Raw genomic sequence first — 62,346 nt, forward strand, 5'->3', positions numbered from 1 at the left:
TATAACATTCCACCAATTAGTCGGGGACTAAAGGAATATTGGTATATTTAATTATACTCCTATTTGTTGTTTATACCTCATTTTTCTATTTACACAGATTGTTTCTTCGTTATATAAATACATACAGTATTTTTAAAATTTGCCAACAGGTGGAGGAATTGGTGACGAAGAGTTTTGATTTTGAGTTGACTGAATTAATTTCGTTTACTCCATGACGTAGCATATTTAATCATTTGTGCTTGGTGAGTTTAATTGTTCTTCGAATGATCGGAATTATTACCAAGACACTCGATAATTTGTTTTACGAGTCTGAACTGTGATTGTGAAATCACAACTTGATTTTAATAGTCCATTTTCTTAAGGATTACTGTTTGTTAGGCTGAATTCCGTGTTGAGTGTTTTATTGAATACCAATCCTGTGCCCAAATTATAATTAATTTAAATCCTATTTTAGTGTGGGCCCAATTAACTAAAAATCCTTCAATCCAATGACTCCTCTTCATGGTACCAGCGCCAGAAATCCATTCTTTCTCTTCAAGCATTTTTTTAGAAGCTCTCCTCATTCTGCATAATCTTTCACAAAAATAAACCAGTCAATTAACAATAAATTCCTTTTAAATACGCAGTTACCGCAATCAATCACTCCTACTAAAATCACTCCTTGTCTAGATATCAACATCTCTGTAACTATACCAAATGTACTTAATGAAATTTTGTGAACCTTAATTATTTTAAACATTTAACATGTAACTTTTTGTCCACACAAAATAATAATTTGCGTTTAATTTTATATTCTTTTCTATAATTGTAACTTGTGATATATTAAATTTTAATTATCATCCACTAAATTAAATATGTACTTTTTTTAGCTAGACTAATTAATAAATTTATGTATTTCATTATATGTATCAATAAAAATATTATTTAATTAATTATATATACAACATTTAATATGTTTTGTTATGTATATTAATTATAATTTATGTATCATGAACTAGTAACCTCGTCAGTTCACTTACAGGTCCCGTTTTTAAATCATCACCTACCACAATCCCGTCCACCCAAGTTAAGTGCCCCGGGGCGTCGCCTTCCTTTATCTTCCGCGACAACTCCTGCAAATCACGCAGGGACTCCGTCTCCCTGCGAACCGTGTCCAGCACCGTCGGCACTGGCTGGGCCACCGCCACAAATGCCACGACTTCTGCATCGGGTGTCGCTGCTGCCGTCACGTCACTGCCCAGGTCAGCCGTAAGTTTGGCGAGGACATTGGAATTCTGTCCGTCGATCTCCTCACGCCTAGACAAAGCATCTGCTGCCTTATTCGAGGTTCTTGTCTTATACTCAATAGAAAACTTATAACCCATCAATTTGCGCACGTAAAACTGCTGGTTGAGAGTTTGCACCACTTGCTGCAGAAGTTCTTTCAGGCTTTTCTGATCAGTTCGAATGACGAATTGGCGCCCCAAAAGATATTGATGCCATTTTTGCACTGCCTCAACTATGGCGTACAACTCCTTGTGGTAGGTGGATGCCACTCGACGTCTCGGCTCCAATTTCTTGCTGAAGAAAGCGATGGGAAGGCCTGTTTGAAGTAAAACTGCGCCAGTGCCTGTGTCGGAGGCGTTCATTTCCACACAAAACTGCACCGGCAAACGTAAAACCGGTGCAGGCGTCCGTTTCTACACAAGCTAAAAGCACGCAATATCTTAAACACCCATCTCAAAAAAAATTTAAGGAAACAAAACAAGAACTAAGTAAAAATAAACACTCAAACACACCAAAATAAAAACCAAAACACACACAAGCACACAAAAGCAATAAATGTACCTACGAGGGGTTGTCTCCCCTATAGCGCAACTTTTTACCGGCGTATGCTCGACGCTATGCAAGCTCCATCTACTCGATCAAGCCAACAACAAAGACCTCGCCTTGTTGCTCCTTAGTGTAGAACCTCTTTAGATTTTGACCATTGGCCTTGAACGTGCTTCCATCGGGTCCAATGAGCTCCATTGTGCCATTGCTCATAACTTCTTTGATAGTGAAGGCCGGACCACTTAGATTTGAGCTTGCCCGGGAAAAACCTCAACTTGTGGTTGAAGAGTACAACGGCGCCAAAAACTTGACTCGATTTATTTTTAACACGAGAAATACCTGCAAGTGTACGGGGCTAGTGTATCATACAACAAGTAAGAGTATCGTACCCCACAGAGACGAATTGTGTAAACTTAAGTACCACGAACCAACTTTAACTACTATCTAGATAATCCGGAAAGTTTGGTTTGATTTTAGAAAACAATTAAACATAAACAAGCTAAAAGCACGCAACAAAAGATAAGTTTCAAATAAGATAACAAGGTAGAGCTTTGGATCCGACTACAACGAACACAATGCGAACAATTCAACAACTTCGATTGCCCAATTGAAGTCTCTAGGATTGCTAGGAAAGCCGCTAGTCTAGGCTAAGCCCCCTCTCGAGTGCACTCAACCCGTTGATTAACCATTAATATTGAAGTCTCCTTCTAATACTTCACAATTAACTCCTTAAAACAAAAGGCTCAAGCCCTCACTCTAGAATTCCTTCTCTCGAATGCAAATTATCTAGGTGTTGTTCATTCTTTTATCAATCCTAATTAGGTATCTCTCCGTTACTCAAAACTAGGTCACCAAACCCAATTGGTAGCTAAGCAATTGAATTGAAAAAGCTCAAGAACGAAACAAAGAAATCACAAGAGCATAGGTAATCAAAAGTCCTTGAATTAATCAAAAGCGTTCATTGTAGTCTTCACCAAAACTCTACAAAAGATTTAGCCACTCATATTCAACGCAAATTCACAAGGGAAATTGACAAACACAGATTTTGCATGTTTTTAAGGACTAGATTTGACTTGTTTTAAATGTCAATCATGCAAATTATGTTCTTAAATTGCATAAGTTATACATTTGGTATTTTTGACATGTTTGTTGATAAATGATAGAAAAAGATGGAAAAAGGTGAAAAAAGGCCAAAGTGCAGCAGCCTCTGTTTGAGCCCATTCTGGAAGCGATTTTGAAGTCCAATCAGTGCCTACTAGATACCAGTCTCTTCGAAAGACCTTCGCGTGGATACCTTAAACATCTAAATCGGAGTTCTGTGGAGAAAGTTATGGCCATTTTACAAACATCGCGCAGGGTAGTCAAAATCTGGCGAAAATTAGGCGGAAATTCACGAAAGAAAAGAAATTATTATATTGTGAAGCCAAATATCTCCTATTTCTTGTAGGGCACGAAATTTATCAAAAATAAACCTTTTTCCAGCCTATAAATACCTCTGAACCTAATTCATAATCTTTATCTCAGAGCCTCCAATCCTTCTCCATCTCTACACCTCTTTCCATTCCATAATACACACATAATTCATCCATCTTCCATTGGAGCGGAGCTCTGCAGATCCAGGCAAGAGAAGACTGAAGATTGAAGATTCAACCTTGGGTTTTATCAATTTCTTTCATGTCTCGTACTTTAATTGTAGTTTTTACATGTCTATGAGTAGAACATCTTTTGTAGAATTTTTGGTATAGATATTCGATTGATTTTCCTTGTTAGCTCTTGCAGTTATTTGATTTATCTGGTGCTTTCTATGTTCAATTGATTAGCTACCTCTTGAATACATGTTAGAGTTGATTAGAGTACTCGGGAGACGAAATAACTGACTTGGAAAAAGGGATAATTCACACCTTAATTCAATAGAACTCGGGAGAGTCGAGGTTTTGAGTGAGGTCCTTGATCTTATATGCTTTTAGGAGTTAGGGGTTTAAGGGTTAGAAGGGGACTTCAATCCTATCACCTAATCTACAGGTTTCTCACCTCGGGAGGGGGTTTAATCTATAATTGTGATCGACTTAATAGCTCTGGAGACCGTAATTCAAGGAAGTCGATTGTGTTTTTGGATCCTAAAATTCTACATTCTTAAGCCTGCTTTGTATTATTTCTTTTTATGTTTTCCATTTTTTTTGTTTATTTCTTCCAGTCAAGTTTAATTAATCAACCCAAAAATCACATGTCTCTAGATAGTATATGACGCTTAGTATATGGTAGTCAGTTGCAATCTTATTCCATGTGTTCGATAGGGATGTCAATTTAGCCCGCAACCCGTGGGCTGACCCGAATAGCCCGCCAAATTTATAGGGTTAGGGCTGAAAATTTCCAGCCCGATAAAATTACAGCCCGATTAGCCCGCACCCGATTAACCCGCAACCCGTTAGGGCCAGACCCGAAAACCCGATGGGCTGGCCCGGAAACCCGATAAAATTTATATTGTTCTATTTGTTTGACTCTAATTCGACACTTCATTGATTATTTTATAATACAGATTACTGAAAAAATAACTTTCCATTTTATATATTAAATATATAAATTATATATTAAGTTTTTATTAATATAATAATAGATAAATGAATTAGAAACTTCAAATTTACTAAAAAAATATATTTAAATTTCTAAACATGCTTTAAAATTTCTTGATATTTATGTTTTATGTTGCATAAATCTCAAATATTAGTATTTGATCATGTTAATATTTGAGTTTACGCATATATCTCAAATTTATCATAATTAAATATTTTACATTTTATAAATATAACTAATTTTCACCATTATTTATTGGATTGATTGCATGTTAATTTTATCGGTAGCAACCCGATTAACCCGATGGGCTAGCCCGAAACCCGAGCTTTTAGGGTTAGGGCTGAACTTTTATAACCCGAAAAAATAACAACCCGATTACTGACCTTTAGCTATACTAGATCTACCATGTATGCTTGCAGGTATTTTTAGTGCTAATAAATAGTGCATCAAGTTTTTGGCGCCGTTGCCGGGGAATATTATTGCTTTAAGCTGATATTGTAGAACGGTTGATAATACTAATTTATACCCGGATCGAAAAATGCAGTAATTGTTCTCAAGACGTGAAAACTGCTTCTGGGGCTTGTGGAAAGTGTACTGGAGTCGAACCCTAGGTCCTATTTATACCCGGATCGAAAAATGCAGTAATTGCAGCGCACAAGCTAATCGCCCGGCCTGGCGATTTTAAGTGAGAAAACGCCCGGCTCGGGTGTTTGTCTCGAGTCTCGATTAAGGTCAAAACGCCCGACACGGGTGATTTTTCATAGAAAAACGCCCGGGTCTAGTGGATACGCCCGGTCTGGGAGCGAGAATGCCCGGTCCGATGCATTAAAACGCCCGACCTGAGATCTTTGGTTGCTGTTTCGTCCTTTTTCACCTGTTGTGACTATAAAAACACGACAAACTCATCAAAACACTAAAATTGGGGATAATAGATGAAAACTCAAGTAACGTGCTACAAAACAATGAAATATGCACTTTTAAACATCCAAAACACTTGCTAAACTACGAGTTTATCAGTTGATTTCTGCAATAAGTGAAAATGACTCAACTAATATGGGAGTGCATAAAATAGGATACGCTTCAAGTAACACGAGACCAATGAAATACCTAATTAATAAAATTTTATACATCAACATAGATTTGGAACCAATAAGAATTTTGGACTAAGAGAATGATAATTTAACTCATGGCCCAGGTCAGTCCAGTTCTGTACAAGCCTTATTTCATCTTTAATTTATGCCTTAATTTGACTCATGGCCCAATCGAGTGAGCTTCCGTTGTTGTTTGTGCATTACCCTCATTTTCCCAAAAATTCATGAAAGTTCTTCATAAAAATGATATAGTAATAGACATATTCACATGATTTATTAAATATTATCGTTAATAATATTTGCTCAATATGTATACAATAAATGAGGTTGAGTAGTTAGTTAGTCCATAACGAGAGTAGGTGGTGTTCAAAGAGGGCACGATGATGTGCGTCTCGATAGTGAATGTTCTTATATCTTATTCAACACATCATTAATAATTTACATGAAAACGCTAACTACTTTCTCGATCTTATCTGTCTTTGAATAGTAGATTAGAATCGGTGACTTTTTAAGTATTTTCTATCCAACTAAAACTATTAAATAAATGTATACCGACGTTATAATGTTTCCTTGACTTGGATTTATGTAACTTTAATTTTATCTTCTACTATTATTTTATAACACTATCCACATCCAAACACTATTGTAGAGTTTAAAACTTGGAGATGATCATTATTCAAACGTCATACTTACCAAATTAAAAAATTAAAGAAAGATTCAAACTAGTAGAGAAAAATTCAAACTTTCTCCATTATCATAATCTTCTTGAACTCCTTAAATAAAAGGGATTGTTCCATGGTTTGATTGAACGTTTCTCAAAAATGGGTAAAAGGTGCATGATCATAGCAACTATTTTGGCCATCATCTTTGTGTTGTCTCTTACCTCGATGTGTGATGCATCTCGATTGATTTATCAAGGTATATTATTGTTAATAGTCTCATTAACTAGTACTATCAATAATAGGTATCTTTGTATATCCAAAATTACATTAATACCATGATGCAGAATTTGGTGCTAAGTTGGAAAAATGTGGCCCTTGTTTCTGCTGCCAACCGAATAGTCCACCGTGCTGCCTCTGCGCCTGCCCCGTGCCACCGTGAAAAGCCACAGTTCCAGGCTAGATTTTGCTGATAAATATTGAATAAGTTGAAGATGTAAGAAATTTAAAAGATATTTGGTCTGTGGTCTCATGTGTATTTCTGTACTTAGATTGATAAATAAGCTTATAAACAATCATTTCTTGTTATGGTCTAGTAAATTGAGACAAACGTAAGTACTCCCTCTGTTTCACAAATAAAAAAGTTATCGGTACTAGTATATATGTTAAATAGCTGCACGAGAACGATCCTCTATTGCATCAGTGGTCCCTAACCGACGTTAGCGTGGATGCAGTTAATCACACAACAATGGCTCAATGTCCAGACTTGATTTTCTATCTCCTTATAAATGAAGAAAATAGTAGAATCCTTTAGAAAATTACGTAATGCTAGCTGACATTTTATTTTATTTTATTTTTAAATTTTGTTATGAATTAATAATTTTATTTTACATTGACCAGTTCTGCCAATATTTTGAAAACGTACGTAGTCAAACTCTCATGCTAATTAATCGTAATTAATTAATTTTCTTTCTTTGATCTTGATAAAGTGCACTATGAAAGCACAAATTTATAACAAAAATTTAGCTTTATGAAAATATTTTATTTCTATATTATCAATTACAATCAAAGACTCCACATATATTTATAATATTTCTTATGTTAGATATCCACTCAGTTTTTTTAAACTGTAATTTATTGTTTTATATTTTATAATTTAATTGTTTAATATGTATAACTACTTTTAAATCAGAATATATGAATATCTTTATGATTTTATTAATTTATTAATTGTTTGGTATGTATATTAACCAAAATATCCTATTATGGTCAGCCATAATGTGGCCACGTAGCATTTCCCTACTAAAATATACTACTAGTATTTTATTCATGGCAATGATGGCTTCTACACTGACCCCAATTGCTATTATTCAAAAAAAACAAAACCTTCAAATTTTAGTACAGTACTTTTTTTATTTCTTCAAACACATTTATATATATCAAGGGTTGGGAATTGCGGCCCGGGTCAGGTCGGCTACAGCCGGGTAGATGGGCTGGGTTGTGGTGTAACTAATTTCTTGGGCTTGCGCGGCATGGGCCATCAGGATTGGGCCATAAAATATTGCCCTTACCTATATAACAATCCAAAGATGCTAGCAAATTTGGATAATAATTTATATGGGAGTGTTGGCAAAAGTAGAAATTTTATTATATTAAAAAAATTACGGAAATATTATTGAATTAAATTTTCAGTACCACATCACGTGATGCTGGACCACATCACATTACGACGATGAGACGAAAAAATCTTTTTATATTTTATTTCAAGACACGAAAAAATCATTGTATGCTATTTTATCCCAATTATTCTTTACGTGTTTGATTTCACAATTTCCACTATCCACAATATATTGAATATAACTTCAAAAATTGAAAAAATTAAAAAATAAAATAAAATAACAGTATATAGTTCAAAATTTAAAATCACATGTGGTATTTATTTATAGAATCTTAAAATGCATATTTCATGTTTCTATATATACCCCTCACCTATCATTAGCAACAAGGCATAAGGATAAATATAGTTCCAAAATAAAAAGGACAAAAGAGGTTTATATTAGTTCATATACTAATATCTTACTGTAAATGGTTTGTGTCTATGAAGTTTTTCACCCTAATCTCATTATTTACGCTCATAAATGCATTCTTTCCACAAAATGCACAAACCCAAAACAAGGTGAGCAGAAGTTCAACAAAAGAGGAAGATGACACATCAGCAAGACTCTCAAACAACAAAAAGGAACGCACAAAGAAACTCCAACCGGCAAAGACAAAGAAAAAGTTAATAACAAAACATATATATACAGACTTCAAACTTGGATAACTTGTTTATGTGTATTACTCCCTCTGTCCGCCATTAGAAGTCTCATTTATGGGCGGCACAGGTTTTAAAAAATATTAAGAAAAGTGGATGGAAAAAAGTTAGTGGAATAAAGGTCTCACTTATATATATTAGTTTTAAATGAAATGTGAGTGAAATGAGATGGTGGAAGGTGGGACCCTATTACCATTTGTGGTAAAAGTGAACCGGAACTCCTATTCGCGGACGGACCAAAACGGAAAAATGAGACTCCTACTCGCGGACAATGGGAGTATATTAGTGCTTATATTTTATACTTTGATATTTCCAACAATATATTATTAATAAGAGAATTAGAAAATGCTAGCTTCGCATGCCCTGGACAGAAAGCAATATTGATCAATGCACGATTGAAACATGCTTAAACCTTGAAATATATAAGGAGTATTATAAATATGTTCTATTTCTTTTTGGATTAAATTTGAGGAAACCATATTAACACGTGAAAGTAGATGAGCTAAAATGTAGAAGGGCTATAGAGTCATTTACACAGAGATATTTCGTAGCTAGCTCATCTATAAATTGGGTTGAGAAGAAGGCTTCTCATCACACCAAAATCATATCTCCTCCTCCTATAAACCCTTCTTCTACTCATCTTTCTCGTTGTTTTTCGGTAAGTCATAGTTATAGGATAGTATTCCTTTGATATTATATGCATTAAACCCTATTTCACTATGGATATTAATCTTGACTTTGTGAAATAAAGTAGTATAAAAAGTTAGTGAAGTGTGAATCCTACTTTTTTTTTATATACTCCTATATTTGTAAAATGTGGTGTTATCTTTTTTCTTTTTTTTTTCTCATGTTGGTTTACTTCAGGCTGCAAGTATGTCTATTTGGGCGCTTCCAAAGGCGATTTCTTAAAACTTGTGCCTGTATTTTCAGGAAACAACGTTAAGAATGGGAGTTTGGGCGCTTCCAAAGGCGATCGCGATCAAGTCACAGGACTTCAAAGACAGAGGCCACATTTACCGCAGGGACAACAATGGCGCCATAGCCCTCGGAGAAGCGGACGTTTTCAGCACGAAGGCTCGTATCGAAGTAGAACAAGCCAAGACCGACAGCAAGTACGTTAACCTCCGATTCTCGTACACCAACCGGTACATGCACCGCACATCCGACGGGAGCTGGGCCATGGCGGCCGTCTCCACCAAACCCCAGGAAGACTTGTCTGACCCTTTCTGCACATTGTTTGAGCCAATTAAGGTTGACGGCGACATCTTCTACTTAATTCACGCTCAGAGTGGAGGCCGCCTCGTGATAGACAGTGCAAGCTTCCTCTTCTTCGTCGAGTTCGACTTGACCAGCACCACTCGAGGCTATCTCTCTGCAGTCGATTTTGATTCATTAGTCCGCCTTCCCGTCCGCGGCAACCTCGCCTTCATCGGAGATAACGGGAAATACCTCAACACCACGGATTTATCCAACCCCAACACTCTCTTCTGGCCTATCAAAATCAATGCAAACACCATCGCCCTTCGTGCAGCCGACGGCAAATTCTGCCAGCGTCGCGTCACCAGCAACCTCGCTAATGGAAGCATCGGAACCGAGGACACCTCTCTGACGAAAGAAGCCGAGTTGCAGGTGTTATTAACTGTCACACTTCATTTTTAGACTTCGCGTTTTACTAACTCATTTTATTATAACATTCCACCGATTATTGTAAGTCAAAGTATAGTGGGGGACTAAAGGAATATTGGTATATTTAATTATACTCCTATTTGTTGTTTTCAATTTTTTGTTTATACCTCAGTTTTCTTTTTACACCGATTGTTTCTTCGTTATATATATACACTTAATAGTATTGTTTAAATTTGCCAACAGGTGGAGGAATTGGTGACGAAGAGTTTGGTGAATAACGTCAGATACCAGAGCGAGTACGGGCGCGTATTCAACGAGATACCTCACACGGGATGGTCGTCCACGGTGGTCAACAGCCAGGACGTGGATGTAACCTTTTCGCTCTCGTTCACGTATCAGGACACGAAGGAATACACCTTCGCCCGCAGCTATACGCTGGAAACAGGGGTGCCCACGGTCTTCGACGCGGCGCTTCCCTTCGTCGGCCCAAACGGCTCCATCGATGAGGCGGCTGCTAAGATAAATGCGGAGCTGCAGTGGAACGCTGTGAACTCAATGACCAGGACAGTTACGGGTAAGGGTTCGGTTACGGTGCCGGCGAAGGAAACTCATGGATCGTGGCTTGCCATCTCTACCTTCCCTCGATCCCCGATTCTCACTAGGCAAGCCACGATCCATGAGTTTCCTTGCTACCGCCTCTAATATGGAGTTCTCTGAATCACAATGCTCCTCCTCTAATATGGAGTCCTCTAAATCACAAAGTCTCTCGTCGCCGTCTAGTGTGGGCGAATGCGTGTGAGTAACGACCTCTTTATAACATCTGCCCTCATCTACCTCACTCCGCAAGCGATGCGGCAGTGTTGGCTGTGGCAAAGGTCGAAATTTTACAAACCCACGGTCAAGGGGATCCACCTGTGTTGGTGGTTCATGTGACGAGTATTCCTGCTGTTTCGGCGGGTCCCAACAGGTGGGCTGACCGTAAGTCGGCTCCCCGTAGGGTGTGGCTGATTCCCGCTGCGGCTGCCACCTTCTCGGCGGATCCCAACAATTAGGCAGGGGCTGTTCATATGCCGAGTACCCACGGAAAGTGCGTTGTTCCTGTGTCTCCCGGCAGGTAGGCTGAATTGACGCACATGTGTTTTGTTGTCGTCGGCAGGGTTCCGGCTGATCATAGGGGGGAGATCTCATTGGGTTCCGGCGACCAGGGTGGTGCGACATCGGGCGAGCAGGTAGCGGCTCATATGCAGCCCGACCGAACTGTCGCCGATGGCCCGGAAGGTCCCAGGGAGACAGCGAATAGTATGGCAGGTCTTGAGCCGGCTGTGGCGGTGGCACCGGCCGCGGACGAGTGCGAATCTCTCTGCGAGAATCGTAGCACGCTTGATATGTATACGTTGCTTTAGACACAAGCATGTTTGTCCTACGCCGTTCGATTTTGTCACAACGTGTTTCCAACCTGGAGATAGCGGCATCCAATTGATCGAATAGTTGTTCATAATGCCCCACTTCGGTGTAGTTGCGTAACATGATGATGTTGAACGGCGGCGGTGAAGGTCGACAACCGTGGGAGGTGATCGAGGAAGGTACTGTGGCTGTATTTTTTTTTTTTTTTTTTTTGGGTGATTTGTTTGGGGGATATGGATGAACGAAGATATTTGGGGAATATGGATGAACGAAGACGGAGGATGAGCACGGGATGAAAGCACCAGTTGTTACGGACGTTCTCCGTAACGAGGCCGGATGGCTAACTTCTCGGAGAGATAAGGTGATCGAACCTTCGACGTGCTCGAAGGGAAGCTCACGAATTGCTGATTTTCGGACGTTCTCCGATGAACAACAATTTGGAAACGAAATATGATATTCTTGTTACTCAAGACAAGTTTGTGGAAAATAATATATTCATTGAATCATTGATTGATTTCTTGATACAATGATATAATCTCTCCTATTTATAATACTAGAATACTAATACCCTAACTTATTGACTAAGAAACAAATATCTAAATATAAATCGGAAAGATATGGTAAAGATATTGTAAATCAAATATGCAACTAAATAATTGGGATATGATCGTATCAGAGTAGTATACCGAATTGCTTATAGTAGTACACAATTGTGCTTGGTGAGTTTAATTGTTCTTCGAATGATCGGAATTATTACCAAGACACTCGATAATTTGTTTTGCGAGTCTGAACTGTGATTGTGAAATCACAACTTGATTTTAATAGTCCATTTTCTTAAGGATTACTATTTGTTAGGCTGAATTCCGTGTTGAGTGTTTTATTGAATACTAATCCTGAGCCCAATATATAATTAATTTAAATCCTATTTTAGTGTGAGCCCAATTCACTAAAAATCCTTCAGTCCAATGACTCCTCTTCATGGTACCAGCGCCAGAAATCCATTCTTTCTCTTCAAGCATTTTTTTTCAGAAGCTCTCTCTCATTCTGCATAATCTTTCACAAAAATAAACTAGTCAATTAACAATAAATTCCTTTTAAATAAGCAGTTACCGCAATCAATCACTCCTACTAAAATCACTCCTTGTCTAGATATCAACATCTCTACCACTATACCAAATGTACTTAATGAAATTTTGTGAACCTTAATTATTTTAAACATTTAACATGTAACTTTTTGTCCACATAAAATAATAATTTGTGTTTAATTTTATATTCTTTTCAATAATTGTAACTTGTGATATATTAAATTTTAATTATCATCCACTAAATTAAATATGCACTTTTTTTTAGCTAGACTAATTTATGTATTTCTTTATATGTATCAACAAAAGTATTATTTAATTAATTATATATACAACATTTAATATGTTTTGTTATGTATATTAATTATAATTTATCACTAATTAAATTTAAAATATTTTCTATACTATATATTATTAATTATATATATTTGCAAGGTAAAACGCATTGACCAGTAATTAAACTTGTCAGGCCGGTTTAATCTTGAACCAGTAACCTCGTCAGTTCACTCACAGGTCCCGTTTTTAATCATCACCTGCCACAATCCCGTCCACCCAAGTTAAGTGCCCCGGGGTGTCGCCTTCCTTTATCCTCTCGACAACTCCTGCAAATCACGCAGGGACTCCGTCTCCCTGCGAATCGTGTCCAGCACCGTCGGCACTGGCTGGGCCACCGCCACAAATGCCACGACATCTGCATCGGGTGTCGCTGCTGCCGTCGCATCACTGCCCAGGTCGGCCGTAAGTTTGGCGAGGACATTGGAATTCTGTCCGTCGATCTCCTCCCCCCTAGACAAAGCATCTGCTGCCTTGTTCGAGCTTCTTGTCTTATACTCAATAGAAAACTTATAACCCATCAATTTGCGCACGTAAAACTGCTGGTTGAGAGTTTGCACCACTTGCTGCAGGAGTTCTTTCAGGCTTTTCTGATCAGTTCGAATGACGAATTGGCTCCCCAAAAGATATTGATGCCATTTTTGTACTGCCTCAACTATGGCGTACAACTCCTTGTGGTAGGTGGATGCCACTCGACGTCTCGGCTCCAATTTCTTGCTGAAGAAAGCGATGGGATGGCCTGCTTGAAGTAAAACTGCGCCAGTGCCTGTGTCAGAGGCGTTCGTTTCCACACAAAACTGCACCAGCAAACGTAAAACCGGTGCAGGCGTCCGTTTCCACACAAGCTAAAAGCACGCAATATCTAAACCACCCATCTCAACAAATTTAAGGAAACAAAACAAGAACTAAGTAAAAATAAACACTCAAACACACCAAAATAAAAAAACCAAAACACACACAAGCACACAAAAGCAATAAATGTACCTACGAGGGGTTGTCTCCCCTATAGCGCAACTTTTTACCGTCGTATGCTCGACGCTATGCAAGCTCCATCTACTCGATCAAGCCAACAACAAAGACCTCGTCTTGTTGCTCCTTAATGTAGAACCTCTTTAGATTTTGACTATTGGCCTTGAACGTGCTTCCATCGGGTCCAATGAGCTCCATTGTGTCATTGCTCATAACTTCCTTGATAGTGAAGGGTCCGGACCACTTAGATTTGAGCTTGCCCGGGAAAAACCTCAACTTGTGGTTGAAGAGTACCACGGCGCCAAAAACTTGACTCGATTTATTTTTAACACGAAAAATACATGCAAGTGTACTGGGCTAGTGTAGCATACAACAAGTAAGTGTATCGTACCCTACAGAGACGAATTGTGTAAACTTAAGTACCACGAACCAACTTTAACTACTATCTAGATAATCCGGAAAGTTTGGTTTGATTTTAGAAAACAATTAAACATAAACAAGCTAAAAGCACGCAACAAAAGATAAGTTTCAAATAAGATACCAAGGTAGAGCTTTGGATCCGACTACAATGAACACAATGCGAACAATTCAACAACTTCGATTGCCCAATTGAAGTCTCTAGGATTGCTAGGAAAGCCGCTAGTCTAGGCTAAGCCCACTCTCGAGTGCACTCAACCCGTTGATTAACCATTAATATTGAAGTCTCCTTCTAATACTTCACAATTAACTCCTTAAAACAAAAGTCTCAAGCCCTCACTCTATAATTCTTTCTCTCGAATGCAAATTATCTAGGTGTTGTTCATTCTTTTATCAATCCTAATTAGGTATCTCTCCATTACTCAAAAACTAGGTCAACAAACCCAATTGGTAGCTAAGCAATTGAACTGAAAAAGCTCAAGAACGAAACAAAGAAATCACAAGAGCATAGGTAATCAAAAGTCCTTGAATTAATCAAAAGCGTTCATTGTAGTCTTCACCAAAACTCTACAAAAGATTTAGCCACTCATATTCAACGCAAATTCACAAGGGGAATCCATAGAAAGTGAATTGAACATAGGAAAACTAATGAAGATACTCCCAAAGGTGGATTGAATGGCAAATCGTCATCGTCTTCAATCTTGCTGATGATTCTGACTCTTCGTCGCTTCAATCTGTTCTCAAGACGCGAAAATTGCTTCTGGGGCGTGTGGAAAGTGTACCGGAGTCGAACCCTCGTCCGCGGCCGGAGCCACCTCCACAGCCGGCTCAAGACCTGCCGTACTATTCGCTGCCTCCCTGGGACCCTCCGCGCCATCGGCAACAGTTCGGCCGGGCCGCATATGAGCTGCTACCTGCTCGCCGGATGTCGCACCACCCTGGTCGCCGAAACCCAATGAGATTTCCCCCCTATGAACAGCCGGATCCCTACCGACGACAGCACAACACATGTGCGTCCATTCAGCCTACCTGTCGGGAGACACAGGGACAACACACTCTCTGTGGGTACTCGGAATATGAACAGCCCCTACCTAATTGCTGGGATCCGCCGAGAAGGTGGCAGCCGCAGCGGGAATCAACCACACCCTACGGGGCACCGACTTACGGTCAGCCCACCTGTTGGGACCCGCCGAAACAGCAGGAATACTCGTCACATGAACCACCAACACATGTGGATCCCCTTGACCGTGGGTTTGTAAACTTCCGACCTTTGCCACAGCCACCACTGCCGCATCGCTTGCGGAGTGAGGTAGATGATGGCAGATGTTATGGAGAGGTCGTTACTCACACGCATTCGCCAACACTAGACGACGACGAGAGGCTTTGTGATTCAAAGGACTCCATATTAGATGCAGAGCCTTGTGATTTAGAGGACTCCATATTAGAGGAGGAGCATTGTGATTCAGAGAACTCCATATTAGAGACGGTAGCAAGGAAACTCATGGATCGTTGCTTGCCTAGTGAGAATCGGGGATCTAGGGAAGGTAGAGATGGCAGACTCGACGACCAACAAGTTTCATCTTTTGGGGAAATCTACCCACCGCGCAGCCCCGATATGAGTAAAGAGAAGGAGGAAGAGGCATTGTTAGACGATGTAGAGGAGGACGATTCCACTGATGAAGTTAAGAAGGTCGTCGCATCTCTCGATGCTGCTCGAATGACATCTCACGATGTTGTTGAGAATTGTTTTAGTGAAAATGGTGGTGCTTATCTGTGTGCATTAGTTGGAAATAAAGTTGCACCGTCCTGTCCAATACATTTGAAAGAGATTGCCTTTATCTATGGGGATTTGCATGTTAGGGATGCTACACGTCTGAATCCTCGATCAACATCGCTCGACACCGATGCGAGGTTGATCCCTCCGCGCAATGACACGTCATGTTTGAGCATTCTTGGAAGCGTTGACAAGCTTTTTGTTTTGGCATGGAATTTTTCTAGCCACATTGGGTCTCCGTTGTTGATTTTTGATGGAGGTGATAAAGGGAGATATTCAGTTGCTCGATATGTGTTTGATCCAGGAGGAGACGCCTCGTAAAAGCTTTTGCTTTCAACTCTCGTCAATGGTTCATGGTTCCCACCTTGAGGACAAGGTGGATTTTAACCGTGGGGGAGTTGATACGATCATATCTATCATATCTCTTAGGATCTTCTAATTATTTAGTTTTCCCTTATTCACCATATCTTTCCCATATTTGTTTAGATATTTGTTTCTTGGATAGACTGTTATCCTTTTTAAGCATTCAATCAATATAATATTTTCCCTAAACTTGTCTTGAGTATCTAGTATAATTATTGTTCCCTATTTGCTGCTGATCGGAGAACGTCTGTGACTCAGCAAATCCGTGAGCCTTCCTTCGAGCTTGTCGAAGGATTGATCACCCTATCCGTCCGAGAAGATAGATAGCCGGTCACGTTACGGAGGACGTCCGTAACAGAACACAAAGCCGAGGGTTTTTTTCATCAGCTTCTTCTAAGTTGGTTTTTTCCCTCACTATATATGTATCAATAAATTGTGTCTCTCTTGTATCCATTGTTATCAATAAAACGTGTTTCCAAGATTGTTATACTCGTGTGCAATTGCTTATAGTAGTACACAATTATTAGATTTATTATCAACTAGGAGTAGTATACCGAACGCTATTACTTACGGTTTTTCTTTTTGGGCACGATATTTAAGAAAATTTTATTTATAAAATTAAATAAAGAGTTTTGACCTAATTTTATTTAGAGTTTTGATTTTGAGTTGACTGAATTAATTTCGTTTACTCCATGACGTAGCGTATTTAATAATTTGTGCTTGGTGAGTTTAATTGTTCTTCGAATGATCGGATTGTTACCAAGACACTCGATAATTTGTTTTACGAGTCTGAACTGTGATTGTGAAATCACAACTTGATTTTAATAGTTCATTTTCTTAAGGATTACTATTTGTTAGGCTGAATTCCGTGTTGAGTGTTTTATTGAATACCAATCCTGAGCCCAAATTATAATTAATTTAAATCCTATTTTAGTGTGAGCCAAATTAACTAAAAATCATTCAGTCCAATGACTCCTCTTCATGGTACCAGCACCAGAAATCCATTCTTTATCTTCAAGCATTTTTTTTTCAGCAGCTCTCCTCATTCTGCATAATCTTTCACAAAAATAAACCAGTCAATTAACAATAAAATCCTTTTAAATTCGCAGTTACCGCAATCAATCACTCCTACTAAAATCACTCCTTGTCTAGATATCAACATCTCTATCACTATACCAAATGTACTTAATGAAATTTTGTGAACCTTAATTATTTTAAACATTTAACATGTAACTTTTTGTCCACACAAAATAATCATTTGTGTTTAATTTTATATTCTTTTCTATAATTGTAACTTGTGATATATTAAATTTTAATTATCATCCACTAAATTAAATATGTACTTTTTTTAGCTAGACTAATTAATAAATTTATGTATTTCATTATATGTATCAATAAAAATATTATTTAATTAATTATATATACAACATTTAATATGTTTTGTTATGTATATTAATTATAATTTATTACTAATTAAATTTAATATATTTTCTATAGTATATTATTAATTATATATATTTGCAAGGTAAAACGCATCGACCAGTAATTAAACTTGTCTGACCGGTTTAATCATGAACCAGTAACCTCGTTAGTTCACTCACAAGTCCCGTTTTTAAATCATCACCTACCACAATCCCGTCCACCCAAGTTAAGTGCCCCGGGCTTCGCCTTCCTTTATCTTCCGCGACAACTCCTGCAAATCACGTAGGGACTCCGTCTCCCTGCGAATCGTGTCCAGCACCGTCGGCACTGGCTTGGCCACCGCCACAAATGCCACGACATATGCATCGGGTGTCACTGCTGCCGTCGCGTCACTGCCCAGGTCGGCCATAAGTTTGGCGAGGACATTGGAATTATGTCCGTCGATCTCTTCACGCCTAGACAAAGCATCTGCTGCCTTATTCGAGCTTCTTGTCTTATACTCAATAGAAAACTTATAACCCATCAATTTGCGCACGTAAAACTACTGGTTGAGAGTTTGCACCACTTGCTGCAGTAGTTCTTTCAGGCTTTTCTGATCAGTTCGAATGACGAATTGGCGCCCCAAAAGATATTGATGCCATTTTTGCACTGCCTCAACTATGGCGTACAACTCTTTGTGGTAGGTGGATGCCACTCGACGTCTCGGCTCCAATTTCTTGCTGAAGAAAGCGATGGGATGGCCTGCTTGAAGTAAAACTGCGCCAATGCCTGTGTCGGAGGCGTTCGTTTCCACACAAAACTGCACCGGCAAACGTAAAACCGGTGCAGGCGTTCGTTTCCACACAAGCTAAAAGCACGCAATATCTTAAACACCCATCTCAAAAAAATTTAAGGAAACAAAACAAGAACTAAGTCAAAATAAACACTCAAACACACCAAAATAAAAACCAAAACACACACAAGCACACAAAAGCAATAAATGTACCTACGAGGGGTTGTCTCCCCTATAGCGCAACTTTTTACCGCTTCTCGATCAAGCCAACAACAAAGTCCTCGTCTTGTTGCTCCTTAGTGTAGAACCTCTTTAGATTTTGACCATTGGCCTTGAACGTGCTTCCATCGGGTCCAATGAGCTCCATTGTGCCATTGCTCATAACTTCCTTGATAGTGAAGGCTCTGGACCACTTAGATTTGAGCTTGCCCGGGAAAAACCTCAACTTGTGGTTGAAGAGTACAACGGCGCCAAAAACTTGACTCGATTTATTTTTAACACGAGAAATACCTGCAAGTGTACGGGGCTAGTGTATCATACAACAAGTAAGAGTATCGTACCCCACATAGACGAATTGTGTAAACTTAAGTACCATGAACCAACTTTAACTACTATCTAGATAATCCGGAAAGTTTGGTTTGATTTAAGAAAATAATTAAACATAAACAAGCTAAAAGCACGCAACAAAATATAAGCTTCAAATAAGAGAACAAGGTAGAGCTTTGGATCCAACTATAACGAACACAATGCGAACAATTCAACAACTTCGATTGCCCAATTGAAGTCTCTAGGATTCCTAGGAAAGCCGCTAGTCTAGGCTAAGCCCCCTCTCGAGTGCACTCAACCCGTTGATTAACCATTAATATTGAAGTCTCCTTCTAATACTTCACAATTAACTCCTTAAAACAAAAGATTCAAGCCCTCACTCTAGAATTCATTCTCTCGAATGCAAATTATCTAGGTGTTGTTCATTCTTTTATCAATCCTAATTAGGTATCTCTCCATTACTCAAAAACTAGGTCAACAAACCCAATTGGTAGCTAAGCAATTGAACTGAAAAAGCTCAAGAACGAAACAAAGAAATCACAAGAGCATAGGTAATCAAAAGTCCTTGAATTAATCAAAAGCGTTCATTGTAGTCTTCACCAAAACTCTACAAAAGATTTAGCCACTCATATTCAACGCAAATTCACAAGGGGAATCCATAGAAAGTGAATTGAACATAGGAAAACTAATGAAGATACTCCCAAAGGTGGATTGAATGGCAAATCGTCATCGTCTTCAATCTTGCTGATGATTCTGACTCTTCGTCGCTTCAATCTGTTCTCAAGACGCGAAAACTGCTTCTGGGGCGTGTGGAAAGTGTACTGGAGTCGAACCCTAGGTCCTATTTATACCCGGATCGAAAAATGCAGTAATTGCAGCGCACAAGCTAATCGCTCGGCCTGGCTTTTTGTAAGTGAGAAAACGCCCGGCCCGGGCGTTTGTCTCGAGTCTCGATTAAGGTCAAAATGCCCGGGCCCAGTGGATACGCCCGGCCTAGGGTGAGAATGCCCGGTCCGATGAATTAAAACGCCCGACCTGAGATCTTTGGGTGTTGTTTCATCCTTTTCTACCTGCTGTGACTACAAAAACTCGACAAACTCATCAAAACACTAAAATAGGAGATAATAGATGAAAACTCAAGTAATGTGCTACAAAACACTGAAATATGCACTTTTAAACATCCAAAACACTTGCTAATTAATAAAATTTTATACATCAAGATAGATTTGGAACCAATAAGAATTTTGGAGTGAGAGAATGATAATTTAACTCATGGCCCAGGTTAGTCCAGTTCTGTACAAGCCTTATTTCATCTTTAATTTATGCCTTAATTTGACTCATGGGTCAATCGAGTGAGCTTCCGTTGTTGTTTGTGCATTACCCTCATTTTCCCAGAAATTCATGAAAGTTCTTCATAAAAATGATATAGTAATAGACATATTCACATGATTTATTAAATATTATCGTTAATAATATTTGCTCAATATGTATACAATAAATGAGATTGAGTAGTTAGTTAGGCCATAATGAGAAAAAGTGGTGTTCAAAGAGGGCACGATGATGTGCGTCTCCTAGAGCACAGAGCACATAGATAGTGAATGTTCTTATATCTTATTCAACACACCATTAATAATTTACATGAAAACGCTAACTACTTTCTCGATCTTATCTGTCTTTGAATAGTAGATTAAAATAGGTGACTTTTTAAGTATTTTCTATCCAACTAAAACTATTAAATAAATGTATACCGACGTTATAATGTTTCCTTGACTTGGATTTATGTAACTTTAATTTTATCTTCTACTATTATTTTATAACACTATCCACATCCCCAACACTATTGTAGAGTTTAAAACTTGGAGATGATCATTATTAAAACGTCATACTTTACCAAATTAAAAAATTAAAGAAAGATTCAAACTAGTAGAGAAAAATTCAAACTTTCTCCATTATCATAATCTTCTTGAACTCCTTAAATAAAAGGGATTGTTCCATGGTTTGATTGAATATTTCTAAAAAATGGGTAAAAGGTGCATGATCATAGCAACTATTTTGGCCATCATCTTTGTGTTGTCTCTTACCTCGATGTGTGATGCATCTCGATTGATTTATCAAGGTATATTATTGTTAATAGTCTCATTAACTAGTACTATCAATAATAGGTATCTTTGTATATCCAAAATTACATTAATACCATGATGCAGAATTTGGTGCTAAGTTGGAAAAATGTGGCCCTTGTTTCTGCTGCCAACCGAATAGTCCACCGTGCTGCCTCTGCGCCTGCCCCGTGCCACCGTGAAAAGCCACAGTTCCAGGCTAGATTTTGCTGATAAATATTGAATAAGTTGAAGATGTAAGAAATTTGAAAGATATTTGGTCTGTGGTCTCATGTGTATTTCTGTACTTAGATTGATAAATAAGCTTATAAACAATCATTTCTTGTTATGGTCTAGTAAATTGAGACAAACGTAAGTACTCCCTCTGTTTCACAAATAAAAAAGTTATCGGTACTAGTATATATGTTAAATAGCTGCACGAGCACAACCACCCCAACTCAACAAAGCGAACCAAGAACGATCCTCTATTGCATCAGTGGTCCCTAATCGACGTTAGCGTGGATGCAGTTAATCACACAACAATGGCTCAATGTCCAGACTTGATTTTCTATCTCCTTATAAATGAAGAAAATAGTAGAATCCTTTAGAAAATTACGTAATGCTAGCTGACATTTTATTTTATTTTATTTTTAAATTTTGTTATGAATTAATAATTTTATTTTACATTGACCAGTTCTGCCAATATTTTGAAAACGTACGTAGTCAAACTCTCATGCTAATTAATCGTAATTAATTAATTTTCTTTCTTTGATCTTGATAAAGTGCACTATGAAAGCACAAATTTATAACAAAAATTTAGCTTTATGAAAATATTTTATTTCTATATTATCAATTATAATCAAAGACTCCACATATATTTATAATATTTCTTATGTTAGATATCCACTCAGTTTTTTTAAACTTTAATTTATTATTTTATATTTTATAATTTAATTGTTTAATATGTATAACTACTTTTAAATCAGAATATATGAATATCTTTATGATTTTATTAATTTATTAATTGTTTGGTATGTATATTAACCAAAATATCCTATTATGGTCAGCCATAATGTGGCCACGTAGCATTTCCCTACTAAAATATACTACTAGTATTTTATTCATGGCAATGATGGCTTCTACGCTGACCCCAATTGCTATTATTCAAAAAAAACAAAACCTTCAAATTTTAGTACAGTACTTTTTTTATTTCTTCAAACACATTTATATATATCAAGGGTTGGGAATTGCGGCCCGGGTCAGGTCGGCTACAGCCGGGTAGATGGGCTGGGTTGTGGTGTAACTAATTTCTTGGGCTTGCGCGGCATGGGCCATCAGGATTGGGCCATAAAATATTGCCCTTACCTATATAACAATCCAAAGATGCTAGCAAATTTGGATAATAATTTATATGGGAGTGTTGGCAAAAGTAGAAATTTTATTATATTAAAAAAATTACGGAAATATTATTGAATTAAATTTTCAGTACCACATCACGTGATGCTGGACCAGACATTACGACGATGAGACGAAAAAATCTTTGTATAGTATTTTATTTCAAGACACGAAAAAATCATTGTATGCTATTTTATACCAATTATTCTTTACGTGTTTGATTTCACAATTTCCACTATCCACAATAAATTGAATATATCTTCAAAAATTTAAAAAATTAAAAAATAAAATAAAATAACAATATATGGTTCAAAATTTAAAATCACATGTGGTATTTATTTATAGAATCTTAAAATGCATATTTCATGTTTCTATATATACCCTTCACCTATCATTAGCAACAAGGCATAAGGATAAATATAGTTCCAAAATAAAAAGGACAAAAGAGGTTTATATTAGTTCATATACTAATATCTTACTGTAAATGGTTTGTGTCTATGAAGTTTTTCACCCTAATCTCATTATTTACGCTCATAAATACATTCTTTCCACAAAATGCACAAACTCAAAACAAGGTGAGCAGAAGTTCAACAAAAGAGGAAGATGACACATCAGCAAGACTCTCAAACAACAAAAAGGAACGCACAAAGAAACTCCAACCGGCAAAGACAAAGAAAAAGTTAATAACAAAACATATATATAGAGACTTCAAACTTGGATAATTGTTCTTTTGAATTGTAAGAGTGGTTTTAGGGTTTCTTTATAACTTGTTTATGTATATTACTCCCTCTGTCCGTCATTAGGAGTCCTATTTATGGGCGGCACGGGTTTTAAAAAATGTTAAGAAAAGTGGGTGGAAAAAAGTTAGTGGAATAGGGGTTTCACTTGTGTATATTAGTTTTAAATGAAATGTGAGTGAAATGAGTAGGTGAAAGGTGAGACCCTATTACCATTTATGGTAAAAGTGAACCGGGACTCCTATTCGCGGACGGACCAAAACGGAAAAATGGGACTCCTATTCGCGGACAAGGGGAGTATATTAGTGCTTATATTTTATACTTTGATATTTCCAACAATATATTATTAATAAGAGAACTAGAAAATGCTAGCTTTGCATGCCCTGGACTGAAAGCAATATTGATCAATGCACGATTGAAACATGCTTAAACCTTGAAATATATAAGGAGTATTATAAATATGTTCTATTTCTTTTTGGATTAAATTTGAGGAAACCATATTAACACGTGAAAGTAGATGAGCTAAAATGTAGAAGGGCTATAGAGTCATTTACACAGAGATATTTCGTAGCTAGCTCATCTATAAATTGGGTTGAGAAGAAGGCTTCTCATCACACCAAAATCATATCTCCTCCTCCTATAAACCCTTCTTCTACTCATCTTTCTCTTTGTTTTTCGGTAAGTCATAGTTATAGGATAGTATTCCTTTGATATTATATGCATTAAACCCTATTTCACTATGGATATTAATCTTGACTTTGTGAAATAAAGTAGTAAAAAAAGTTAATGGAATGTGAATCATACTTTTATATACTCATGTATTTGTAAAATGTGGTGTTATCTTTTTTCTTTTTTTTCTCATGTTGGTTTACTTCAGGATGCAAGTATGTCTATTTGGGCGCTTCCAAAGGCGATTTCTTAAAACTCGTGCCTGTATTTTCAGGAAACAACGTTAAGAATGGGAGTTTGGGCGCTTCCAAAGGCGATCGCGATCAAGTCACAGGACTTCAAAGACAGAGGCCACATTTACCGCAGGGACAACAATGGCGCCATAGCCCTCGGAGAAGCGGACGTTTTCAGCACGAAGGCTCGTATCGAAGTAGAACATGCCAAGACGGACAGCAAGTACGTTAACCTCCGATTCTCGTACACCAACCGGTACATGCACCGCACATCCGACGGGAGCTGGGCCATGGCGGCCGTCTCCACCAAACCCCAGGAAGACTTGTCTGACCCTTTCTGCACATTGTTTGAGCCAATTAAGGTTGACGGCGACATCTTCTACTTAATTCACGCTCAGAGTGGAGGCCGCCTCGTGATAGACAGTGCAAGCTTCCTCTTCTTCGTCGAGTTCGACTTGACCAGCACCACTCGAGGCTATCTCTCTGCAGTCGATTTTGATTCACTAGTCCGCCTTCCCGTCCGCGGCAACCTCGCCTTCATCGGAGATAACGGGAAATACCTCAAGGCCTTCACTTGGTTCAACAACTACTTCCAGCTCTCGTCCGACATCCCCAACGACACCCTTTCGCGCCACCAGGTATCGGAGGTGGCCGACGGCCATGTCCGTCTGACATCTATCCACTGGAGCGTGCTGTGGAGTCTCGCCACCTCCGGCTGGATATTCGGCAACACCACGGATTTATCCAACCCCAACACTCTCTTCTGGCCTATCAAAATCAATGCAAACACCATCGCCCTTCGTGCAGCCGACGGCAAATTCTGCCAGCGTCGCGTCACCAGCAACCTCGCTAATGGAAGCATCGGAACCGAGGACACCTCTCTGACGAAAGAAGCCGAGTTGCAGGTGTTATTAACTGTCACACTTCATTTTTAGACTTCGCGTTTTACTAACTCATTTCATTATAACATTCCACCGATTATTGTAAGTCAAAGTATAGTGGGGGACTAAAGGAATATTTGTTGTTTTCAATTTTTTGTTTATACCTCAGTTTTCTTTTTACACCGATTATTTCTTCGTTATATATATACACTTAATAGTATTGTTTAAATTTGCCAACAGGTGGAGGAATTGGTGACGAAGAGTTTGGTGAATAACGTCAGATACCAGAGCGAGTACGGGCGCGTATTCAACGAGACACCTCACACGGGATGGTCGTCCACGGTGGTCAACAGCCAGGACGTGGATGTAACCTTTTCGCTCTCGTTCACGTATCAGGACACGAAGGAATACACCTTCGCCCGCAGCTATACGCTGGAAACAGGGGTGCCCACGGTGTTCGACGCGGCGCTTCCCTTCGTCGGCCCAAACGGCTCCATCGATGAGGCGGCTGCTAAGATAAATGCGGAGCTGCAGTGGAACGCTGTGAACTCAATGACCAGGACAGTTACAGGTAAGGGTTCGGTTACGGTGCCGGCGAAGAGCAGTGTTGTGATTAGCTATGTCGGAAAAAGAGGAAGCTGCAATGTTCCCTTCAAGTATACTCAGGTGGACAGTGTGTACAACGCCCCAATTGGATCACCACCGGTTGATGTTGAATCTGAAGGAATTGATGGTCTTTACACTGCCACCAATTTATATGGTTTCGAATTGGTGATCGAGACAATTCAAGCTATCTGAGAACACAAAGCCGAGGGTTTTTTTCATCAGCTTCTTCTAAGTTGGTTTTTTCCCTCACTATATTTGTATCAATAAATTGTGTCTCTCTTGTATCCATTGTTATCAATAAAACGTGTTTCCAAGATTGTTATACTCGTGTGCAATTGCTTATAGTAGTACACAATTATTAGATTTATTATCAACTAGGAGTAGTATACCGAACGCTATTACTTACGGTTTTTCTTTTTGGGCACGATATTTAAGAAAATTTTATTTATAAAATTAAATAAAGAGTTTTGACCTAATTTTATTTAGAGTTTTGATTTTGAGTTGACTGAATTAACTTCGTGTACTCCATGACGTAGCGTATTTAATAATTTGTGCTTGGTGAGTTTAATTGTTCTTCGAATGATCGGAATTATTACCAAGACACTCGATAATTTGTTTTACGAGTCTGAAATGTGATTGTGAAATCACAACTTGATTTTAATAGTCCATTTTCTTAAGGATTACTATTTGTTAGGCGGAATTCCGTGTTGAGTGTTTTATTGAATACCAATCCTGAGCCCAATATATAATTAATTTAAATCCTATTTAAGTGTGAGCCCAATTAACTAAAAATCCTTCAGTCCAATGACTCCTCTTCATGGTACCAGCGCCAGAAATCCATTCTTTCTCTTCAAGCATTTATTTTAGAAGCTCTCCTCATTCTGCATAATCTTTCACAAAAATAAACCAGTCAATTAACAATAAAATCCTTTTAAATACGCAGTTACCGCAATCAATCACTCCTACTAAAATCACTTCTTGTCTAGATATCAACATCTCTATCACTATACCAAAGGTTCTTAATGAAATTTTGTGAACCTTAATTATTTTAAACATTTAACATGTAACTTTTTGTCCACACAAAATAATAATTTGTGTTTAATTTTATATTCTTTTCAATAATTGTAACTTGTGATATATTAAATTTTAATTATCATCCACTAAATTAAATATGTACTTTTTTTAGCTAGACTAATTAATTAATTTATGTATTTCATTATATGTATCAATAAAAATATTATTTAATTAATTATATATACAACATTTAATATGTTTTGTTAGGTATATTAATTATAATTTATTACTAATTAAATTTAATATATTTTCTATAGTATATATTATTAATTTTATATATTTGCAAGGTAAAATGCATCAAGCAGTAATTAAACTTGTCAGACCGGTTTAACCATGAACCAGTAACCTCGTCAGTTCACTCACCGGTCCGGTTTTTAAAACATTGCCTACCACAATCACCTCCCACACCACACAATTGTTAGCAAAGTTCAAAACCACAAGAGAGTAGATAGCAGAGGCGAGAAGAAAAGAATTGGAGTAGATTCATTCACCTTCACAACCAAGTTCATACTTTTAAACTCCACAGAGGTAATTCACGTTTGTTTCTGCTTCACAAATCTCAATCATTCTATTCAGCCAAATTGAGGCTTCTGGGTTTTGATTTTGTTGGAGGGATCTGGGTTTTGATTTTGTTGTAGATTTTGTGTTCAATTTATCCTTTGAGGGGGATAGGAGTCCGACGGTTTCTGGAGAATTTGGGGTGTTCTTGAATTGAGAATTTTCGTAGAGAGAGAGAGGTTGAGGAAACAGAGTCAGGGATGGATTTGGGCATCTTCTGTTTTTGAGAAGGGAGAGGAAGAAAGTACACGATGGGTTGGGAAAGGGAGGATGCGTGTATTTCTACTATAAAATGTTTCTTTTGGTAATTTCTTTTACCAATTGGTTATTGTGTCTTTTGGGGGTATATAGATTGGTGATGTGTATTGTGTGGTTCGGGAATAGGAGTAAAATACAATGGTTTGTTTTATTCAAACTTCTTTTTAAATTGCTAGAGTATCCAAAATAGGGACGACAAAATTATTGGTGCTGGGTGAATCTTTGTCTCCACCGTACATTTTTAGTGATATAAAAATTAGAGAGTGAAAATTTGATAGAGATTGAAATGGATGTGAAGATGTGTGTGGAGTGAAAATGAAGATGGGAGGGGTATTTATAATAAAATTTATTCAAATTTCGAAATTAATAAAAATAAAAAATAAACCGGCTAAGCCGCTGCAGCCTTAGCCGTGCAATAAGCAGCCGCGGGCACCGCCACGTCCTTGCCGAGTAGTCGGCGAAGGCCTTTCCGCCCCCTCCCATCTGTCCTGGCCGCGCCGCCCATGTCCTCCACTATGGATAGCCGCGGCTTAGGCGACTCTGGGGCGGCCGGCGCGCCGCCCCTATTGTGGATACCCTTACTCCATGTTTTATGAAATTTATTGTTGGGCCAAATGGGTCAATAAATAAAGTGGATTGGAATATTTAAATTGTTGGATTAGTTGGTGTTTATGTTTTTTGGATTGTTTAAAACAATTGTTTGTGGGCTGGAATGAAAATTAATTAAATCCTTACGAGCGAGTTAGCTTTCGCAAAATATTGGGGACGTGAGCCTTGGTGGCCGAAACTAATCGAAATACCTAAGTTTCTAATTGGAAAAATTTGTAATCTTATCGAAAAAAATAATCGAAGCCTTAGAATGCATGCATTTTATTTAATTATTTGATTCATTGTGTTGATCTATGTATTATTTAATTTCTAAAGGTAATATATCGCAAGCGAATCGTGATCGCAAGGGAAAGAATATAATTAAGAATTAAGCACTCGAGGTGGGCTTTCTTTTAAATAAGGACAATGTCCTAACTATTTTATCGATGGGAATGAAATGTGAATATATTTATTATGTCGTATTTTAGTTTTAACACGCCTATCTGAAATGGCTTTACCATCTATGGTTCGATCGAATTCGGATCCTTGTAGGGCCGCAAACCCTACTTGGATTAGTGTACACCTATGGTAGACTGTGTGTCAGTTAGCCGGTCTAGTGACTTGGATTGTGGCCATAGTCCATGTCATGTATGTGCAGATATGGTTGACGTCTATGGGAAATTGGTTGTGCAGCCGTGTGTTTGAATGATGAAATACTTTGGTGCCTCAGACCTTTCTAAAGCTAAAACCCCGATGGTTACTTGACAATGGCATGATATTTTTGATAATTGTGTTTTCGGCATAACTCCACTGAGTATTTTATAGTACTCAGTCCTGCATGTGTTTTCCCTATGTGCAGGTTGAGCAGCGACAAGCTGGGTGATGTTGACCTAAATTTGAAGTTTTGTTGGTTTTTATTTGAATCCGAGCATTGCCGTGTCTTCATACATGACTTCACTTTTTCTCTTGAACGCTTCCGTGATATGATATTATTTTTCTCAACTATGTTTTGAAACCCCTTTTACTCTTAGAATATTAATTATGATAGTTATTGTCATTGGGTTTAGATGTCAAGACATTACTCTGATTTTTTCCCCGTTAATTGAATATTAAATATTTTGATTAAACTCTTTATTGAAACCTTAGAATATTTTCCTTTTTTAAAATCCCATTAGTTGAGACTTTTATTAATCCTAGAAAGGGCGGTCGTGTGATTGTGATCAAGTCAGAGGATTTCAAAGACAGGCCATATTTCTTTGATATTATATGCATTAAACCCTATGTGGATCATACTTTTATAAAATGTGGTGTTATCTTCATTATTTTTTTTTCATGTTGGTTTACTTCAGGCTGCAAGTATGGCTACCTGGGCGCTTCCAAAGGTGGTTGTGATCAAGTTCAAGAATCCATATATCACAAGCAATCTTTACCGCAGGGACAACGGCGCGGTAGCTTCAGGAGCACATGGCATTTACGGCACAAGTTCTCGGATCGAAGTTGAGAAAGCAAAGAGCAATGACAAGTATGTTAACCTCCGATTCTTATTCACCAACAGGTACATGCACCGGACATCGGACGCGAGCTGGGCCATCGCTGCCGTCTCCCCCACGCCCCAGGAGGACTTGTCCGACCCTTTGTGCACATTGTTTGAGCCTATTAAGGTTGACAATGCCGATGACGATGCCAATGCCAATGTGTTCTACTTGATTCACGCTCAGAGCGGAGGCCGCCTCGTGATAGACGATGAAATCTTCGTCTTACGCGTCGAGTTCAACTTAAGCAGCACCACTCAAGGCTATCTCCGTGCCGTCGATTTCGATTCATTAGTCCGCCTTCACAAACGCCGCAATCTTGCCTTCAAAGGAGATAATGGCAAGTACCTCAAAGCCTTCACTTGGGGCAACAAAAACTACTTACAGTTCTCGTCAGATATACCGAACGACAGCCTTTCGCGCCACGAGGCGTCGGTGATGCTCGACGGCATTGTCCAGCTGACCTCCATCCACTTGAGATCGCATTGGAACCTCTCCGACGACGGCTGGATATTCGGCAACGCCAACCCTATAACCAGTTTGCACGACCCCAACACTCACTTCTGGCCTATCAAAATCAACGCAAACACCATCGCGCTTCGTGCAGCCGACGGAAAATTCTGCCGGCGTCGCGTCACCAACAACCTCGCTAATGGAAGCATCGGCACGGAGCAGTCCTCTCCCACCAAAGAAGCCGAGTTGCAGGTGGGGTTACAAGCTTTATGATTTTATATTGTTTCATCACTCGTAAATTATTGTCAGTACTCCCTCCTTCCACCATTTAATGAGCTTTTTTTTTACTCAGCACGTGTTTTAAAAAATTATTTGAATTTGTTAAGAAAAGTAAATGAAGAAAGTAAGTGGAATGTAGGACCCATTTAAATTATTGTTTATATTCTATCCGTCCACGAAAAATAGACAAGATTGTGAACGACACGAGTTTTAATGTATAATTGGTAAAGTAAGAGAGAGAAGGAAAATGTAGTGAAATAAGTGTTAGTGGATTGTCGGATCCACATTTAGAATGATGTGTAAGGTTAGTATTAGTTGAAAATTTTCCTTTTTGAACTTAGTCTATTTTTTTGGATTGACCAAAGTGACAAAACTTGTCTATTTTTCGTGGACGGAGGGAGTATGGAATTGTGAGTGTAAAAAGTTGATGAAATTGGGGACGGTATGCTAAAAGTGGAATAAAATAAATGGTTCTATAAATCGTGGACAAACCAAAATGGCAAAATGGTTCTTTAAATGGTGAACGGAGGGAGCATTTTTAAAAAATTTCCAGCACAAGTAATTGCGTGTTTTCTTTTAACGTTAGAATGGTGAATGGAGGGAGCATTTTTAAAAATTTTCCAGCACAACTAATTGCATGTTTTCTTTTAACGTTAGTATATTTTTTAATAGGTGGAGGAACTGGTGACGAAGAGTTTGGTAAATAACGTCAGATACGAGATCGAGTACGGGCGCGTATTTGACGAGACACCTCACACGGGATGGTCGTCCACGGTGGTCAACAGCCAGGACGTGGATGTAACCTCTTCACTCTCGTTCACGTATCAGGACACGAAGGAATACACCTTCGCCCATGACTTCACGCTGGAAACGGGGGTGCCCACGTTCTTCGACGCGGCGCTGCCCTTCGTCGGCAAAGATGGCTCCATTGATGAGGCAGCTGCTAAGATAAATGCGCAGCTGCAGTGGAACGCTGTGAACTCAACCACCAGGACGGTTACTGGTAACGGTTCGATTGTGGTGCCGGCGAAGAGCAGTGCTGTGGTTAGCTATGTCGGAAAAAGAGGTACATATAATGTTCCCTTCAAGTATACTCAGGTGGACACTGTCGACCAACCCCTCCCAGTTGGATCACCGCCGGTTGATGTTGAATCTGAAGGAATTGATGGTCTTTACACTGCCACCAATTTATATGGTTTCAAATTGGTGATGGACTCAATTCAAGCAATCTGAGAACACAAATTGGAGGGTTTTTTTCATCAGCTTCTTCTAAGTTGGTTTTTTCCCTCACTATATATGTATCAATAAATTGTGTCCTCTTGTATAGGTATCTCCCCTTTTTTTCAAATTAGGTGACCGATTGATAAGAATAAATTGAATGGAAGGAAGTTCTGAATGTTCATCTTAATTTTGAGTCTTTTTAATACATAGAAAATGTAAGAATTATGTTTTTAAATTCGGAATGAAACGGCATCTCATGTTACTGTTTTTCATATATACGGTGCAACTTTCAATTTCTTGAAGAAATTGAGAATTGCCGTTCTTCACTTCTTCTCCGAATATCAAAGGGGGTAAGAAATTTATTATAACTAGTATTTACACCCGTGCTATGCACGTGGCATATAATTTTTAAATAATGAATATAAATTTTAATGAAATATAGAAACTAAGAATTAAAAACAATATAAAGATTTACAAAAACATAAATGTGATTATAAATAAAATATTTATAATAAATGAAGAATTTACTCATCAACTATAAATGAAATATTTCATATTCGACAATCAATTTTATACAATTTTAATTTATGATATAAGTGGAGTAAAATAAATGACAAATAAGAGATGTATGACTAATGATCAAAGAGTATGAGTTAGTTAGAATAAGATACACAAATAAAGAACTTGTTATTTGCGTAGAGATTAAAGTGAAAAATTAGAACAACAACAAACCAACAAATAGTTCATAAGTTTTGAAAAACTTCTTTGTAAACAACATTAACTGTAGCATCGCTTCTATTATCATCTTCATCTCCACAAACTAAAATCTTGAGACCTCCACGACTCGTAACTCTAGATATAGCAACATACAACTGTCCATGACTGAAGATTGGTTTTCGTAAAAATAATCCAACATGAGACAGAGATTGACCTAGACTTTTGTTAATGGTCATTGCATACGACACAACCAAAGGAAATTGTCGTCGTTGGAATTTGAATGGCAACATTGGATCAGATGGTATTAAAGACATTCGGGGAATCAAAACTTTATGACCAACATTATGGCCACCCAATACTTGTCCCTCCAAAACATAATCACCCAAACGCGTAATTATCAGTCTGGTGCCATTACACAATCCATTCGAGTGATCTATATTCCTTAACAACATCACAGGAGTACCAACTTTCAACAACAATTCATGATTAGGTGTACCTGAACACTTCAACTTATTCAAAAGTTCAACAGAATGTATCTCAACTAATCCATTTGAGGTCAAATCTGAGTTTGAGATACTATTAGAACTCAAATAAACTCGACCCTGAGACTGATCCAACGACATCATGAATTGGTTAACCTCATCAACAACCTCTAAAGTAGGAGCAAGTATGGCACGATCATGCAAACAATTACTCAACTCTTCATGATTCATATAGGATGGATATATCTTTGAAACAATTGTTCAAAGAGGATCCACATAATTAGACAAAACAATGTCAGAAGGAAGATCAATAGTCACTTCACCATCATTTGGACCACCAACAACTCCATCTCCAATAGAAGCAACCAAAGAAGAAAATTCCTTCAATCGTGAAACTTCATCAGAAGATGCAACACTCAAAAGTGGCATGTTTTTTGGTGAACCTCAGAAGTGCAATTCCTCCAAAGATATGAACAATATTTGCAAAAGGAGAACCAATATTGAAAGCTAACTGTGTAATTCTTTCTTTATATTTTTAAAATAAAAGGATGATGATTTAACAATATTTGCAAAAGATTATATTGATAAAATAATCACTTTTTATAAGCACTTTATAACACGTTAGCATTATTCTTGATTTACATGTAGATTATTCAATTTTAGTACTTCATAAAGTATTAACGCATATTTTTTTTAAATTGCATACAAAATATTAATTTACAATGTATTTTGTTCCTTCCAATAAATGTGTATTACGTGATATTGTTGGATTGCGTAATATTGGAGGAACGAAGTTAGTTATATCAAGTGTGAATTGTAATCCATCGTCTTCTTTCTTTCTTCTTTATTTTTTTAGTTTATTGTTTTTGTAACCCATAATATATATAATAGTTTATATTAGAAGACTCAATTAATCCAACATGCAAGCATATCCACTTGAAACAACCATTATTTAATTTCTTAACTCATAACTAAATATTCTTATTTGCAAAACAAAAATTAGTATTAAAATGTAGTATTATTGTATCATAAGAAATATATTCCAAGAAAACAATCATAATCAAGAAGTCTATATTTTATTAAATAAAAATATATCAAATAGTATAAAATTATACGTTTATAATTTAAACTATAAACTATAAAACCTAATACATTAAAAATCCGATTAAATCCTACATGGTATACATATATTAGTACTCCATAATTTTCAAACTCTAAAAGCCCAACTAAAGCCCAAATAATATACTGTATTACATAAATTTTCTAAACCCTAAAGGAGAGTAGCGCCTATTTCTCTCTCTTTCTCTCCCTATCGGCGCTGCCAGACCGGTGGCTTCTTCGTTCCTCGCCGGCGCTCTCTTCGTCGCCCGCCTCGTCAGTTATTCCTCCCCGTTTCACGCCCGCCGAATTTGCCAGCCAAGCCGTGGTAAGCTCCGGCGGCTCTCTCGGCTAGCAGCCGCCCACCGCCGCCCTCTCCTTTTCTCATCTCTCATTCCGTCGCCCACCGCAAACCCGCCTCGCCCGTTTTTCTCCTTCCTCTCCCTTTCTTCTTCTCGTTTTTTTATCTCACGCCTCTCTCACGTCACTGTCGCCACTGCATTCAGTGGCTGGACTCACCGCTGTCACCCGTGTCGTCTAACTTCATGCCAGCTTCGTCGGTCACCAACCCCTCTCGCTCGTATCTCTCAGGTATCGGGCTTGCCGGCGTGTGAGTCCAGCCGCCACCGCCGTCGGTTCTCCTTCTCTTTATTCCGCTTTCGCCGCCTTCGACCCTCCTGCACATTAGCGAAGATACTACCTTTGTGTGTCGCCGGAGTGATCGTCGGATTCCAGGCTGAATCGCTCCCATGAGTTAAGCACTGCAATCAAAAAATTAGTCTACATTAGTTCACATGAATGAATAAATGCAGTTTCGGTTGATTTTACACATATTTCTCAGTATTTCAAAACTTGTTTGGGAAGTCTATGCAATCAACAATCAATAGGGGCTGCCTCTTCTCTGTCCAATGGGTGCCAATTTTCAAAATGACTAAAAGGGTAAATAAAATAGCTTCCCATTTTCCCTTCAAAAAGGGTAAAAATGTCATTTCATCAAACTGACACTTTAGATTAATATAGATATAGATTTGTAATGAATTTTATGGTCATTTAAGGCCACAAAAAGTGGTTAGCAAGGCTATCTATTATATATGAAAAGGATTGATTTAATCACATATAACCAATTAAGTAAGGAGAGTGCCATTTGATTAAGACCTGTAGTTATATTTTGTTTTCCATTAACCAAGAAAATGAGATTAAAAGATAGACAAATACTCGCACTCTTTACTCAAATTTAGACATTTTAATTTCTATTCAACGCGTATATTTTTCTAACATTAATTAATAGTACGTACTATATGTTTGTCCTGTATTAGCTACTCATCAAAACTCAATTAATTAATGGGAGACTCTTATGCGTGCAAGTAAGAGTTTAATGGTCTGAACGTATTGTCACATGGTGTGTTCAATGGTGGGTGGAGGAGGAGGTGGTGAGTGGCGGGCATCATTCGGGATCTGAGGCGTGGGCAGGCGACAAGTGAAGGAGGCGGCCGATGGAGGAGAACGAGTTATGCGCGCACTGTGAGGGTTCGTATAGGAGATTTTGTCTTAATTAAATACTCCATAAAGGAATAGGATGTTCTTATAAAACTCTAATTATCTGCTCAAAATGTTGTCCATATTTGATTTGACGCGGGTTTTAAGAAATGTAAAGAGTGTAACGATCTATAGTTATTTTTTATGACTGGACCAATAAGAATCTTGGACTGAGTGAGAAATTTTATGACTGGACCAATAAGAATCTTGGACTGAGTGAGAATCATAATTTAGCTCATGGCCCAGTTGAGTCCAGTACTGTATAAGCCTACATTTCGATTAGATTGTTGGTGGGTTTTGTAAAGTACTAGGTTATTTTTTCCTTGTTTTCTTTTGAGGCGTTACTATGTTTCTAGATTTAGTGGCTTGGTTAGAATTTAAAAGGTTTTGTTTTTGCTGTTATTTTCTACTTTTATAATAGATCATTGTACCTAATCTGAGTCTTTTTTTATACAAAAATGGTAATAATACATCCAAAAAATGTGTATGATTTGTCTTGTGAATTTAGGAATGAAACGGCATCTCATGTTACTACTTTTCATGTAGTATAATTGATGTATAGGGTACAATTTTCAATTTCTTTAAGAAATTGAGAATTTCCGTTCTTCTCCGAATTTATCAAAAGGTGTAAGAAATTTATTAGTACTATAATTTATAGTAATAAATTTTATGGTTCTTTAAGGTCACAAAAAGTGGTTAAGCAAGGCAACTATATATATATATGAAAAGGATTGATTTAATCCAGTGAGTGCGCACATGAGATTTGTCTTAGTTGATAGGATGTCCATAAAACTCTAATTACCTGCTCAAAATTTAATTAATTAATACATGCTAGGTCAAATCAGATTTGAACCTATCCCATAAACATATCTATCTATTAGAGCCCATACTAATCCCAATAATTCTTTTCTTTAATAAATTACCAGCAAACAAGATTAATAAGTCAACCCAATTCAAATCTCTATTTAGTTCTACCATCTTCGAGCATTAATCCAATTGGATAAAGCCATAAACACTGTAACCAATAATGCAAACCTAGTTCTTTTTCTCTCCCTTGGCTGCACTATTTTAGTTGACAAACTAAGTACTAGTAATAAATTGTGCACAATAAACTCATGGTATTTGTTAGTTACATTTTTTTCTTGGACTTAAGTTTATATTTATTACATCTTGGTGCATGTGTAAATTCTATGATAACTGCACATATATACATTAACTCCCAAATCTCATAACTGAAAGACAGCTATTTAAAAGCATGTACACAAAAATAAGGCCAAGATTGTCCCGCGTATCTTTTCACCCATGCAGTATGTCCAGCCAACAACAGTGTTGAACGAGAGAAAAAAAAGAGAGAAATAATATGTATACAATTGTGATTTGTTGGGCACAACATATGACAATATGTCTGAACCACCGATCGTAATAAAGCATCACATGTAACTTTAAAAACCCTGGGTTAATCTTGATTTAAAAAGAAAAAAAGTAAGGCTCAAGGTATGACTTTGAAGAGGAAATAAGTACAAATGCATGGACTAGTCTATGTCTACAAATTAGGTTTCTAAACTATTGCACCAAATCCAATTCGTATACATTATTAATTAGGGGTACGTGATTATGTCATTTAGTTATGCCCTTCAAAAATTATGGCTTCACTTTTATGCACACGGTATTATATTTTCGATTAAATAAAATGTTGACGCTGAAAATGGCATTCAATGATAATATAGAAGTTTAGAATAGAAACAACGACAAAAGCAATGAATTCAACGTAAGAGAACATCAAAAGCTCTGTTCATAACCACTACAAAAGAAAGAAAGAAGCGAACAAACACAAAAAACCAATAAGTTAATAGACAGCACAAATTCTACATACATCTTGGTGATATCCGTCAATCTCATCCATAGAAAATAATGGTCCCACAATGAAATCTCAACCTCACACCGTGTAATAAAACTAAAAAAATCAAATTTCAAACTAAACCATGCATATATATTAGGTGTATGACTTCAATTAGATTTAATAGACACGCCGTATAAAGGGACCTAGCATAATTAAAACACTATAGTATAAAATTAGTAAAGCTAAAAGAGAACGGACACGTGGTCAAGTTATTCAAGTCTAAAGTTTAATCGAGACGAACAGAATAGTTGTATATGAAAGAAAAAAAAACAAAATATCAACATGTAAACAAAAGTTAAATGCTCTATATAAAATTACTATAGAAATGAAAGCAAACATACAGATTGTTCACGTCATGGCGTTAACCGTCAACCTCATACACAAGCGAGGAGCGGAAAATTACCACATTATTCTATGGAAATACTTGACTTTTGGGCCATATCTTGCATCACAATACCAAATTTTCATCCCAAAAATATTTACTATCATCAATCCATAACTTTCCCAAATGTGTGTACTCCAAATTTCATTATATTTCATTACCTATTTATTTATTATGTCACACACTATATCCACTTATGTCCGAGTGTCAACTTCATGAAGTTTTAATATCTGCTTGGCAGAAAATAAGTGAAGACACACAGTTGTCTAATGCACTCCGCGTCAACAAAATTAAATCTCATCACATGCAAACATTATTACAACATATACCTAATGCATTTTCTGTCTATATCTCCCCAACCACTTCTCTGTTAAGATATTTCATCTTGTTATATTATCATAATTGTGTCAACTAACAAAAAAGAATTTAAAAGATGACAAAAACTCACAAGTTAGAAGCACCACAAATCTGCTAAGCACTGTCGAATTTGATGGAGTTCCGAGAACTAGGTGAGCAAAAAAATGTATGTGTGTGGGGTAAGAGAAGAAAGCTTCGAATCATCATGGATAAATGAGAAACCATTATAAATCATGTTATTAGAGCATGCGCAGCGGTGGCGTCCGTCGCCACCGCCGTCCGCGCCGCTGGCACGGACGCCATCCGCCGTCGTTGCGCTCGCGCCGCTGGCACGGCGCTGCTCGATGTATCGAGCACGTCCGTGCCAGCGGACGCACACGTGGCGCGCTCCCATTCGTCAACGGCATAGCCGTTGTGTTTAAACATTTTTTATTTTTTTTTTAAAATCGGTATTTAATTATAAATAATGCTAAAAAATAAAAAAAAAATATTTTCCAAATCCCAAAAATATGGTCGTTTTTTCCCGTTTTTTCTGAATTTTTTTGATTTTTTTGATTTTTATTTTTTTCCCAAAATCATCTATAAATACACACATTCATCACTCATTTATCACATCAATTCACCTCTCATTCATCTCTCATTCATAATTCTTATACAAACTATCAACACATTCAACATTCACTCAAAACATCAAATGGATTTCACTCATCTCATGGCGGAAGCGGAGCGCGAAGAACAAGAATACTACGAACAACATCGTGTCGCTTACGAAGCATATGTCGCGGCGAATACCCCCGCTCATCCTCCTCAACGCACTAGATCAAATCGCCGCTACATCCATCGTGACCGGGAGGGAGCCCACGAAAGGCTCGTTGCCGACTACTTTGCCGACCATCCGCGGTTTCCGGCAGATTACTTCAGGCGCCGTTTTCGCATGTCAAAGCGCTTGTTCATGCGAATTGTCAACACATTGTCCGCACGTGTTGAATACTTTCAAACAGGTGTAGATGCAGCCGGCCGGCAAAGTATCACGGCGTTACAGAAGTGTACGTGTGCCATCCGACAACTCGCTACTGGGCAAACGGCCGACATCTTCGACGAGTATTTGCATATCGGTGAGTCCACTGGAATCCTTTGTTTAAAGAATTTTTGCGAGGGCGTTCGTTCTGCTTTTGGGGATGAATTCCTTCGGGCACCCACCACCGATGATTGCCAACGGTTGCTTCGTCTTCACGAATCAGTCCATGGCTTTCCCGGAATGCTTGGCAGCATTGACTGCATGCATTGGAGGTGGAAGAATTGCCCGACTGCTTGGAGGGGGCAACACTTAAGCGGTCACAAAGGCGGCGGCCCAACACTTATCCTTGAGGCGGTCGCCGACTATCGCCTATGGATTTGGCATGCATATTTCGGCGTTGCCGGATCCAACAACGACTTGAACGTGCTCTATTCTTCACCACTCTTCAATGATGTGATGAATGGTGTAGCACCGGCGATCGACTTCACCATCAACGGAAATACATACCGCATGGGTTACTATCTCGCCAATGGTATCTACCCAAGGTGGTCGACGTTCGTGAAGACGCTCCACAACCCGCACGACCTGAGACGGGTTCTTTTTGCGCAGCGTCAAGAGTCAGCGCGGAAGGACGTCGAAAGAGCCTTCGGGGTCCTTCAAGCTCGATTCAACATTGTGAAGGCCCCGGCTCGGCTGTGGTACGTGAATAATATCGCCGACATCATGTTCACGTGTATTATATTACACAACATGATTATAGCCGACGAAGGGCCGAGGGCGGCTAGCTTCTACGACGAGGACGAAGCCGGAAGCTCAACAGCGAGGTCTCCCCCACGTCGAGGCGAGCATACGACGGTTGGCCAGAGGATCGAGACAAGACACACAATGCGCGATACTCGAATCCACAATCAACTACAAGAAGACCTAATCAACCACATGTGGGCGAAATTCAGCAACGAGTAGTGGTTTTTTTAATTTTTAGGATTTTAATTATGTAATTTTTAATTTTTAGGATTTTAATTATGTAATTTTTCATTTTTAGGATTTTAATTATGTAATGTTTAATTTTATTTGTCATTTGTAATATTTATTGTGGTTTTTAAATGAATTTTAATATTATGGAAATGTTATTGTTTAATTTAATTTTAAATTAATTGTGCTCGTCCTTGCGGAAGAGCACAGTTGAGGGTGTTGTGCTCTTGCCAGAGAGCAGGCATGAATAGTACCGCCCGGGCCCACAACCGTGCCGCTGGCAAGAGCACTGTTGTGGATGCTCTTAACACCCGATAAAAATAAACCATTAATCCAAAAGTAAAGAAATAAATAAAAATAATGTAATTGCTGCATTAATGCAGTAGAACTACCTTTTGAGCCACTCATTAATGGCGATCCCAACGCTCATCAACTCAAACTCATATAAATTCTATCTTCTTCATCGCTGCTAACTCATAACTACTTCAAATTATTTTTTTTTGGAAAATTAAAAAATGGGAGCTTTTTTAGTATACACATTAGCAATTGCTGCATTGTGCAGCCATGCAAACTCTCAGCTAGTTCCGGCTATCATCACGTTCGGAGATTCGACGGTCGATGTCGGAAATAACGACTACATTCACACCATATTCAAGGCCGACCACCCTCCCTACGGCCAGGATTTCTCCAATCGGGAACCTACCGGAAGATTCTGCAACGGCAAATTAGCCACCGATATCACAGGTAAATTAAAAACTACTCCCTCTGTCCACGAAATAATGACTCATTTACTTTTAGCACGTGTTTTAGTGAATTATTTGAGATTGTAATTTTAAATTGATTAATTTGGTCGGACGTGTTATGTTTACAATAAGAGTCCACTTATTAAAAATAGAATAAGTCGTTAACATCGACAAAATGAATCGATAGGCGGGAGTTTTTTTTTTCGAAAACTAAAAACACAACACGATAAAATTAATTATAGTGAAAAAAAAGAAATTAAATGAAATTTTCTCCGTTCGCAGCTGAGAATCTCGGATTCACAAACTACGCGCCGGCGTACCTGAGCCCACAGGCGTCCGGGAAGAATCTTCTCCTCGGAGCCAACTTCGCCTCCGCGGGCTCCGGATACGACGACAACACAGCCGAACTAAGTGTAAAAAATCAAATCTCTTAATTTTTCATTTCCACTAAAAAACATATTTTCTTCACTAAATATTCGATTTTGTCTCATCGTTTTGCTGCAGCACGTGATTCCACTGTCACAGCAGCTGCAGTATTTCAAGGAGTACCAAAGCAAGCTAGCAAGCGTTGCCGGTAGCAAAAACGCGTCTTCGATCACCAAAGAAGCGTTATACCTCATCGGCGCCGGCAACAGCGACTTCTTGCAAAACTACTACGTCAACCCTTTCCTCAACAAACACTACACCGTTGATCAGTACTCCTCCATTCTCATCAACATCTTCTCCAATTTTGTCACGGTAAATTCACCATTTTCAATATCTTCAATCAAAAAGCTCCTCATTTATTTGATGATTTGGAACAGAGCTTGTATGGACTTGGAGCAAGAAAAATCGGAGCTACTTCACTAGCACCAACAGGCTGCCTCCCTCTAGCAAGAACCATATTCGGGCAGCACGAAAAGGGCTGCGTATCGAGCTTCAACACCGATGCTCAGCAGTTCAACAAGAAGATCAATGCAGCTGCTTCCCAGCTCAAGAAGCAGCTACCCGGCTTGAGGCTCGTCATCTTTGACATCTACAAGCCCATCTACGACCTTGTCGCCAATCCGAAGAAATATGGTACTATCTTTTTCTCACTAAACTCACTCAATGTGCTTCCCCTGCCTCTTCTGATCTCTCTTTTATAGGCTTCGTGGAGGCGACAAGAGGCTGCTGTGGGACGGGGACTGTGGAGACGACGTTTGTTCTGTGCAATCAGAAGTCGGGAACTTGCAGCAACTCCTCGGAGTTTGTGTTTTGGGATAGTGTTCATCCCTCTCAAGCTGCAAACCAAGTCCTTGCTGATAGTCTCATCATTCAAGGAATCTCTCTTGTTGCTTGATACAATAGTACACGATTTTTCTCTTGTGTTTTACATCTTCACTGAAAAAGTTTGTGAGCTTCTGTTGTATTATTTGCTGTCATGTTGTCTTTACACAGGCTACTCAATCATCAATTGTAATATTGAAATGGACAGTTTTCTCTGTTTCAAGGTAGTAATGAAGCATCAGATCATATCTCACTAAACAAAATATGATTCTATGTGATCAGTTTGAGGTTCTATGATATCAACAACTAGACATTGTAAAGCATCGAATACCCATTTCGCGCGTTCAGAATCAAAGTTCCTCACTGTGCGTTCGCTTCCATAGTGGTTGAGACCTTCGGGCTAGGGGATCCTGGCTTCTGAAAGAAACAGACAAAACAAGGCAGTGTTGTTCAGTTATCCAAAATGGAAAGATTTAGTTGAATTCTTTGCTAATTCACTATCTTTAATAACAAAAACAGAAAAATAGGTATCATTAGTCATCACGAACCTGAAGCGAACTGCTGGACGACAGATCCTTTCCTTTACCATTGCTACCGAGCTTCACTGGAGACGATAGTTTTGTAGCCTTCGGCACCTCCAAATGCCCTTCACACCAAGATCCATTCACAGCAGCAACTGCCTGAGGCTGTGTTCATCACAAGAGATGTATAACTAACTAGTCATCAAGAGTTATTTTCTAGACTTGATCACAAAATTTGACAGTTTTAATTCTCTTACAAAATTCAGAGACTTGTTGGCAAAGTGTTCCTTCCCATCACCATTGCCACTGATCTTCATAGGGGATATCAGTTTTGGGGCATTCAGCATCTCCACGTACCCTTCTTGCACACATCCATTCACAGAAGCAATTGTCGAGGGCTGTGGACATCACAAGAGATGATATACTAGTTAACTATTCATCAAGAAATTACATCCTGAAATAAACAGTTGAAAAAGTTCTTACAAAGGCGCCTTTGCAATGACTGCTAGTAAAGTATTGGTACACAGTGGAAGGCAACGGGGTGCTCGGTTGCTTGAATAGAGCTGGACATTTGAAGTAAGTATAGTCCAGGACCGGTTTAAAAGGCTTATGCAACTTGCTCGCTTCTTGCCCTTCCAGTTGACGTCCAGCTGAAAACAAGACGAGAGCCAAACTAAGGTCAGAAGAATCAATTGACTAAAACTTTACTTCAAATCATAGTAGAAAGCATACCTGAGTTTACTGCTCCACAATCACGGATCAAATCTTTTACACGAACATGCCTATTGAGATTGATGACAGATACAGGTGAAGCCATTGACTCTCTACTGTGATCGGTAGAGTTAGATCCAGACATTTGTCTAAAATTCTTTCTAAGTTCAAAATTCTTCATAGCTCTAGCAACGACGATATTCTTCGATCCTAAGCCAGGGAAATGTATGACACTTAGTTCAACCATGGAAGTAAAATGACTAATGGAACAAAATTTTTGAAGATAGTTGAATATTGTTACCTAGCTTTTCTCCATTGAGAAACACCATGGCTCTTTTAGCCCCTTCATGCGAATCAAAGTTGATAAAACCAAATCCTTTTGATTTCCCCTTCTCATCCTTCATTATGACACCATTCACGACCTTCCCATAATCTGAGAATTTAGCTTTGAGGGCATCTTCAGTGATATCTTCATCGATATTCTTCACATACAGGCTTTTGAAACATCCCTCTGCGCCATTCCTCTCACTCTGTCTGAGAAATTTGGATACATATCTGAAATAGAAAAACACATATTATAGCTCTATCTGTGTGTGTGTGTGTGTGAAGAAAGTACATAAACAAGAATTTAGTTACAGAAAAGGAGCAGACTCACAGCTTCTTGCCAGCAAGAGAAGAATCATGAAGAGCAGCACGAGCTGCTACAGCCGATTCCTCTGACTCAAACTGAACGAACCCGAAACCCTTACTGATTCCATTTTCACTAGCAACTTTGCAAGAAACCACAGAACCATATTTGGAGAAAACTTCTTCCAGTAAGAGACTGGTGATCGATTTGTCAAGATTCTTGACAAAGAGGTTCCCATTGTTGTTGTTTCTCGCAACCGGGTCTCTCTCATTCCACATAACCCTAATCGGTTTACCCTTCAACAGTGTGTGATTCAGGCATTTCAGAGCATTGAAAGCTGAAGAAAGTCCCCAAGAATTTCATCAGAACTAGGCGAATTCAATCACATCTCAATAAAAAAAAAGCCGGAAACTAGCTAGAAACATTTCAACAAACACATAATCGACACTTACATTAATACTATAGAAAGTGATAAAATATCAGTTGATTATGGCGGGTAAATTAAAACGCAATCAAGGGCATGATCAAATTAGAAACCACTGAATCAGAAGAGATGGAAATTCTTAAGCAAACGCAATTGGGGGGGATAGAAATGTACCGTGGCAAGGAAGCCAGAAATTGACGTAAGCGTAGCAGAGGGATCTGCCGGAGGGCTTGTGGCGGCAGAGATGGACGGAAAGCAGCGGAGCGACGCGTGAGAATTTGTCAGTGAGATCTTTCTCGACAACATCGGGGTGTAGATCGCCTACGTAGAGTGAGGTTCTTAGCGTCGTTTCATTCGCCGCCATTTTCTTTCTTGGGAGAGAGAGAGATGGAGAGGAGAGAGGAAGGAGAGAGAGAGAGAGGAGTTGAAGTGTTGAACTGAATTTAAAATTGGAGGGAGAGAGTTAGTTATGAGCTATAACTGATTTAAGCAGATGCCAAGCGAGGGCAAGATTGTCTTTTCGCGATCTATCTCACGTTTTCTATGCTTGTAACTGGATATAATAACTATACATTCATCTTGATACATTTTAATGAGTTCTGGCACAGTGTTTATACGACTTGATATTATCATATTTTTTAAAATATAAAATATACTTACAATAATATATCAAATTATTAGTGGTTAACTTTTTTAATTAGGGATAATAATGCTATCAACTTGTATTAAGTGGTGAGAGAGAAAAGATGACGATGACTATAAATAGTGCAGTTTATAGTTTAGTTTGTGTATGATTACCAATAGAGTTAATAATGGAGCAAATATTCTTAACAATTTGTGAATCAAGAAAAAACTAAATAGAATCAAATGATCAAAATTATGCATCAAAAGAGACTGATCTAGGGCAAAAATCCCTCAATGCCTAGCATATTTCACCAGTCCAGATTTTGCACCACTCTGAGCTTCCTGACCAGGCCGAAACCCCGGACGACGGGGAAACTTGTAGCCAGTTATCGTGTCGAAGCTTCTGAACATACTCAGAGAACTATCACCACTCATTATACGAGAGCTCTCAGCCAACGGAGCCTTCTCTACATGCCTATGCAAGCCTTTTCCTCCAAGTTGCTAAACCAGATTTAGCAACTACAGAGGTAGGACTAGGACATGATCACTAATTTGGTTTGCAAGACAACAAAGAAGTAGGAAACTTCCATCATCACAACCAGAGAACCAAAACAAAGCATACAAATCTACATAGCTAATCCAGCTATTACAATTAGCAACAGGAGAAATACTTATTCACTAATCAACACTTTACATACAAATAAAAACACATATTCATTGTAACAATCCATCAATCATGTCACAACACAAGAAAATTAGGCAGTACCTTCAAAGAAAATTAGGAAGTAAAATAAAGTTCGACTTTTATAATGTAACTATTTGTATCGTTTTATTTTTATAACTAAACTAAGTGTGTTTATAGTTAAAGATGATCCCATTAAACTTTTAAATAATACTCTAATAAAAAGGGGGAAATAAATAAATTATTGCCCTCTTCTTTTGTATACTCCAGATAGTTTGTGTAATAGTAATAAAAAGAAAAATTGAATCTTGATGGGGGGAATTTTTTCTCGATTCTTGGTATAAATTACTTCTAGTTTCGAATTTTCCCGGGCATTATTATCCCTATAAACCCTAATCCCCAAATTCAACCTTTACTGATTACTGTAATTTCCACTGAACTAATGCAAGCTCTCGACATGCTTACACTCCGATCACTCCACCTTTACAGAACCTTCCGATTCCTCTCAGTCCAAAGCCCTAATTACCCCCAATTCCCAAAAAATATCCACTCCACTCCCCAACGTCAATTTCCCTCCACCGCCGCTGCCGATGAACCCAACACATACGGCTGGTCCGCCCTCCCCAAACCGCCTCCAGCCGACTCATCTCCTCAACTATCTCCCTCCGTTGAGACTGTCTACGACCCCGCCACCGGCCGTCTCGTTACCAAGCGAGAGCGTCACGGCGCCATAGAGCCCGAATCTAGCGCAAAGGCTGAAGCTAAACCGACTGCGGAAGTCGGGAGCAGAGTGTACGGAGACGTGATAGGAAGCAGCAGTAGTGCTAGGAGCAGCATTAAGAAGAAGAAGAGCCGGAGCGTTCATGTCTGCTCGAGCTGCGGGTACTCGGATGGGCAGTGGTGGGGCACGTGCAAGCAGTGCGGGGAAGTCGGCACAATGAAGCGGTTCGCGACCGAGAGCGCGGGCCAGAAGGTGACTGGAATGAGGGTGTCGGATAATGCCGTGCGGTCATGCCCTGTTAAGTTGACTGATGTTTATGGCCAGGTTGACAGTTCGAATTGGCGAATTCCTCTGTGAGTAAAGATGAGATGACTGATGAGATACATGAATGTTGTATATAATGGTTGTTTATTAGTGTTTGGGTTTTTTTAGAGATGTGTCCTGTTTTTGTGCAGAGATGGTGAGTTTGGAGATGAAGTGGAGAGGGTGCTTGGTGGAGGTTTAGTCCCAGGTTATCCCTTCTTTGTTCGCACGAGTCTTTCTTCGTAATGCATACAACCTCTACTTTTATTTATGCAGTTTTCTGGGAAATCATAAGTTTAGAAGGTAACCGATTCCAATCCAGTGAATTGCTACTAAATTGGTTTACTTGGATAAAACAAGAGGGTGGATTAATGACTGACTAACTGATTAGATCAGTTAAAAGACATGATCTTATATTTTACTATTGTAATACCTCCGTCCCACTCTAAGTGAGTGTTCGACATGAGATTTTATGTAGTGCTGTTTCGTGAATTAAAATGAGGGACTAAAGTATGAGAGAAAATAAAGTAGAGAGAGTAGTATTTCCATTTTAGGAAATGCTTCGATCTGAGTGGAATGTTACAAAAAGGAAAATGCTTCAATTCGAGTCAGAGTAAAATGTTGAGCTGTGAAAATTTGGATGATCTTTCACACGCTGTATATTTTTTTTCCATGCTTGTCGTTTTTATTTTATCTACTTTTTTAGCATTGTGAATGTTGGTGGTTTTTCCCTACAGGTTCGCTAGTATTAGTAGGTGGAGATCCTGGTGTTGGTAAAAGCACACTATTGTTACAGGTAGAACTGGTGTTTGTTGGTGTTACATATTCCCTCTTATAATAATACTACCATTTAAGGAAATCTATTTAGCTAATAATAGTATAATACTGCAATAGAGTCTTGATCTCATATTTTATTTTTTCAATTGAAGGTTGCTGCTTTGATAGCAGAAGGGATTGGCCGAGTTTTATATGTATCCGGGGAAGAGGTGTGCCTTCTCGGATTGTTTGCTTCTAGAACCTTGAAAAATAGTTTTGCATTGTTACAGAGATTTGGGATATGCTTTCAATCTCTCATTCTTTTTGCCGAGCATCTGATTTTATCACTGCACCTTCATCCTAAGCCTTAGACGAGCATCGGCATGCGAAATAGTGAGTATTAACACAGACTCTTTTTGATTGCAGAGTGTTGAGCAAATTGGGAATAGAGCTGACCGTCTTTGTATTGAGACTGAAGAACTTTTTTTACATTCAAGTACCGACATCGAAGTAAATCTTTTGGACTTGCTTCATTCATAACTAAGACATGTGTTGTTACATATTAGTAGTTGATGTTACTCATTACACAAAATGTAAATCAAATACCATTAGTTCATCTTGTCTTATTGTTCAGTTTGTGTTGCCTTCTTTAACAGGATATTCTAGAACAAGCTCAGCGTCTTTCTCCAAAGGCTTTAGTTATTGATTCTATTCAGACAGTATATTTAACAGGAGTGACAGGAAGCTCTGGAGGCGACGTGCAGGTTCTAATTTTTCTTCTTTCTTTATCATCCAAATGATTATATGATAAGTCGTAGATTGTAACCGTTTTGTACTATGTTCTAGCTGGTAATATCCTGGAATCATAATATAAATCGAGAACTACAAGTTTGTTTTGTTTCTTGACACTTCACGTGCTTATTAATATGAAAAACTATTATTATGTAATTGAGTTTGACATATGACAGGTCAAAGAGTGCACTTCAGCCTTACAAAGGTTTGCTAAGAAGACAAACATCCCCGTGCTTTTGGTAGATTTAAATACTCTTTGAACTTTGTTGCATAACATTTTAATTTTGTAACGATAGACGCTTCTAGGGATTGTGATGTTGTTATTTTTCATCCTGAATGTAGATTGGTCATGTCACCAAAACCGGAGATATAGCTGGACCTCGTGTGCTGGAGCACATCGTGGATGTAGTTTTATATTTGGAAGTTGGTACCTCGACAAATCTATCTTATTCTCTTATTAGTCTATATACTTTTAATGAATCAGCCATATCAATAATGATGTTCTGAATTGTTAGATGAGATCAGGAGAATGATATTGAAACTTAGGAAAGACTGCATTCTTTAATTAGTAATTACGCTACTGATGGATATTTCCAGGGGGAGAAATTTTCATCACATCGGTTACTTCGATCAGTGAAGAATCGGTTTGGCTCCACGGAAGAGGTATTCCTTTTTACATGTCACAACTCATCCTTTGACAGCCCTTCAACTCCTATATTATGTCTCTTCTAAAACTTGATTAATTTATCAAATTGTGATGTTATTTCAGCTTGGAGTTTTCAAAATGTCACAGTCAGGCCTGCAAGGAGTTTTAAATCCCAGCGAGATGTTTTTAGCTGATCCGCACTCTGATTCAGACTACTTAGCTGGCTTGGCTGTAGCCGTGATTATGGATGGGTCTCGAGCATTTCTCATCGAAGTTCAGGCAATGTTTCTTTTCAGCCTCATATGTTGCATAGTTAATCTAGGATTCTATCTAGATTTTATAAAAATTTTGTATATCCGACTGAAGTGGACTGTCGATATATACAGTGAATTGCCAATGCAGATTATGTCATTATTTTCATGTAGGCATTATGTGTAGCCGGTAGCTCTTCAGTTGTGCGGCATGTAAATGGTGTTCAAGGTAGCAGGGCTGACATGATTATTTCTGTGAGTGTTGCCTTTTTTTTGGCTTTCTGAATCAAACTCTATCTTGTGATTGAACTGTTTTGAGATATTGACTAAAATAACAAGTCAACAATAGCATTTCTCACTATGTAGTTTTTGTGCAGGTTATTATCAAGCAAGCTGGACTTAAGCTACAAGAGAATGTAATGAACTTTACACTAATTGCCGTCTCCAATCCTTTTTTTATGTGCTAAGAAAGATTCTCTTTCGCTCTCTATTGTTTTCTCTAACATTCAATTTTCTTCGTAGGGTATCTTTCTTAATGTTGTCAGTGGAGTTAGCCTGACAGAGACAGCCGGTGATCTAGCAATAGCAGCCGCGATTTGCAGCAGGTGTGGTTTCTAGTAACAAGTGATTTTAGTCATTCTCCATTTTGTCGTTGCTGTATATATATGGTGTGATAAGAACGGACAAATTGCTATATCTGTGACATCGATGAGTATGATAAACTGATTGGTTATATCTGCTTGAATCGTTATATTCATTTGACTAGATATCATCATCTTCCTTCAGCTTCTTGGAATTCCCCATACCACACGGTATAGCATTCGTTGCAGAAGTTGGTCTTGGTGGCGAACTTCGTATGGTATGTCGAATATATTCGTCTCACTGAAGCTGGTTGAATTATTCCTTCCTGTGATAATAGCTGCACAGATACGTGTATTTCGTGGCTAGGCAAAGTTTGTCAACTCTCTAATCTCTCTCGCGTTGCCCTTTATTGTTTCTACTGATTTGTTTTGTTATTTCCTAAGCTTTTAATCTTAATGTGGATACAACAGTGCTTAGAAACATAAGTTTGCTGTAATTTGTGTGGAAACAATGACAGGTAGCACAACTGGAGAAACGAGTAAGCACGGTGGCGAAGCTTGGATATAAGAAGTGTATCGTACCCAAGCAAGCAGAGAAGTCGTTATCGGAGGTGCATCGAGGACCAGAGGCCATGGAGATTGTGGGATGTAATAATTTGAAGGAGATGATTAACTCTGTTTTCACAAGCAACTGATGATGGAAATTTGCTTGGTTTGTTAATTTAGGGTGTATATATATGCACTGCAATTTCCAGACATTCGAAAATGCACGTGGCGTCTCAATGTCTGTCATGTGTCTCAATGTCATACATCTCCGTTGACCGGTGTGTTAAGCTAAGTCGTCCTCATTTCGCTTCTATCTCCTGCAAACTACAATTGGGCTACAGATGTTTTTGAGGAGATGGAGGCAAAATGGGGTCGACTTAGTTGAACATACTAGTCAGTGAAGAAGATGTATGATGTTGCCACACTTCTTGTGGTTTGTCTTCCGATAGAAGTCTAATTCCACTTTTACTATAAACAAAAAATATGTCTCACATTTCATTATTGAAGTAGTAATCACATTCTACTAATTTTTTCAGCTCACATTTTGTATAGCTGCCAGAACAAAAAAGTAAGACTCTTATTTGTGGATGGAGAGAATATTAACTAAACGACTAATTTCCACGTGCATTTCGTGTTTGAGGTGTCAGTCTTGAACTTCATTTTCACTACCTGCAATGTAATATAAATCTTTATTCCACGAGTTTACAAGGATCTGATATTATATTACTCATAGTGACACTTCGCAAAGTAATCAATACAAAAACATAACCTTTTGCCATATTATATTGGATAATTACATCCTCATTTTCAACAATCTTTTCAGCACACCATCTGTGGATCTCGAGATTTTGGTCTAGATAATGTTCTCACTTTCTTGAATTTATTCAAATATTTTAACCACTGTTTTCTGTAGTTATCACTCACCATTTCACATTGAATATCATATACACTTCTTAAAACTTCTGAAAAATGGTGTCGTTTTCAGCTTTCCCTTCAAAACAAGATTCTTGAACAAACTCACTATTTCATAGAACCAAAATGCTTGCAAGTGCCTTGTTGATTTTATTGTTTCTCTCAATCTCAAATCTTCACGTTAATCTTTCCTTTGTTTCAGGACAGCCTCACATATGAATCCTCCACCTCAACCAAGCTGGTGCATTGGAACGAATCTGTCGATCTCTGTCAATGGCCTGGAGTGGAATGCAGCAGTCAGGGAAGCGTCTCCGGCCTTGATCTCAGTGGAGAGTCGATCTCCGATGGGATCAATACCACTCTTTTCAGCCTCACACATCTCCAGAGTTTGAGTTAAGCTCAAAACACCTTTTCCCTCCCCGAGTTCCCATCCGGATTCGGACAGCTCACAGAGTTAAGGTATCTCAATCTAAGCCGTTGTGGCTTTTCTGGCCAGATTCCATCTGATTTATCAAACTTAACAAGGCTAGTTGTTCTTGATCTGTCGGTCGACTACTTCTCATTGCTTAACCTCCCTAATCTGCATAGACTGATCCACACCTTCTCTAGCTTAAAAGTCTCAGCTAATGGCAATGAATGGGGCAGTGCTATACCATCATCTATGTCAAATTTGACTGTATTGAGCATGTCTGGTTGCTTCCTCACAGGCCCTCTTGATTCCTCCTTGCTGAAACTGCAATCCCTCTCCGTTATTCGTCTTGATGGAAACACATTCTCCTCTCCCTCCCCTGGCTTCCTTGCAGATTTTCCCAATCTGAAAGTGCTCACGCTAAGCTCATGTGACTTATCCAGCGTGGTTCCTGCAAAACTTTTCCGGATCACGACTCTGCAGACAGTCGACTTGAGTAACAACCGCGATCTTGAGGGCTCGTTGCCTGAGTTTCCTGTCAATGGCTCTCTTGAGAACTTGATGCTTAGTTACACTAGATTCTCAGGAAATTTACCAGAATCTATAGGGAATCTTAGAATGATGTCAAATCTTGATGTTAGAAACTGCAATTTCTCAGGGATGATTCCTAGTACAATCAAAAACCTTAATTTGCTCGTCTATTTAGACCTCTCCCAAAACCAGTTTTCTGGCTCTCTCCCTTCCTTTGCTTTCTTGAAGAATCTTAATGTGTTGAATCTTTGTAGCAACAGATTAGAAGGAGAAGTTTCTGATTCTTCTTGGAATGGCCTTTAGAATCTTGAGTTTCTTCATTTGGGTGAGAATTCATTTCAAGGTAAATCCCACCATGTTTGTTTGCTTTACCACTGCTCAAATCATTACATCTCTCCAACAACAGCTTTTCTGGTTCCATCAATACTTCATCTCCTTTAGAAGTTCTTGACATGAGCCTCAACAATCTAGAAGGTTCCATACCACGAATCTGTTTCTTGAACATCTCCCACAACAGGTTCAGTCGTTTTCAAGAGCCTTATGATCTCCGAGAGCTGGACTACATTAACGTCCATGCCAACGTGCTCGTTGGCATGATCCCGTCTCCCTTTTTTCATAAGCGGTGCGATACCTGCAGAAATGTTCGAAAAGCTACAAGCATTGATTGATGCCTCACAACAGCCTGATCACTTATATTTCAGTATGGAGACGGTTCATGGCGTCTACTATCAAGACTCGGTGACGGTTACAATGAAGAATCAGATATATGAGCTGGAAAAGATTCAGACAATATTCACCTCAATTGATTTCTCAGACAACAATCTACAAGGAGCCATACCTCCAACAATTGGATCATTAAAGTCTCTGTACATTCTCAACTTCTCCCACAACGCCTTCTCCGGCCACATCCCTCCAGCACTAGCAAACGTGGCGAAGCTGCAGTCGTTCGACTTGTCATTCAACGCTCTCGTTGGGGAGATCCCAGGCCAGTTGGCTGATCTTAACTCCCTGGGTGTTCTCAACTTGTCTTACAATCATCTAGTTGGGAGGATTCCGCAGGGCAGCCAGTTTAACACGTTCACGGAGAGCTCGTACGTGGGGAACGAGGGGCTATGCGGCTTCCCTCTCGATAGAAATTGCAGCGACGAGGGAGCTTCGCAACCTGGAGAAGTGCAAGGACAGGAAGAGGATGATGTTTTTGATGGAGGGATGTATGTGAGTGCAGCATTGGGATTTGTTGTTGGAGTAGGGATCATTGTTGCACCACTTTTTTGTGCAAGAAATGGACAAACTATTACAACAAGCATCTAACTAGATTCGCTGTTTTGGTGCTACCTCAGCAGAATCAGAATCAACTGGAAAATGGTGACAGAAAGGAGATTTGATGAACGTAGAGTTAAGCAGAAAGGTGTTTCCTTTTACTCATTGTATTGCTTAACTATTTTTGCTGCTAATGTTGATTTATCATTTATCAGCGGAAATATCCGCAGCTAAATTTTGTGGAAAAAGCTATTGGTGCGCATTTACAATCAGCACAATTTACCAACGGATCTTATCCGCCAGTAACTACAGGCACAAACCGGATCCCTTGCTGTGGCTGATAGCATAGGAAAGGCTGCTGCTCCACCCATAGTATTATTTAATTTTTAAAATATAATATTAAAATATTAATATTTTTTATTATAAAATTTTTTGATATGTGTGTGCAAAATAACACAGTCCCCAGGGGATCCTTGTCCACGAATCATTTGCTAATTCCTTTTTTTTTTATTAATTTTGTTTATTTTTAAGTTTGTGGATATTTGTTGGTATATTTTGTCTTTAATAATGGAGGTCAATAATTTTCTGGTTCAATTGTCTGGCTAGCCGTACTGCCATAGCTGCATTAGGGTGTCCACTATGGGGAGCCCGCGGGCGGAGGGCGGGCGGCTATAGTGGGAAAATTGCTCGGAGGGCGGGCGGACAACATCTGGGGGCGGTAGGGCGGCGGACGGAGGATCGGTGGGGTTGGGGCGAGCCCGCGCCTATAGTCGCGGCGCCCATAGGGGGCGGATATCCGCCGCGGCTATTGCTCAGTTTTTTTTTAGTTTTTATTATTTTTTTTCATTTCAATTCACCTATAAATACACCCCACTCTATTCATTATTTTCACACCATTTCAACTCTACATCTATAAAAAATTCTCTCACTACAATTTGGGAGCCGTTGGGAACTACCGTCTGAGGATCTGACAAGCGTATTTCGGTGTGGCAGGTTCGAACAACGACATCAATGTTCTTCAGTCGTCGTCGCTCTTCAACGAGGAGTGCCGGGGGGAGGGTCCTGAAATCAGCTTCGTAGCCAACGGTACGCAGTACAGTAGGGGCTACTATTTGGCAGATGAGATATATCCGCGGTGGCCCGTATTCGTGAAGACCGTCCGCCAATCGGTTGGACCGAGAAACAATATTTTGCGCGCAAACAAGAGAGTGCTAGAAAGGATGTTGAGCTGGTTTTTAGTGTCCTCCAATCGCGGTGGGCTATTATACGGTGTCCGGCACGAGTTTGGCACGAAGATGATGTCGCGAATATTATGTTAGCCTGTATCATATTGCATAATATGATAATAGAAGATGAAGGATTTGCGGCAGAGCGATGGGCGCCGGAAGAGGGCGTAACTACAAGTAACGGTGTTGCCTCCACGCCGATCCAGATGGGCGTACCACGGATCAATGAATATTTGATCCAACGCTTCGCTGATATGCGCAGGACCACATCACATAACACACTGCATGCCGATTTGATTGAAGAAGTGTGGGCACGTAGGGGAGGTGGTGGCGCAGTGTAAAAATGTTAGTGATTTGTACTAGATTAAATGTAGTGTGTAATTTTAATTTTAATTCTAATTCTAATTCTAATTCTAATTATAATTCTAATTCTAATTCTAATTCTAATTCTTATTCTAATTCTAATTCTAATTCGTATTCGTATAGTCGTCTTCTTCTAATTGCGTATAGCCCGATAAATTTGTTCATAATTACTTGAAATATTATAAAATAAAGTTGATTATAAAATTTGGGGGCTATTAAAAGTGTCCATTATAGTGACGGACACAAAATTTTGAAGCTATGGACAAAAATTGGAGCGAGGCTATAGGGCGTGTTCGCCGGACAGTCTTAGGGATAGGAATTGTGAAGTTCCTATTGAAAAATGATGCTCGGAGGAGACGAGTGGGACCGATTTTAACAGATATATTTACTGTAGCTGGACCACTTTATCTACAAGTTGCAGATATAGTACTACGGTATTAAAATTATTATAGGGCACCCGTGACGATTTTCAGAAACCGTCAATTTTAGAATTAAGCATGTGAAAATTATTGATTCCTATTGATGCGACGTTGTACTGTATAATGCCTAAATAAAGAGTAAAATATTTTTTATAACACTAACTTATTACTCCATCACTAGAATTAAGCATGTGAAAATTATTGATTCTTATTGACGCGACGTTGTAGTGACTAGTGAATAATGCCAAAATAAAGAGTAAAATATTTTTTATAACACAAATTATTACTCCCTCCGTTCCTTGTTAATAGAGACATTTCTTTTCGGCACAGAGTTTAACAATAGTGTATTAAATGGATGGTGGAAAAAGTTAGAGAGAGTAAAGTAAGAGAGATGAAGAGAGACTAAAGTAAAAGGAAGAATTACTTTTTGCTAAAAATAGAAATGACTCAATTAACTTGGAACTTCCTAAAATAGAAAAATGACTCTATTAACATGGAACGGAGGGAGTACTAATCACTCCGTCTATCAGGCCATCCACAATAGGAATAGCCCAGCAATAGCTTAGCCACAAACTCCTCCTGCCACATCATCAACCCTAAAAATCCTCCTGCCACATCATAAATAGCCCAGCCATAGCCTAGCCACATCATAAATAGCTCAGTCACATCACTCAAAATTATATAAAACAAATAATTAACAATCACACAAAATACGGAATTTAATTTACGAGACATATACGAGAAAATTCAATAATATTATTAAAATTTAAAAAGTACATTAATTTAAAAAAATTACATAATTAACAAAACAACTACTGTCGTGCAGTCCTCCGCGCCCATAACTCTTCAATTAAATCCTTTTGGAGTCGAATATGAGCTTCCGTTTGGCGCATGTCGGCATGTGCTTGGAGGCGGCTGTCTTCATCGTGAGGTACCACACTCCGTACGTTGGGGGCGGCCACGCCGTGGCTTGGACCGGCTTCATTATCATCGTTGGCCCAATCAGTCAGTTGTACACCTTCATCTTCGACAATCATGTTGTGCATGATAATACAGGCGTACATTATATCAGCAATGTAGTCGACATGCCACAAACGCGTTGGCCCCTTAACTGCCGCCCATCGAGACTGGAGCACACCAAATGCGCCATCCACGTCCTTGCGCGTCGACTCCTGCCGTGCCGCAAAGTAGGCTTTCCTCTCATCTGATGCGCATCGGATCGTCTTCACAAAGACGGGCCACCTAGGGTATATCCCATCCGCCAAGTAGTAGCCCATATCATGCCGGTTGCCGTTGGCGACAAAACTGATGGCCGGACTGACACCCTGACACTGCTCGTTGAAAAGTGGCGACGAGTTGAGGACGTTGAGGTCGTTGTTCGAACCGGCTATCCCAAAATACGCATGCCAAATCCACAGCCGGTAATCAGCTACGGCCTCGAGGATCATCGTGGGATTCTTTCCCTTGTAGCCGGTAGTGTACATCCCCTTCCAGGCGGCGGGGCAGTTCTTCCACTCCCAATGCATACAATCTATGTTGCCTAACATCCCTGGGAACCCATGTTGTTCCCCGTGCATTCGCAGCAGATCCCGGCAGTCATCGGGGGTAGGGCTTCGAGGGTACTGCTCACCGAATATTTCAATCACGCCCTAACAGAAAATACTTCATACACTCCAGGGCAGTCGTCTCACCGATGTGGAGGTACTCGTCCCACATGTCTGCAGCACCTCCATAGGCCAACTGCCGGATTGCCGCAGTGCACTTTTGAATAGGAGTGTGGCCGGGTCTGCCAGACGCATCGTGCCTGAAGCGGAAATACAGCTATCGTTGCTCCAATCCGTTAACAATACGCATAAACAGGGACCTACGCATCCTAAAACGGCGCCTGAAAAGGTTGGCGTTGAACCGCGGCTCCTGTGCGAAGTAGTCTTCGTATAGGCGCTGATGTGCAGCTACGTGATCACGATCAATCACCGCTCTGCGGTGTACCACTGGTCGAGGTCGAGGTACCGCCGGCTGCAAGGCCCTCTGCATCCATTGATCAATCTCACGGTTCGTATAGGCCTCTAGCGCTTCGTTCATTATACGCTCGTACTCCTCAGCATCCCCACCACTACCACCGGCGTTACTCATTTCTAAGTGTTGATCTTGTACAGAAATTAAGATAGAGATAGTACTCGTTAATACAAGTGGTGCGAATGAAAATGACGTGCAAGTCGCGTATATATAGTGTTTCGGAAAAAAAAATTAAAAATTCGCGCTAGGCGGTGCGCTAGGCGATCCGGAAGCTGCAATAGCGCCTAGCGGATCGCCTAGCGCCACGGAACCGCCGAGCGCTAGGCGGTTTTTTTTCGCGAAAATCGCTGGGCGGCTGCAATAGACCGCCTAGCGCACCGCCTAGCGCCGGCGCTCGGCTAGGCGGTGCGCTAGGCGCTATTGTGGATTGCCTCAATAAATATATCATTTTTTCGACTCGGGTACAAATTTATTCCTTGAATTATACAGTATCAAATGCGGTATTCATTCTTTAAAAGTGAGACTCACATTTCACTAACTCTTTCTACTCTAATTTCACTGACTTCTTTTCAAGTCTTACTAAGGCCATCTCCAATCATTTACACCAAACTCAAACTCATTTTTGAGTATATATTACACCAAGAAGTTGTTTTACTCCAACCATTTATACTAAATTCAAAATTTACACTATTTTTAAGTTTGTCTCACAAAATTTTTGCAATAACAACATATTTGGTGTTGTTTCATAAAAAACACCAAAGTTGGATTTGAGTTTGGTGTATGGACGAAGAGAGTATTACTGGAAAAATGATTCTCCTTATTAGTGATAAATTTATTTAAATTACTACATTCGTCCACAAAAAATAGATTAATTTTACCATTTTGGGTCGTCCATCCAAAATTAAGCTAATTCTAAATATAAGAAGTTTTAAACAAATACTCCTACTAAACTTACACATCATTCTATATATGGACCTCACAATCCACTAACACTACTTCCACCATATTTTTCCTCTCTTTCTTACTTTACCAATTACGCATTAAAACTCGTGCTATCTACAACTTTATCTATGTTTTGCGAACCGGGTTGTCCTGCAGAAGGTTATTAATTTATGCAGACCACTTAAATTGAAAATTGATCATCATTGTTATTATTAGAATCCCAAAAATGTAATTATTTGCTAAAGAAAGGGTAAAGTAAGAACCCTACAACTATTTAAACAATCCCAAACAACATCAAAAAAATATCCAAATATGGGGCCTCAAATCTTCCTCTTTGTTCTAGCAACTCTATTCCTATCTTCGCATGCACAAAACAACGCCGTTGCAAATCCAATCCTTCAGCTCCGCCCCCTCTCCGGCGCCGGCGGCCACCACATCAAGGGGGTGAACTGCCAGAGCTGGAGGCTGGCGGTGGAGACCAACAACCTCCAAGGGTGGACGTTGGTGCCGCAGTCGTGCGAGAGCTACGTCGGCCACTACATGCTCGGCCACCAGTACCGCCTCGACTGCGAAGCCGTGGCCGACGCCGCAATCGAGTATGCCAAAACCGTCAAGCCCGCCGCCGACGGCAAGGACGTATGGGTCTTTGATATTGACGAAACTACCCTCTCCAACTTGCCATATTATGCTCGATCGGATGTCGAATTCGGGTATTTTTAACTGTTCATCTTGATTCAAACCCCTGACCTATTAATATCGACTAGTGAAAACATAATACACATTGTCTAAATTAAGTACTAAAATTAGAGATTCAACACTTCTATAGTGTTCCAATTCTATTTAAGGGTGTCTTTGGTAGTAAAGATAAATTAATATTTTTTAATCTCGGTCAAACAATATTAGTCTGGTGTTTGGTAGGAGTAAGTGATAATACAGGATATTGAGCACTTCACTTTTACTCTACGAGACTACTAAACACTTCATTTTTTCATTTTGAAATTTAATCTCATCCACCGAACAACAATAATTTTTTTCATCTCGATTTTATATTGGTTTAATTTTATCTTGGCAACGCTATCAAACGAGCCCTAAGTGCTTAATTTCCGACACGCAGGGCAATAGCATACAATGACACGAAGTTCAACGAGTGGGTGGCGGAAGGGAAGGCGCCCCCGGTCCCGGCCATCCTAAACCTCTACCTCGAGGTCCAGTCACTAGGGTTTAAGACAGTTTTCTTATCAGGAACAGCTGCGAAATTCACAGGCGTAAGGATCGCTAATTTACACGAAAGTGGCTATCACGAATGGGAGAAACTCATCCTCAAGTATGAAACATCAAACATTATACCAAAATTAATCTTGATTTATTAATAGTACTAAATTTTTTCTTTAACCCACATTAATTTATATTTTGAATTTAGGGGAGATGATCAGCATGGGAAAACGGCTGTGCAGTACAAATCTGATAAGAGGACTGATTTAGTGAAGCAAGGTTATAGAATTGTGGGAAATGTGGGAGATCAATGGAGTGATTTGATTGGTACAAATGTTGGAAGCCGTACATTCAAAGTGCCAGATCCAATGTACTACATTGCTTGATTAATTAGCAACTAGTCTGATTAATTCTTGTAATTTTGTGGGGTTTTAATTTCATGTGAGAATAAGTTTGGTATTATATGCCCTTCGTTTGGTTTGGTGTAAGCTTGATGCACTATTTATTGGCATTAAAAATACTTGCAAGTATATAAGGTAGATCTAATATAACTAAAGGTCAGTACTGGGATATCGAACTAAAGAATAAGATTGCAACTGTCTATCATGTACTAAGCGTCATATACTATTTACATATACATATTTTTGGTTGAATTAATTAAACTAGAAATAAATAAATAAATAAATAAATAAAAACATAAAACAAATAATACAAAACATGCTAAAGAATATAGAATTTTAGGAACCATAATTAATAGCTAATATCCAAATGACTTCCTTGAATTACAGTCTCTAGAGTTATTAAGCTATCACAGATATAAACATATATCTTCTCCTGAAGCATACAATTTGTAGATTGCTACCTAAAACCGAAATCTCCTTCCTAGAACTAAGGCAACAACTCCTAAACTAAGACAACAACTCCTAAAAGCTCCTAAGATAAATTTTGCTTCATTCAAAGGCTTAAATCTCTAGATTTTATTGGCAAAGACGTCAATTTCTCCTCTTTCAAATTAAACTACTCACTTCTCAGTTCTTGTAGTAAAATCCACATGCATTCATAAGATGGTCAATCAAACAAATGTATAAACACAAGAGAAATCAAAATAACTACAAGAGCTAACAAGGTAAAACAATTGAATAAATAACTCAAAATCATAGCAGCTTAACCAAAAATTCTACAAAAGATGTTTAATACTCATAGACAAGTAAAAACAACAAAAAGTACTAGACATGAAGTAAAACAAAACAAAACTCAATGTTGAATGATGTAGTCTTCAGTCTTCTCTTGCCTGGATCGCCTGAATCTGCAGAGCTCCGCTCCTATGGATGATGGATGAATTTAAGTGTAGAATATGAGATGGAAGAAGTATAGAGATGGAGAGGGTTGGAGGCTCTGAGATAAATATTATGAATTAGGTTATGGGTATACATAGGCTTGAAAAAGGTTTATAATTGGTAAAAAAGTATCCTCCAAGTAATGGTAAAGATGGTAAATTCGAATTCTTCAATTAATAGGAGAGATTTGGCAACAATTTCTTTCCTTCCTTAATTCTCGCCTAATTTCCGTCTGCTTTTGACTGCACTGCACAACGTTCGTAGAATGGTCATAACTTTCTCCACAGAACTTCGATTTAGATGTTCAAGGTACCCACGCGAATCTCTTTCGAAGACGAAGAGAATGGTATGTAGTAAGAACTTATTGGACTTCAAACTCGTTGGCAGATGGGCTCGAACTGCACCTTGGCCATTTATGCACCTTTTTCTATCTTTTTCAATTATTTATCAATACGTCAAAATACCAAAATATATAATATATGCAATTTAAGAACATAATTTGCATGATTGACATTTAAAATGAGCCAAATTTAGGCCTTAAAACATGCGAAGATTGGCTAATTGTGTTCAATTTTGGAGGTATCGGTGAAGTTCGAATTTCGAAAGGACACAAATCAGATAGTGGATTAGTTTATTATATATGTTCATTATTTTCATCTTTAGTGGTGAAATTAATCAAATATGTTACTTTTTTGTAGAATTACTTTTTATTAGTCTAAGGACCCGTTTTATAGGTGATAAACCAAGGTTAAGGTTGGTGGGACCCACCACAATCCAATGTTTGATACAAATTTTCAGCCTGGATAAATGCAATCCAAGGCCCGAAAAAAATTGCGGCGGCCCGCCAGGCCCGCGTGAATAGTGCCCGTTTTCACTATTGGGCTTAGTTAATGTGACCCACAAAATTTGTGGGTTTATTTTATCCTGTTGTGGGTTTATTTTATCCTACATAAATCCTACATTTGGCCCGAAAATTTTATCCTATGTTAATCCTCTTGCTATAACCCACTCACTCTATAAAACGGGTCCTAAAGATAGTGTTATCACATTGTGACAAATAGAAGTTAATGATTGAGAAGATATCTTCTTGGGTTGAGTGATTGATGTTGTGGAAAATCGTTTAAATGTATAATAATTACTACCTCCGTCCCCAAAAAATTATCCCACTTTGACCGGGCACGGGTTTTAAGAAATATAATGGAAAGTGAGTTGAAAAAGTTAATGGATTATAGGACCTACTTTTATATATTAGTTTTATAATAAAATGTGAGTATGAATGAGTTAGTGGAATATGAGTTCCACTACCAAAAATGGTAAAAAGTAAAATGGAACAAATTTTGGGGGA

At 38.7% G+C, this 62,346-nt stretch overlaps 8 protein-coding genes and 2 long non-coding RNA genes across 15 annotated transcripts in view; 9 read left to right on the top strand and 1 right to left on the bottom strand.

Annotated features, from left to right (window-relative positions):
• LOC121794247 overlaps positions 1-11,832 on the top strand; it is a 13,118-nt gene extending 1,286 nt beyond the window's left edge. Inside the window, exons 3-4 of the mRNA XM_042192330.1 lie at positions 9,948-10,076; positions 10,317-11,832. Of these exons, the coding sequence (XP_042048264.1) occupies positions 9,948-10,076; positions 10,317-10,775 (588 nt within the window). The 3' untranslated portion in view covers positions 10,776-11,832. The remainder of the gene's footprint in view (positions 1-9,947; positions 10,077-10,316) is intronic.
• LOC121794248 lies at positions 6,267-6,721 on the top strand. Its single transcript, XR_006049252.1, has 2 exons — positions 6,267-6,392; positions 6,481-6,721. It is a non-coding gene; the product is annotated as an uncharacterized LOC121794248 (long non-coding RNA).
• A 9,338-nt stretch (positions 11,833-21,170) lies between the features above and the next one.
• LOC121794249 lies at positions 21,171-21,600 on the top strand. Its single transcript, XR_006049253.1, has 2 exons — positions 21,171-21,271; positions 21,360-21,600. It is a non-coding gene; the product is annotated as an uncharacterized LOC121794249 (long non-coding RNA).
• Positions 21,601-23,986: 2,386 nt separating this feature from the next.
• Positions 23,987-26,096, top strand: LOC121794246. The gene is made up of 3 exons (XM_042192328.1): positions 23,987-24,061; positions 24,327-25,190; positions 25,407-26,096. The coding sequence occupies exons 2-3, from the start codon at positions 24,342-24,344 to the stop codon at positions 25,962-25,964; spliced, it is 1,407 nt and encodes a 468-aa protein (XP_042048262.1). The 5' UTR covers positions 23,987-24,061; positions 24,327-24,341; the 3' UTR covers positions 25,965-26,096.
• A 1,105-nt stretch (positions 26,097-27,201) lies between these two features.
• Positions 27,202-31,922, top strand: LOC121794244. Of its 4 annotated transcripts, none has more exons than XM_042192327.1 (4): positions 27,202-27,374; positions 28,587-28,651; positions 29,600-30,487; positions 31,187-31,922. In XM_042192327.1, the coding sequence occupies exons 3-4, from the start codon at positions 29,609-29,611 to the stop codon at positions 31,745-31,747; spliced, it is 1,440 nt and encodes a 479-aa protein (XP_042048261.1). In that variant the 5' UTR covers positions 27,202-27,374; positions 28,587-28,651; positions 29,600-29,608; the 3' UTR covers positions 31,748-31,922. The 4 variants fall into 4 exon arrangements, with proteins under 4 accessions (XP_042048261.1, XP_042048259.1, XP_042048260.1 ...); XM_042192325.1 differs by lacking the exon at positions 28,587-28,651 and adding an exon at positions 29,110-29,160; XM_042192326.1 differs by lacking the exon at positions 28,587-28,651 and adding an exon at positions 29,110-29,151.
• An 8,744-nt stretch (positions 31,923-40,666) lies between these two features.
• LOC121794251 (GDSL esterase/lipase APG-like) lies at positions 40,667-42,446 on the top strand. The gene is made up of 5 exons (XM_042192332.1): positions 40,667-40,941; positions 41,223-41,353; positions 41,445-41,678; positions 41,744-41,999; positions 42,068-42,446. Exons 1-5 carry the CDS (start codon positions 40,713-40,715, stop codon positions 42,259-42,261), a joined length of 1,044 nt encoding a protein of 347 aa, XP_042048266.1. The 5' UTR covers positions 40,667-40,712; the 3' UTR covers positions 42,262-42,446.
• LOC121794250 (polyadenylate-binding protein 4-like) lies at positions 42,417-44,903 on the bottom strand. The gene is made up of 8 exons (XM_042192331.1): positions 44,647-44,903; positions 44,076-44,385; positions 43,722-43,975; positions 43,442-43,630; positions 43,193-43,359; positions 42,967-43,107; positions 42,737-42,874; positions 42,417-42,605 (listed from the first exon to the last, which is right to left on the bottom strand). The coding sequence occupies exons 1-8, from the start codon at positions 44,834-44,836 to the stop codon at positions 42,549-42,551; spliced, it is 1,446 nt and encodes a 481-aa protein (XP_042048265.1). The 5' UTR covers positions 44,837-44,903; the 3' UTR covers positions 42,417-42,548.
• A 1,171-nt stretch (positions 44,904-46,074) lies between these two features.
• LOC121794252 (DNA repair protein RadA-like) lies at positions 46,075-50,909 on the top strand. Of its 3 annotated transcripts, none has more exons than XM_042192334.1 (15): positions 46,075-46,852; positions 46,955-46,959; positions 47,540-47,598; positions 47,732-47,788; positions 47,985-48,068; positions 48,215-48,322; positions 48,527-48,589; positions 48,693-48,773; positions 48,948-49,013; positions 49,120-49,275; positions 49,422-49,502; positions 49,625-49,663; positions 49,770-49,852; positions 50,034-50,106; positions 50,347-50,909. In XM_042192334.1, the coding sequence occupies exons 1-15, from the start codon at positions 46,221-46,223 to the stop codon at positions 50,521-50,523; spliced, it is 1,764 nt and encodes a 587-aa protein (XP_042048268.1). In that variant the 5' UTR covers positions 46,075-46,220; the 3' UTR covers positions 50,524-50,909. The 3 variants fall into 3 exon arrangements, with proteins under 3 accessions (XP_042048268.1, XP_042048269.1, XP_042048267.1); XM_042192333.1 differs by having other exon boundaries at positions 46,076-46,852; positions 46,955-47,010; XM_042192335.1 differs by lacking the exon at positions 50,034-50,106 and having other exon boundaries at positions 46,955-47,010; positions 50,347-50,549.
• A 1,956-nt stretch (positions 50,910-52,865) lies between these two features.
• Positions 52,866-53,537, top strand: LOC121795449 (receptor-like protein 49). The gene has a single exon (XM_042193988.1). The coding sequence runs from the start codon at positions 52,866-52,868 to the stop codon at positions 53,535-53,537; it is 672 nt and encodes a 223-aa protein (XP_042049922.1).
• Positions 53,538-58,741: 5,204 nt separating this feature from the next.
• LOC121793424 (acid phosphatase 1-like) lies at positions 58,742-60,126 on the top strand. Its single transcript, XM_042191431.1, has 3 exons — positions 58,742-59,162; positions 59,567-59,776; positions 59,873-60,126. Exons 1-3 carry the CDS (start codon positions 58,765-58,767, stop codon positions 60,048-60,050), a joined length of 786 nt encoding a protein of 261 aa, XP_042047365.1. The 5' UTR covers positions 58,742-58,764; the 3' UTR covers positions 60,051-60,126.
• Positions 60,127-62,346: the final 2,220 nt, after the last annotated feature.

The sequence above is a fragment of the Salvia splendens genome, chromosome 3, assembly GCF_004379255.2.
Source record: "Salvia splendens isolate huo1 chromosome 3, SspV2, whole genome shotgun sequence".
NCBI classification, from domain to species: Eukaryota; Viridiplantae; Streptophyta; class Magnoliopsida; order Lamiales; family Lamiaceae; genus Salvia; species Salvia splendens.

What these genes read in the sequence shown, in the direction of transcription:
- LOC121794246 (XM_042192328.1), top strand. Translation starts at nt 24,342, where the DNA reads ATGGGAGTTTGGGCGCTTCCAAAGGCGATCGCGATCAAGTCACAGGAC. An exon ending in CGAAAGAAGCCGAGTTGCAG is followed by an intron (nt 25,191 to 25,406) that starts GTGTTATTAACT and finishes ATTTGCCAACAG; the next exon opens with GTGGAGGAATTGGTGACGAA.
- LOC121794244 (XM_042192327.1), top strand. Translation starts at nt 29,609, where the DNA reads ATGGCTACCTGGGCGCTTCCAAAGGTGGTTGTGATCAAGTTCAAGAAT. An exon ending in CCAAAGAAGCCGAGTTGCAG is followed by an intron (nt 30,488 to 31,186) that starts GTGGGGTTACAA and finishes ATTTTTTAATAG; the next exon opens with GTGGAGGAACTGGTGACGAA.
- LOC121794251 (XM_042192332.1), top strand. Translation starts at nt 40,713, where the DNA reads ATGGGAGCTTTTTTAGTATACACATTAGCAATTGCTGCATTGTGCAGC. An exon ending in TCTTCTCCAATTTTGTCACG is followed by an intron (nt 41,679 to 41,743) that starts GTAAATTCACCA and finishes GATTTGGAACAG; the next exon opens with AGCTTGTATGGACTTGGAGC. An exon ending in CGCCAATCCGAAGAAATATG is followed by an intron (nt 42,000 to 42,067) that starts GTACTATCTTTT and finishes TCTCTTTTATAG; the next exon opens with GCTTCGTGGAGGCGACAAGA.
- LOC121794250 (XM_042192331.1), bottom strand. Translation starts at nt 44,836, where the DNA reads ATGGCGGCGAATGAAACGACGCTAAGAACCTCACTCTACGTAGGCGAT. An exon ending in TTTCTGGCTTCCTTGCCACG is followed by an intron (nt 44,386 to 44,646) that starts GTACATTTCTAT and finishes GACTTTCTTCAG; the next exon opens with CTTTCAATGCTCTGAAATGC. An exon ending in TTGTGGAGCAGTAAACTCAG is followed by an intron (nt 43,360 to 43,441) that starts GTATGCTTTCTA and finishes TCTTGTTTTCAG; the next exon opens with CTGGACGTCAACTGGAAGGG.
- LOC121794252 (XM_042192333.1), top strand. Translation starts at nt 46,221, where the DNA reads ATGCAAGCTCTCGACATGCTTACACTCCGATCACTCCACCTTTACAGA. An exon ending in GGTTTGGCTCCACGGAAGAG is followed by an intron (nt 49,014 to 49,119) that starts GTATTCCTTTTT and finishes ATGTTATTTCAG; the next exon opens with CTTGGAGTTTTCAAAATGTC. An exon ending in GACTTAAGCTACAAGAGAAT is followed by an intron (nt 49,664 to 49,769) that starts GTAATGAACTTT and finishes TTTTCTTCGTAG; the next exon opens with GGTATCTTTCTTAATGTTGT.
- LOC121795449 (XM_042193988.1), top strand. Translation starts at nt 52,866, where the DNA reads ATGTTCGAAAAGCTACAAGCATTGATTGATGCCTCACAACAGCCTGAT.
- LOC121793424 (XM_042191431.1), top strand. Translation starts at nt 58,765, where the DNA reads ATGGGGCCTCAAATCTTCCTCTTTGTTCTAGCAACTCTATTCCTATCT. An exon ending in CGATCGGATGTCGAATTCGG is followed by an intron (nt 59,163 to 59,566) that starts GTATTTTTAACT and finishes TCCGACACGCAG; the next exon opens with GGCAATAGCATACAATGACA. An exon ending in TGGGAGAAACTCATCCTCAA is followed by an intron (nt 59,777 to 59,872) that starts GTATGAAACATC and finishes TTTTGAATTTAG; the next exon opens with GGGAGATGATCAGCATGGGA.